Source organism: Notothenia rossii (genome assembly GCF_949606895.1).
Source record: "Notothenia rossii genome assembly, chromosome: 4".
In the NCBI taxonomy this organism is placed as follows: domain Eukaryota; kingdom Metazoa; phylum Chordata; class Actinopteri; order Perciformes; family Nototheniidae; genus Notothenia; species Notothenia rossii.
This window is the reverse complement of record NC_136902.1, coordinates 718368-770867: the sequence shown is the minus strand read 5'-3', so window position 1 is coordinate 770867 and position 52500 is coordinate 718368. Positions and strand designations below refer to the sequence as shown.

Sequence of the window (52500 nt, the reverse complement as noted above, 5' to 3'; positions counted from 1 at the left end):
AGTTACCATGGAGATCTAGCCCGCTCAAAAGAGAACCAGCTTCGTGGGACCGGAAACCCCGAGTTTTCCCTGAAGTTAGCCGCTAAGAGAACATCCGGCTTCGTAGTATAGGCCTCTGGAAACATTCAGGGTGGAACTTTCTACTGCAATACTCCCCTAGCACGAACACACACACACACACACACACACACACACACACACACACACACACACACACACACACACACACACACACACACACACACACACACACACACACACACACACACACACACACACACACACACACACACACACAGTGCACCTGCGTTACAATGAAGGCTCGATAATCAGCTCACGGCATATAGGTGTAAGCAGGGGTCCTCACCTCCTCTAGGGGTGTCCTCACCTCCTCTAGGGGGTCCTCACCTCCTATAGGGGAGTCCTCACCTCCTCTAGGGGGTCCTCACCTCCTATAGGGGGGTCTTCACCTCCTATAGGGGTAACATCACCTCCTCTAGGGGGGTCCTCACCTCCTAGGGGAGTCCTCACCTCTTCTAGGGGGGTCCTCACCTCCTCTAGGGGGGTCCTCACCTCCTCTAGGGGGGTCCTCACCTCCTATAGGGGTGTCCAGGGGCCATGCTCCCCCGGGAAGATTTTGTTTAAAATATTGAAGCATCAATCTGGTGCACTCTGAGAGCAACATGGAGAGATCTGTGGATCCATCTCTCAACGCCCAGATGAAACAGATCTGGAAACAGATTTTATTTTTCTTTAAGGATTATTTTACAAATCGCTCCCCTGTGAATGTGTACTGTAAGGTAGCTTCTAGCTTCATGCCGAAACAGTAAGTCAACATTTTCCAGAGAGCTTTCTTTGAAATCACCAGGTAACGCTAAAAAACACAACATTTAGATTGTAAGTGTTTATTTCATATATCTGGCTAGCTATAGCTACTTGCTAACGGTTGAGCTTACCCCCGCGATTCAAGTAACGTCAACGTAGCTGTAAGTTATGCTTTGCTTACATGTTCGCATAACTTGGAAGTTTGCTGACATTTACATACCTTGTTCACCTGGCTCAGGTGGTGGCTCTGGGGCTGTGGTGTGAGACACTACTTGGGTTTATTGTTTCACATCAAAAACATGTTTCATGCTCAACTCGTGCCAAAATCCACCTTCAGGACTTTATTGTACTAACTGTGTCTGTTTGTTTCTGTAGATTTATCCTTTCACATAATATCCTAATTCTGGGATTTGAAAAGAAAAGTGGTTCAAAGGTCAAAGATGGGTTCAGGTAAGAGCCCTGACACACCACTGCTGTGTCGCCTCACGTCTCCTGCGTCTGGGCCAAAAGGTTGCACTGAACACACCGGCCAAGTAGCGTGTACGAACTGCGCATGCGTGAGTGGCAATAACTCTCCTTACCAGCAGGTGGCGGCAGTGTGTATTCGTCATTGAAAAGAGGCAACCGCAAGACAGACTGCGAGATATATACAAACAACAAATAGCGTGCTTTCCATTTTCACTCTCGTCCATCGAAAACCAGTTTAGTGCGGTGCTGGCGGTCTCAGCCCTCGGACCTTGGCTTGTGGAAGCAGAAAGATGAACATGAAAAATAATAGCCGTCTGTGTGTGCCTTCTTAATCGTTTGTTTGCATACCTCGCTTCTCATGCACTGATTCGCTAAGCTGAACAGCCAATCAGAGTGATTTATCAGAGCCTACCGATGCAGACTCGGGGGCGGGCCTTAACAGTAGGACAGGAACGTGTGTTGTCTGGGGATTCAAAATGGATGAAAGAGAAGGATGAAAGGAATATAAAAAGGTTAGAAAAGTGTCTAAAGAAGAATAATGTCACGAGGGGTCGAGGAGTGAGAGGATCTGGTGAGGGGTGTTTCCAATGATCTGCAACACTGACTGCTTTGACTGCAGATACCACCTGAGGAGGTTCAGCTGAAACACATCCCTCACTCTCTCTGATACGACCTGAGGAGGTTCAGCTGAAACACATCCCTCACTCTCTCCTGATACGACCTGAGGAGGTTCAGCTGAAACACATCCCTCTCTCTCTGATACGACCTGAGGAGGTTCAGCTGAAACACATCCCTCTCTCTCTCCTGATACGACCTGAGGTGGTTCAGCTGAAACACATCCCTCTCTCTCTCTGATACGACCTGAGGAGGTTCAGCTGAAACACATCCCTCTCTCTCCTGATACGACCTGAGGAGGTTCAGCTGAAACACATCCCTCTCTCTCTCTAGATACGACCTGAGGAGGTTCAGCTGAAACATATCCCTCTCTCTCTCTGATACGACCTGAGGAAGTTCAGCTGAAACACATCCCTCTCTCTCTCCTGATACGACCTGAGGAGGTTCAGCTGAAACATATCCCTCTCTCTCTCTGATACGACCTGAGGAGGTTCAGCTGAAACACATCCCTCTCTCTCTCCTGATACGACCTGAGGAGGTTCAGCTGAAACACATCCCTCTCTCTCTCCTGATACGACCTGAGGAGGTTCAGCTGAAACACATCCCTCACTCTCTCCTGATACGACCTGAGGAGGTTCAGCTGAAACACATCCCTCACTCTCTGATACGACCTGGGAAAGTTCAGCTGAAACACATCCCTCTCTCTCTCCAGATACGACCTGAGGAGGTTCAGCTGAAACACATCCCTCACTCTCTCCTGATACGACCTGAGGAGGTTCAGCTGAAACACATCCCTCACTCTCTCCTGATACGACCTGAGGAGGTTCAGCTGAAACACATCCCTCTCTCTCTCCTGATACGACCTGAGGAGGTTCAGCTGAAACACATCCCTCACTCTCTCCTGATACGACCTGAGGAGGTTCAGCTGAAACACATCCCTCTCTCTCTCTCTGATACGACCTGAGGAGGTTCAGCTGAAACACATCCCTCTCTCTCTCCTGATACGACCTGAGGAGGTTCAGCTGAAACACATCCCTCACTCTCTCCTGATACGACCTGAGGAGGTTCAGCTGAAACACATCCCTCACTCTCTCCAGATACGACCTGAGGAGGTTCAGCTGAAACACATCCCTCTCTCTCTCTGATACGACCTGAGGAGGTTCAGCTGAAACACATCCCTCACTCTCTCCTGATACGACCTGAGGAGGTTCAGCTGAAACACATCCCTCTCTCTCTCTGATACGACCTGAGGAGGTTCAGCTGAAACACATCCCTCACTCTCTCCTGATACGACCTGAGGAGGTTCAGCTGAAACACATCCCTCACTCTCTCCTGATACGACCTGAGGAGGTTCAGCTGAAACACATCCCTCTCTCTCTCCTGATACGACCTGAGGAGGTTCAGCTGAAACACATCCCTCTCTCTCTCCTGATACGACCTGAGGAGGTTCAGCTGAAACACATCCCTCTCTCTCTCCTGATACGACCTGAGGAGGTTCAGCTGAAACACATCCCTCACTCTCTGATACGACCTGAGGAGGTTCAGCTGAAACACATCCCTCACTCTCTCCAGATACGACCTGAGGAGGTTCAGCTGAAACACATCCCTCTCTCTCTCTAGATACGACCTGAGGAGGTTCAGCTGAAACACATCCCTCACTCTCTGATACGACCTGAGGAGGTTCAGCTGAAACACATCCCTCTTTCTCTCTCTGATACGACCTGAGGAAGTTCAGCTGAAACACATCCCTCACTCTCTCTGATACGACCTGAGGAGGTTCAGCTGAAACACATCCCTCTCTCTCTCCTGATACGACCTGAGGAGGTTCAGCTGAAACACATCCCTCTCTCTCTGATACGACCTGAGGAGGTTCAGCTGAAACACATCCCTCTCTCTCTCCTGATACGACCTGAGGAGGTTCAGCTGAAACACATCCCTCTCTCTCTCTCCTGATACGACCTGAGGAGGTTCAGCTGAAACACATCCCTCTCTCTCTCCAGATACGACCTGAGGAGGTTCAGCTGAAACACATCCCTCTCTCTCTGATACGACCTGAGGAGGTTCAGCTGAAACACATCCCTCTCTCTCTCCTGATACGACCTGAGGAGGTTCAGCTGAAACACATCCCTCTCTCTCTCTGATACGACCTGAGGAGGTTCAGCTGAAACACATCCCTCACTCTCTGATACGACCTGAGGAGGTTCAGCTGAAACACATCCCTCTCTCTCTCTCTGATACGACCTGAGGAGGTTCAGCTGAAACACATCCCTCACTCTCTGATACGACCTGAGGAAGTTCAGCTGAAACACATCCCTCACTCTCTCCAGATACGACCTGAGGAGGTTCAGCTGAAACACATCCCTCACTCTCTGATACGACCTGAGGAGGTTCAGCTGAAACACATCCCTCACTCTCTCCTGATACGACCTGAGGAGGTTCAGCTGAAACACATCCCTCACTCTCTCTGATACGACCTGAGGAGGTTCAGCTGAAACACATCCCTCACTCTCTCCAGATACGACCTGAGGAGGTTCAGCTGAAACACATCCCTCACTCTCTGATACGACCTGAGGAGGTTCAGCTGAAACACATCCCTCACTCTCTCCTGATACGACCTGAGGAGGTTCAGCTGAAACACATCCCTCACTCTCTCTCTGATACGACCTGAGGAGGTTCAGCTGAAACACATCCCTCTCTCTCTCCTGATACGACCTGAGGAGGTTCAGCTGAAACACATCCCTCACTCTCTCTCTGATACGACCTGAGGAAGTTCAGCTGAAACACATCCCTCTCTCTCTCCAGATACGACCTGAGGAGGTTCAGCTGAAACACATCCCTCTCTCTCTGATACGACCTGAGGAGGTTCAGCTGAAACACATCCCTCTCTCTCTCCTGATACGACCTGAGGAGGTTCAGCTGAAACACATCCCTCTCTCTCTCCTGATACGACCTGAGGAAGTTCAGCTGAAACACATCCCTCTCTCTCTCCTGATACGACCTGAGGAGGTTCAGCTGAAACACATCCCTCTCTCTCTCCTGATACGACCTGAGGAAGTTCAGCTGAAACACATCCCTCTCTCTCTCCAGATACGACCTGAGGAGGTTCAGCTGAAACACATCCCTCTCTCTCTCCTGATACGACCTGAGGAGGTTCAGCTGAAACACATCCCTCTCTCTCTCCTGATACGACCTGAGGAGGTTCAGCTGAAACACATCCCTCTCTCTCTCCTGATACGACCTGAGGAAGTTCAGCTGAAACACATCCCTCTCTCTCTCCTGATACGACCTGAGGAGGTTCAGCTGAAACACATCCCTCTCTCTCTCCTGATACGACCTGAGGAAGTTCAGCTGAAACACATCCCTCTCTCTCTCCTGATACGACCTGAGGAGGTTCAGCTGAAACACATCCCTCTCTCTCTCCTGATACGACCTGAGGAGGTTCAGCTGAAACACATCCCTCACTCTCTCCAGATACGACCTGAGGAGGTTCAGCTGAAACACATCCCTCTCTCTCTGATACGACCTGAGGAGGTTCAGCTGAAACACATCCCTCACTCTCTGATACGACCTGAGGAAGTTCAGCTGAAACACATCCCTCACTCTCTCCAGATACGACCTGAGGAGGTTCAGCTGAAACACATCCCTCACTCTCTCTCCTGATACGACCTGAGGAGGTTCAGCTGAAACACATCCCTCACTCTCTGATACGACCTGAGGAGGTTCAGCTGAAACACATCCCTCTCTCTCTCCTGATACGACCTGAGGAGGTTCAGCTGAAACACATCCCTCTCTCTCTCCTGATACGACCTGAGGAGGTTCAGCTGAAACACATCCCTCTCTCTCTCCAGATACGACCTGAGGAGGTTCAGCTGAAACACATCCCTCTCTCTCTCTGATACGACCTGAGGAGGTTCAGCTGAAACACATCCCTCTCTCTCTGATACGACCTGAGGAGGTTCAGCTGAAACACATCCCTCTCTCTCTCCTGATACGACCTGAGGAGGTTCAGCTGAAACACATCCCTCTCTCTCTCCTGATACGACCTGAGGAGGTTCAGCTGAAACACATCCCTCACTCTCTCCTGATACGACCTGAGGAGGTTCAGCTGAAACACATCCCTCACTCTCTCCAGATACGACCTGAGGAGGTTCAGCTGAAACACATCCCTCTCTCTCTCCTGATACGACCTGAGGAGGTTCAGCTGAAACACATCCCTCACTCTCTCTACAGATACGACCTGAGGAGGTTCAGCTGAAACACATCCCTCACTCTCTCCTGATACGACCTGAGGAGGTTCAGCTGAAACACATCCCTCTCTCTCTCCTGATACGACCTGAGGAGGTTCAGCTGAAACACATCCCTCTCTCTCTCCTGATACGACCTGAGGAGGTTCAGCTGAAACACATCCCTCTCTCTCTGATACGACCTGAGGAGGTTCAGCTGAAACACATCCCTCTCTCTCTGATACGACCTGAGGAGGTTCAGCTGAAACACATCCCTCTCTCTCTCTCTGATACGACCTGAGGAGGTTCAGCTGAAACACATCCCTCTCTCTCTCTAGATACGACCTGAGGAGGTTCAGCTGAAACACATCCCTCTCTCTCTCCTGATACGACCTGAGGAGGTTCAGCTGAAACACATCCCTCTCTCTCTCCTGATACGACCTGAGGAGGTTCAGCTGAAACACATCCCTCTCTCTCTCTCTGATACGACCTGAGGAGGTTCAGCTGAAACACATCCCTCTCTCTCTCTAGATACGACCTGAGGAGGTTCAGCTGAAAAACATCCCTCTCTCTCTCTGATACGACCTGAGGAGGTTCAGCTGAAAAACATCCCTCTCTCTCTCTGATACGACCTGAGGAGGTTCAGCTGAAACACATCCCTCTCTCTCTCCTGATACGACCTGAGGAGGTTCAGCTGAAACACATCCCTCTCTCTCTCCTGATACGACCTGAGGAGGTTCAGCTGAAACACATCCCTCTCTCTCTCCTGATACGACCTGAGGAAGTTCAGCTGAAACACATCCCTCACTCTCTCCTGATACGACCTGAGGAGGTTCAGCTGAAACACATCCCTCTCTCTCTCTGATACGACCTGAGGAGGTTCAGCTGAAACACATCCCTCACTCTCTCTCTGATACGACCTGAGGAGGTTCAGCTGAAACACATCCCTCACTCTCTCTCTGATACGACCTGAGGAGGTTCAGCTGAAACACATCCCTCACTCTCTGCAGATACGACCTGAGGAGGTTCAGCTGAAACACATCCCTCTCTCTCTCCAGATACGACCTGAGGAAGTTCAGCTGAAACACATCCCTCTCTCTCTCCAGATACGACCTGAGGAGGTTCAGCTGAAACACATCCCTCTCTCTCTCTCCAGATACGACCTGAGGAGGTTCAGCTGAAACACATCCCTCTCTCTCTCTCTGATACGACCTGAGGAGGTTCAGCTGAAACACATCCCTCACTCTCTGCAGATACGACCTGAGGAGGTTCAGCTGAAACACATCCCTCACTCTCTCTCTGATACGACCTGAGGAGGTTCAGCTGAAACACATCCCTCTCTCTCTCCTGATACGACCTGAGGAGGTTCAGCTGAAACACATCCCTCTCTCTCTGATACGACCTGAGGAGGTTCAGCTGAAACACATCCCTCACTCTCTCTGATACGACCTGAGGAGGTTCAGCTGAAACACATCCCTCACTCTCTGATACGACCTGAGGAGGTTCAGCTGAAACACATCCCTCTCTCTCTCCTGATACGACCTGAGGAGGTTCAGCTGAAACACATCCCTCTCTCTCTCCAGATACGACCTGAGGAGGTTCAGCTGAAACACATCCCTCTCTCTCTCCTGATACGACCTGAGGAGGTTCAGCTGAAACACATCCCTCACTCTCTCCTGATACGACCTGAGGAGGTTCAGCTGAAACACATCCCTCTCTCTCTCTCCTGATACGACCTGAGGAGGTTCAGCTGAAACACATCCCTCACTCTCTCCAGATACGACCTGAGGAGGTTCAGCTGAAACACATCCCTCTCTCTCTCTCCTGATACGACCTGAGGAGGTTCAGCTGAAACACATCCCTCACTCTCTCCAGATACGACCTGAGGAGGTTCAGCTGAAACACATCCCTCTCTCTCTCTCTGATACGACCTGAGGAGGTTCAGCTGAAACACATCCCTCTCTCTCTCTCTGATACGACCTGAGGAGGTTCAGCTGAAACACATCCCTCTCTCTCTCCTGATACGACCTGAGGAGGTTCAGCTGAAACACATCCCTCTCTCTCTCCAGATACGACCTGAGGAGGTTCAGCTGAAACACATCCCTCTCTCTCTCTCCTGATACGACCTGAGGAGGTTCAGCTGAAACACATCCCTCTCTCTCTCCTGATACGACCTGAGGAGGTTCAGCTGAAACACATCCCTCTCTCTCTCTGATACGACCTGAGGAGGTTCAGCTGAAACACATCCCTCTCTCTCTCCAGATACGACCTGAGGAGGTTCAGCTGAAACACATCCCTCTCTCTCTCTCCTGATACGACCTGAGGAGGTTCAGCTGAAACACATCCCTCACTCTCTCCTGATATGGCTCTGGAGTCAGTGGACCGCTCGGTGAGGAGCGCCCCCTACAGGAGGTTCAGACCTGAGGAGCCGGTCCACACCAACGCCAAGCTGTCTCCAGTTATTGTGCTTTTTATCTTGTTTTTAATTATGATTTTACTCCCATGTGATATTTGATATGTGCTCCCTGTCCTCTGGTCCCCTGAGGATGTTTTAAATGTGTATATAAATACATGACGGTTGAGATTGTAGAATAAAAACACTGAAAGCGTCATTTCATTTCCTCTTTATTGTCAAAAAATGTACAGACAGTGAAAGTAAAAGCACAGATTTCATTTTTCCATCTTGATGGGGCAAAGTAGAGTTGCTGAACGTGTGCAGCGCTCGGCATGCAAACACCTCACAGTCTGAAACCAAAACACCCACAGGAAAGCTGAATGTCCCGGAGAGGAACGTGTCTTTGAACGCCTCTCAGGGTACTAAAACTTAGACAGGAACCACGTGCAACATCAGAACCAGAGGAGGCGTGTCCTTCACTTTCACATCAGAGAAACTGCAGCTAATGGAGTTTAAAATGAGCTCGTCTTGTTCTGATGTCGCTTTAAAATCAGTGAACTTAAAGAGGCCCCATTCTGTTCATTTAAAAAGGGTTGACATTAGTGTCTCTGTGCTTTCATGCTCAATTCATGTTTCTCATACTGCCTGTTTTCACCCCTCGTCTGAAACCACAGCTGCTCTGATTGGTCAGCTGGGCTGTGACTCATCAACCACTTAGAGATGTCCCGCCCCCTACACGTACACTGTGTTGGAGGAAAAAGTTAGAATTTGGGATTTTAACAAAGTCACATTTTGAGATTTCCTGAAAAAAAAAAAAAGATTCTAACAGAATTCTAACATTTTCAGACAAAAAGTCAGAGGCCAGTCCGCTCTGATTGGTAAGCTGGCTGGCTCTGTTGTGATTGGTCAACCAGCTTAGAGATGTCCCGCCCCCTCAGCCTATCAATGTGTCGCTATAGTGATGTCACTATGCTCTGGAAGTGTGTAGGAGAGAAACTACAGGAAGCCCCCCCTCAAAAAGCAGAATATAGGGCCTCTTTAAACGGTGATCCACCCCTTGATTAAAAGCTTTAAATACAGTCGTGGGTATACGGTGTGATCTCCACACGTGTCACACAGGATTTAGAGCGGCACAAACACACACACGGTGAAACGCAGTCTACAAAACAAGTCCTTCAGACTGAATACTGGCCGAGTTAGAGAGCGACGACACGCTGACGCTCTGCACGGTTTACAGCTGCGTGTCCTCGCTCTCTAATAACTAATCCACACTGGAGAGCCGGCCGAATGCTGCTGCTTTTTGAAGGGTTGAGAGTCCAGTGTGGAGTCACGTTTAAACTGCAATGCCTCCTAAAACAGAGGCACGCAAAGACCAAACTAAATCTAAACATCATTTCTTGGACAGAGCCACAACTTGATAAAAAGCATAAAGAAGTAGAAGTCGGTGGATTTTCAATTAAAAATAAAGTAAAACCTGCTAACTCTAATAATGTGTTTTCAGTCACTGGATTTGAAACCAGTGCACAAACTGGGAAAGGTTTAAAAAGGAGACAAACATCCTGACCTGAATGCTATGACACCTCAAACCCTGATGCATTCAAAGACAGTCCGTAAAGCAGGACTGCTCATGAGACTGCATCATGCCATCCACAGAAAGTCATTTGTTTTAATTGTTTGTTAAAGAAGCTGCTCCCAGCCTCTCGGGCGTGAAGCTCGTCTGATTGATCTCGTATTTAAAGTGATATCTTTTGTCTTAAGGACTGATTTCAGGACTGTTTTCGAACATTTTAAAGCCCGACCTGGAGAAAATAACCGGCAGATAAATGTATAATATCATAGAGTTGCCTCCCTACTAGTCGTAGTGCTGTCTGTTAAAGATAAACCAGGAAAAGGAATCTGATTTATATTCATAATAAAAAGGCCTGACCTACATACCGTAGCACTGGAACAGTTACTCATTAACACAAGATCATAGTCCTGTGTCATTTCACAATTAAACATTTTATAAACCAAATTAGAGGCAGACATTATAAATGTGTGCGTTTGAAATCATTTCTTCTTTTATCCTGTGTTTAGCAGCAGGCGTGTAGCTCCTCTTCGTCCTCGTCTTCACCCGGACGGCCCGAGGGTAACCTACAGTATTCGGGTTTTTTTTTTTGTGGACAAAGCCAGCACCCGTTTTACACCTTGTTGCTCCAGAGGGATGTTGGAAACAAAATGTAGGAGACTGACCACAACAGGTAGTACACACATGCGGGGGGGAAGGAAGAGCAGAACACCATGGCGACCCCTGGAAATAAAAAAAATATAGAATTCGTGAGAAGAGGATAAGCAATTAAAAAAAAAACATTAAAACTCAAGAGCTACGGTAACCTACGGAGGCCGACAGGTGCCAACAGGTGCTAACAGGTGCTAACAGGTGCTAACGTGCTACAACGAAATATAATCTCTTCCATCAGGAGAAGCAGCTTCAGAAAGGATGCAGATACAAAAACCAAATGTTCCGCACGAAGAAACGTCTTCACACATGAGAACATTCAGCAACTTGAGGAGGCAGCGCGTGCGTCACTCTTTAGTGTCCCCTGGCTGTGTGCGTCACTCTTTAGTGTCCCCTGGCTGTGTGCGTCACTCTTTAGTGTCCCCTGGTCTCCCAGCTGTGTGCGTCACTCTTTAGTGTCCCCTGGTCTCCCAGCTGTGTGCGTCACTCTTTAGTGTCCCCTGGACTCCCAGCTGTGTGCGTCACTCTTTAGTGTCCCCTGGTCTCCCAGCTGTGTGCGTCACTCTTTAGTGTCCCCTGGACTTCCAGCTGTGTGCGTCACTCTTTAGTGTCCCCTGGTCTCCCAGCTGTGTGCGTCACTCTTTAGTGTCCCCTGGTCTCCCAGCTGTGTGCGTCACTCTTTAGTGTCCCCTGGACTTCCAGCTGTGTGCGTCACTCTTTAGTGTCCCCTGCTCTCCCAGCTGTGTGCTTTTTCTTCTTTTTTTTCAAGAGAGTAACAGAATGTGTATTTTTATGTTAGTATTTCAAAAAATCTTGGGGTTGGGTTTTCAGCATGTCAACTCTTTCACCTGTGGGGAGATTGCAGGATTGGCTCCAGGTCGCCTTTTTTATTTACTACAGTTCAATTTGGATTGAGACAGAGAAATAATCTAAACCTCACGCGTGGCGTTTCACTATCGGGGGGGGTATGTAATTACATTGCAAATACTGACTTGAGCCCCCCCACTGTATGGGTTAGCCCTACCATAGATTACCCAACACAAACACTCTGGAGCCGCCACTGTTGCTGAAGATGTTTCTTCATGTGGAACATTTGTTTTTTATATCTGCATCCTTTCTGAAGATGCAGCCCTTTTCTTCTGATGAAAGTATGTAGGATTGTTGAAACTTATTTGCACCTGTCGGCTTCCGTAGTTATTATGGAATAATCTGCCGATTATTTTCTAGACCAGTAATTCCCAAACTCATGTTTACGGTCTACCAACTCGACCTAAACTGTCATCAACTTGAATCCAAAAAAATCTTTTTATTTCAGACAACAGTTGTTTATCACATATACACATCACATTACAATGATGTAAACATAAGCTGCTCAATATTTCTGAACTTAAATTTGGTTGGACTTGACTTTGGCGTGAATTAGCATCGTTAGCGTTAGCTTGACGAGACTGTATTCGGACTCCTTAGTTGGACAACTAAAATTTTAAAAAGCTAAAGGGTCCAAAAAACAGTTTCCAAGTGAAAACACCGGGCCGACGGGTCAAAGTCAGACGAACATTTAGCTGCTGAAGACGAGTTGCTGTTGGCAGCTGAGCCGCGCCACTTCTAGCAAGAAAATGAATCGACACCAACATCAACCTGGGGTTTAGAGAGATTTGGTTTTTGTACATACTGTAAACAGTTTGGGAACCTCAGTTCTAGATGAAAATAATCATCGTCAGAAAATGTAGAAAAAGTCCATGCTGATATCTTTAAACTACGGGTCTTTAACAGGGGGTCCGTAACCCCTAGTGGGCGCTCTGAGTTACTGCACAAACTACTGTTTCAATGAAAATGTAAATAAGTCTGAAAATACATTATACAGTAACATGTATACAACATATTATTATTGAGAATAAACCGGCCTATTTGGAAAAAACAAACAAAAAACAACATTTATTTTACACAACATAATAAAAGTCTAACTGTTAGTTATGAATCCAAGCGAAGCTAGCTCACCTGCGCTAAATCAGGGTATAACAACTATGCATATCAGCCAACTAATCAGCTGTGGCAACGTTTTAATATTTACTTCGCTTCATATTGTTTGCACCATAAAAATATTTACATCTCGACTTTCTTGTGGTGTCCCTCAGGGCTCAGTTCTAAGCCCATTCTTGTTCCTTATTTAAATTCTCCTTCTTACGTTTTTTATTTAAGGAATGTAAAAAAAAAATAGATTGTGTTAAAACGCTTCTGACTGTAAGACACCGAGTTTTAGAACAATGCAAAATGGGAAATATGGAGTTAAAGGGGCCCTATTCATAATACTATGTAGTGTCTCTACTTTAAAGAGTCCTCTCCTGCTGATGTTCAGGTGTATATCAGTATGTAGTGTCTCTACTTTAAAGAGTCCTCTCCTGCTGATGTTCAGGTGTATATCAGTATGTAGTGTTTCTACTTTAAAGAGTCCTCTCCTGCTGATGTTCAGGTGTATATCAGTATGTAGTGTCTCTACTTTAAAGAGTCCTCTCCTGCTGATGTTCAGGTGTATATCAGTATGTAGTGTCTCTACTTTAAAGAGTCCTCTCCTGCTGATGTTCAGGTGTATATCAGTGTGTAGTGTCTCTACTTTAAAGAGTCCTCTCCTGCTGATGTTCAGGTGTATATCAGTATGTAGTGTCTCTACTTTAAAGAGTCCTCTCTTTAAAAGTGTTGTTGAAAGCCTAGTTTAATATGAAACCCAAGCTACCGATCCGACTACATTTCACTGCTGATTTAAAGTCAGTCTGACAGTTTGTTTCTATTTGCAGTTTAAGGTCTCCCCTCTTAAATGGTTTGGATATATAATACATCAATATGGCTACAATTTCCACCTGTATGCTGACGCTATGCAACTCTATATATGCACATCAGCTCTCTGACACCCTTGAAACGTACCAGGCTACTTAAATGATGTTAATGCTCAGATGACCTGCAATTACCTTACACTTAATCTTGTTAAATTTGAGGCTATCCTCCGTGCTGCCACAGCCAAACTTTGCCAACATTCACTTCTAAATCTGTCCATGGTTTCATTATCGAGGTCAGAAATGTAGGGGTAACTTAAGACTTCTCTCAGGGTCTGAATAACTCCTTTTTACATTAGCCTTTCCCAGTGCTTCGTAATGTTTTAATTAAGGACATATTTGTATCTGTACATATTATTAATCACCGTTTGTCATTATTATAACACTCTTTTCTTTTTACTAAAGCTAAAGGTGGCTAATGTTGGGCTATAAAGGAACTACAGCACGGTCACATGACTTCACGTCACCACCGCTAAGCTAAAGGCGGCTAATGTTGGGCTATAAAGGAACTACAGCACGGTCACATGACTTCACGTCACCACCGCTAAGCTAAAGGAGGCTAATGTTGGGCTATAAAGGAACTACAGCACGGTCACATGACTTCACGTCACCACCGCTAAGCTAAAGGAGGCTAATGTTGGGCTATAAAGGAACTACAGCACGGTCACATGACTTCACATCACCACCGCTAAGCTAAAGGAGGCTAATGTTGGGCTATAAAGGAACTAAAGCACGGTCACATGACTTCACGTCACCACCGCTAAGCTAAAGGAGGCTAATGTTGGGCTATAAAGGAACTACAGCACGGTCACATGACTTCACATCACCACCGCTAAGCTAAAGGAGGCTAATGTTGGGCTATAAAGGAACTACAGCACGGTCACATGACTTCACGTCACCACCGCTAAGCTAAAGGAGGCTAATGTTGCTTCATCTTGTGTTAACCACCTTATCTTCCTCGACGCTAAGTGGAAAGAAATGAAAGTGAGATGAGTGAAAAGGTGGCGGTGTGAGAGATGGTCTTTACCTCCAGCGTACACTGCCTTCTTCCAGGCCTGGGACTCGAGCACGCGGTCGTGAGGGTAGAAGCTCTGGCTGATCATGAAGAGGATCATGGCCACAGCGATGATGCGCAGCATTGGGAGGTTCCCCCCCGACAGCAGGGAGGCGCTGGCCAGGATCCCAGAGGAGTAGATGCAGGGGAGACCACGGTACATGAAGGGGACTCCTGTGGGAACAACAACACAAAACTACACTTAGACACGTTCATATTGAACAGCATGCATATTAAAACCACCAGAAGAGTCCGTTAGGTTCAGAGAGCACTTTAACACAGCTTTTAAAAACCAGGAAAGGTGTCCTTTTTACTAGCTTGTTATTGACTTCTCATTGGTCCCTCTTCTAATGGAAACATTGTCATGTTGCCGTTGTTCAGCATGGAAACATTCATTAGCTAACAATGACATTATTGTTCTATTAATATAAAGGGAGGTCAGGTACTCTTTAAAACAGCTGCTAGTTATGGGTACTTTTTACTGAAGTACATTTCAAAGCCTCTTTACTTTGACTTGAGTAAAGAAGTTTAGTCAGTACTTCTACTTTCACCAGAGTATTTTTAAACACCAGAATGTGTACTTCTACTGGAGTAAAGGATGTGTGTACTTCTACTTGATTACAGGATGTGTGTACTTCTACTTGAGTACAGGATGTGTGTACTTCTACTTGATTACAGGATGTGTGTACTTCTACTTGATTACAGGATGTGTGTACTTCTACTTGAGTAAAGGATGTGTTTAGTGTAACTCACCACTGGTGTAGAAACAGAGGCGGACGAACACTGAAAGCACGTAGCAGACACACAGGATGTTGTCCATCAGGTCTGTGGTCCTCAGCAGCAGAGAGGTGGCGATGCCGAACGTCGTGAAGTCGGCGAAATCATCCAGCTTTGCACCTGAACGCAACACAGAAAAAAGCGACAGTGTTAGATATAAACAATTCCAGAAATGTGTTTCAGCCCACAGGCTATAAGACTGTTCAACACCTGAACTCTGGAAAGAACATCCATAACATTCATCCGTTTGCATCTTGTAAATTATTTATATTTACTTGCACTATTTTATCTGTGTTGCACTGTGGGAGGAGCCTGTGACCTCAGAATTTCATTGACAGAACTACACTGTGGCTCTGTACACATGACAATCAAAGCCTTGACTCTTGAACCTTAGTCACATTGCATTGTGAATAACAGGATGTATTGAAGCTCCCATTGATGCCACAGCTTCCAGCTTTGCACCTGAACGCAGCACGGAGAAATGAGACCCTTTTTTCAGTCTTGTTTTCTGAGCATTGTTGAATGTGTTGGAGGTGGAGGAGTTGGGGACATTCCCTCACGTAGATAACATCTGTTGGACACACTCGGTTAGTGGATTGTTGCTTTGTCCCATTCTTAGTAGTTCAGATAGTGAGGGTTTTGTTTGAGCTTTGGTTTCAAAGGATAGATTCAGAGATAGGCCTCATTTTGTTCTATTTGTTTCTTTGGCACAATCTCCTTTGTTTCCCTCCTCACTTAAAGAACATTTGTAATTCAACGTGTATATGTTCTACTCTTTATTGCCATTGATATTAAATATTAAATGTTTATTTCTTGTCTTTTCATTTTATTGTACAATGCCATGTCTTTTTATGCTGCTGCAACACAAACATTTCCCAACTGTGGATCAATAAAGTACTTCTGATCTTATCTTCTTTGTTGGCAGCGTTCTTTGTTTTAAAGGAATAAACATTTTACTTAACGTTCACTCTCCCTTTGACTCCCTCGGTTATTGTTACTTCCCCCTAGAACAGTGGTTCCCAACCTTTTTCCCCTCGGGGCCCACTTAAGAATCTAAAATGTTTTCGCAGCGCACATTCAACCATAAACAATACGGAGGCTAAATAAAGTTCTGATTGGTCGATTCAGAACATGTGACACGTTGTTAATCCAGTAGAACAGACCGCTGTCAAGGACTGTAATGACCGTTGCTAAGGACTGTAATGACCGTTACTAAGGACTGTAATGACCGTTACTAAGGACTGTAATGACCGTTACTAAGGACTGTAATGACCGTTACTAAGGACTGTAATGACCGTTACTAAGGGCTGTAATGACCGTTGCTAAGGACTGTAATGACCGTTGCTAAGGAGGATCGAAAAAGAGAAAGGAAAACAAGTTAAAAGAAAAAAAAGAAAATCTTAATAATGAAAATGTTTCCACACAAATTATAATGTTTTGCAAATTATTTTGGCGGCAAATATTGAATTTACATTTACACCCTTTAATATTTAACACAGTTAATAAATACAACTATTCTTCTGGCTAAAATACATATTTTGAAAAGTCAATCGAGGAGTAATCTTAATCGAAGGTGTTTGAAGAGTACATTAGTAGTGGCTCAACACTCCATGAAATGGGAAATAATGAGCTCTAACGAAGAGTGGGATTAAAGGAACATTAAATATGCCATGTTGTGTTTTTGGTGGTTTTTGGTTGTCAACCTATTTTTGTTTGAAATTGTTACGTGCCGTGGTGTGTTAGTGTGTCTCTCCCCCTGATTGTCTCCCTCCAGGTTGTGTTGCGGACCACTAGGGGGCCGCGGCCCACAGGTTGGGAACCGCTGCCCTAGACGTAACAATGTCTTTAGATTTAAAACACTAGCAGACTTAGTGACAGATTGTATTCTGAATAACAGGATTTATGAAAGCTCTCATTGATGCCACAGCTTCTATTTTTAACTCTGCTCTAATTCCCACAGCATTTAGTCATGAGTTGATATTCTATTAGAGTCAGAGGAATGAGATCCCGCTGCCAGAGACACACGACCCTCAGAGCAAACATCGGAGTTGTTTATAAAGTGAATCAACTTGCTTTGATCTTAAAGTCCTCACTGTGGTTAGAGACACGCAGGATGGGCTTTAGAGAGAGTCTGTGAAGACAAGCTTCCAGCGAGGGAGTTATTGGATCTGAACTTTCCATCTTTAATAAAAGCAAAATAAATGTTTAAACTAGTCTGCATTTATTTATTCTTTTAATTAATATTTGAGTGAGTATTCGGTGCTTCTCTGCAGCAAAACAAGCTGTAAGATTGTATATGTTGAATAAATATCTTCTTCCGACTTATTTTAAAATAAAACAACCGTCTGTTTTGAATAATAATGTCAGGGTGGTGTGTATATTTTACAGAAAAGGTAAAGTTAAGTCGTAGTAAATGTGTTTTGTTGTTCTTTATTCATCTGTTCTGGATCTCAATTGGCTCCAGAAGATCTGATAGAAACGGGTTTTTATCGATTAAAGCAGATATATATTTAGTGCAGAAACCTCAGAGAAAGCTGTTTTCAAACAATCTGTAGATTTATTGCTTTTATATTAAAGTTATATAACAAACTTGGACTCTGAGACACTGGGATTGTGCAAAACAAGACATTTGAAAACGATTGACTTTAATAAATTGACGTTTGACATTCTCTTGCCCTGTTCGATCTGCTCTGTGTGCTATAGATATTCACGCTGCTCTGTTGGAGGAGCCTTAACTTTTTCATTGACATATCTACACTGAAGCTGCTGTGACAACAAAGCCTTGATATCTTGTATCTTACTCATTTCTTGGCGTTTTAAACCCAAATATAATCAATAAGCAGCTGAGCCCATGCTGAGTAGCCGTCACGGCACCTCGTGCTCCTCTGGGTCGCTGCCACAGTTTTTCGTACGTGTGAAAATCCCCAAGTGGAATTTCAGCGTCAGCCCGACAGGCAGCGATTCAATAAACAACATTCCCCCCCCCCACTCTTTATCCGGCCACATGTGTCCGAGGGTCAGGTGACCTCGCCACTCGAGGTCAAACATCTCTGGAATGCCAGGAATGCAGTGCGGATAAGAGCGAAGGGATCAGACGGACAATCGAAGCGCGACGCCGTGGAATTTAAAAAGGTGATTCAATCAATTGTTCATTCTGCAAAACAACATCCAGCTGCAGAGGAGGCATGCCGAACCAACAGCTCGGACACAAAGGAGGGTCACGTGACGCGGGGGGGGGGATGCGTGCACCTGGAGCTATTTCGGGAGAAAGTCCACTTTCACACGGTGGCCTCGCGGTTTATTTCCATAGCACCAGAATATGTTATTGGTGCAAAACAAGCCTCAGATCTCATGAGCTGGGAGTTTCCACTGGACGCTGCAAACTAACCTGCTGCCTTTCAAGATATATTTTGAAGTATTACCTGCATTACCTCGTGCATCTCAACTTCTTGGCCCAAATATTCCTCAAACTGGATTTAAACTCATGAAAGAAAAGTCTTGGATATGCATAAGTAACGTTTAAAGTGAATGCCTCTTAAAACTACCATCTTTAGATCCGTTTGATGAACTTTGAATACTCGTTTAGGAGCGGGTTGCTTATGAACGGCAGAAGCAACCCGCTCCTGGTTTAGTTCCATAACACCAGGAGATGTTATCGGTGCAACACGAGCTTCCGTCAGATCTCAGGCTGCACATTAATCGGCTGCGATGCCACTTTAGAAACAGCTTCTTCAAAATGTTTATTAACTTTTAGTGAATCAGTAAAAGCCTATCCATGCGTGATGCATTCGTGGCCAAAATATCGCACAAATATTCCTCAAACTGGATTCAAACTCATGACAAGCCCTCCCCCTATCGACCTTGATCTGCATTTAAAAGTTGATAAGTAACGTTTAAAACATCCAGCTTCGTAACATTGGAGTCTTTGAATCCTCATTTAGGAGCTGATTGCTTTTGAACAGCAGGGCTTCATTGATTTCATTTGTTGCCAACACTTTTGGTATTTTGTGAAAACGACGAACGTATAAGAAAATATATTTGTTTAACTGTGCACAATGTCCTACGATCAATAACATGTGTTATAGATTCATTATTACCATAATGGAATCAATCAGTGCTAAACCGCACAGTTTAAAGGGTCTGGCTGCTCATGGTTCACCCTGGGGTCATATTCTGTCATTTAACTGGATGTTCACTTTTAGGAGAGAACATTTTGAATAAGCTTTTTTCCTTCCCTTTTCCTTCCCTGTTTCCTTCCCTTTTCCTTCCCTGTTTCCTCCCCTTTTCCTTCCCTGTTTCCTCCCCTTTTCCTTCCCCGTTTCCTCCCCTTTTCCTTCCCTGTTTCCTCGCCTTTTCCTTCCCCTTTTCCTTCCCCGTTTCCTCCCCTGTTTCTTCCCCTTTTCCTTCCCTGTTTCCTCCCCTTTTCCTTCCCTGTTTCTTTCCCTTTTCCTTCCCTGTTTCCTCCCCTTTTCCTTCCCTGTTTCTTTCCCTTTTCCTTCCCTGTTTCCTCCCCTTTTCCTTCCCGTTTCCTCCCTGTTTCCTCCCCTTTTCCTTCCCTGTTTCCTCCCCTTTTCCTTCCCTGTTTCCTCCACTTTTCCTTTCCGTTTCCTTCCCGTTTCCTCCCCTTTTCCTTCCCTGTTTCCTCCCCGTTTCCTCCCCTTTTCCTTCCCTGTTTCCTCCCCTTTTCCTTCCCTGTTTCCTCCCTGTTTCCTCCCCTTTTCCTTCCTGTTTCCGCCCCTTTTCCTTCCCCTTTTCGTTACCCGTTTTCCTGTTGTAACAAATGTAAATGTTCCTCTCTGGGACGAATAAAGGTTTTCAGAATCTGATTCTGCAGACTGAAAGAGAGAAGCATCTTCAGAGTCTCCTCTCTTGCGGCTGCTCTTTGTTTCTGTGCCCAGTTTGATAACGTTTGCAGTCTTTCACTCATTATGCGCGTTCACACCGGAGTACTTTTCCCGTTTAGTTCCGTTAGTGCCTGGAAATTTGCGTTCACACCAAAAAGAGAACTTAGTTGAGAGAACTTTTACCCCCATTTTTAGTCCCTGCTAGAGAGGTGGTACTCTCCTGGGGAGGAAAAAGTACCAATTTCTGATTGGCTGGGCGAATTGCAAACCACGCCCCTTAAAACTCTGAAAAGTTTTGTGAAGCCGCCATTGTATTTGCTGGCATTAGCATTATTAGCATTAGCATTAGCCCAGCGCACCAACGGTAGAAGCTGCTGGGACTCCCAGCAGCTTCTACCGAAGCCTTCCCCAACTCCGGGGACTTCCGGCCGGGGACTCCGGGTGGCAGTATACGCCGTGAAGTGGTTTGCGGCCTGCCAGTAAACTCAAAGCAGAAGAAGAAGAAGTGACGTCAGCGGCTCATTTGCCTAATCCACCCCCAGGGACTTATTCCAGTGTGAACGCGATCTGCACTTAGTTCCATGGGGGCACTAAGTGCTGGGCACCAAGTGCTGGGCACCCCGTGCTGGGCACCCCGTGCTGGCCACCAAGTGCTGGGCACCCCGTGCTGGGCACCCCGTGCTGGGCACCCCGTGCTGGGTACCAAGTGCTGGGTACCAAGTGCTGGGTACCAAGTGCTGGGTACCAAGTGCTGGGCACCAAGTGCTGGGCACCAAGTGCTGGGCACCAAGTGCTGGGCACCAAGTGCTGGGCACCCCGTGCTGGGCACCAAGTGCTGGGTACCAAGTGCTGGGTACCAAGTGCTGGGTACCAAGTGCTGGGCACTAAGTGCGGCAAAGTACTTGGTGTGAAAGCAGCTATTTAGGAGCTGGTTGTTTATGAACAGTGACAGCAGCCTAATTTATTGTCAACACTTGGTGTTTTTGTGAAAGATATATTTGAATGTGCAGAATGCCCTACGATCTTTAATATGTATTATTACCATATAAAGGGCTGTGTTCCTGCAGAGTGTCCCCGTTTGAAGGGTTTGACTGCTCATGGTTCACCCTGGTGTCAGTATCATTTCATATTCTCTCATGTATCTCTAAAACCTGCAGAGAAACCTCTCAGATGACGCTGAACACGCTCGATGCTGCAGACTGAGAGAGAGAGAGAGAGAGAGAGAGGGAGGGGGAGAGGGAGAGAGAGACAGAGACAGGGAGAGAGAGAGAGAGAGAGAGAGAGAGAGGGAGAGGGAGAGAGAGACAGAGACAGAGACAGAGAGAGAGAGCTCTTGCTGCTGCCCTTTGTTTCTCTCAGCGGACACATGTCCAGACAAAGCTGAGAGAATAGAGAGTCCTGCCAACCCTCCCCCGTCCATTGCTCCCTCCTTTTCCTCCCCCGTCCATTCCTCCCCAATACAACCCACCCCCATCCCCTTTCCTCCCTCCTTTTCTTCCCCTGTCCATTCCTCCCTCCTCAAAACCATCAGCCTCCTCACTGTTTCCCAACATGGTGTTACAGTCTTTTTAATAATAGATTTATTTCCCCGTTTCCTCCCCCGTTTCCTCCCCCGATCCCTTCCATGTTTATTTCCCCGTTTCCTGTTACAGTCCTTTTAATAATAGATTAATTTTGTTAGCGCTTTTACAGGTGCTCAAAGTCGCTTTACAGAGAGAGTGAAAAGAAAACAAATAGATATAGTTAAAGTCGATTGTCACCCGTCCCCGTTTCCTGTGAAACACCTGAACCCGTGAGAGAACATCCAGAACATCCATCTGTGTTGGAGGACCCTGTGACCTTGAATCCTTTGTTTTCAAAGGAATAAACGTGTCAGCTAACGTTCACTCTGACTCCCAGTGGTTGTGTGTGTCCCCTAGACGTAACAGTGTCTTTAGATCTGAACCAGACTTAGTGACCGATAGATCTGAACCAGACTTAGTGACCGATAGATCTGAACCAGACTTAGTGACAGATAGATCTGAACCAGACTTAGTGACAGATAGATCTGAACCAGACTTAGTGACCGATAGATCTGAACCAGACTTAGTGACAGATAGATGTGAACCAGACTTAGTGACAGATAGATCTGAACCAGACTTAGTGACAGATAGATGTGAACCAGACTTAGTGACAGATAGATCTGAACCAGACTTAGTGACAGATAGATCTGAACCAGACTTAGTGACAGATAGATGTGAACCAGACTTAGTGACAGATAGATCTGAACCAGACTTAGTGACAGATAGATCTGAACCAGACTTAGTGACAGATAGATGTGAACCAGACTTAGTGACAGATAGATCTGAACCAGACTTAGTGACAGATAGATGTGAACCAGACTTAGTGACAGATAGATCTGAACCAGACTTAGTGACAGATAGATCTGAACCAGACTTAGTGACAGATAGATCTGAACCAGACTTAGTGACAGATAGATCTGAACCAGACTTAGTGACAGATAGATCTGAACCAGACTTAGTGACAGATAGATCTGAACCAGACTTAGTGACACATAGATCTGAACCAGACTTAGTGACAGATAGATCTGAACCAGACTTAGTGACAGATAGATCTGAACCAGACTTAGTGACAGATAGATCTGAACCAGACTTAGTGACACATAGATCTGAACCAGACTTAGTGACAGATAGATGTGAACCAGACTTAGTGACACATAGATCTGAACCAGACTTAGTGACAGATAGATCTGAACCAGACTTAGTGACAGATAGATGTGAACCAGACTTAGTGACACATAGATCTGAACCAGACTTAGTGACACATAGATCTGAACCAGACTTAGTGACAGATAGATCTGAACCAGACTTAGTGACAGATAGATCTGAACCAGACTTAGTGACAGATAGATCTGAACCAGACTTAGTGACAGATAGATCTGAACCAGACTTAGTGACACATAGATCTGAACCAGACTTAGTGAAAGATAGATCTGAACCAGACTTAGTGAAAGATAGATCTGAACCAGACTTAGTGACAGATAGATCTGAACCAGACTTAGTGACTGATAGATCTGAACCAGACTTAGTGACTGATAGATCTGAACCAGACTTAGTGACAGATAGATGTGAACCAGACTTAGTGACACATAGATCTGAACCAGACTTAGTGAAAGATAGATCTGAACCAGACTTAGTGAAAGATAGATCTGAACCAGACTTAGTGACAGATAGATCTGAACCAGACTTAGTGACTGATAGATCTGAACCAGACTTAGTGACTGATAGATCTGAACCAGACTTAGTGACAGATAGATGTGAACCAGACTTAGTGACAGATAGATCTGAACCAGACTTAGTGACAGATAGATCTGAACCAGACTTAGTGACAGATAGATGTGAACCAGACTTAGTGACACATAGATCTGAACCAGACTTAGTGACAGATAGATCTGAACCAGACTTAGTGACAGATAGATCTGAACCAGACTTAGTGACAGATAGATCTGAACCAGACTTAGTGACAGATAGATCTGAACCAGACTTAGTGACAGATAGATCTGAACCAGACTTAGTGACCGATAGATCTGAACCAGACTTAGTGACAGATAGATCTGAACCAGACTTAGTGACAGATAGATCTGAACCAGACTTAGTGACAGATAGATCTGAACCAGACTTAGTGACAGATAGATCTGAACCAGACTTAGTGACACATAGATCTGAACCAGACTTAGTGACACATAGATCTGAACCAGACTTAGTGACAGATAGATCTGAACCAGACTTAGTGAAAGATAGAATTCTGACTAACAGGATTTAGAAAAGCTCCCATTGATGCCACAGCCTCTATTTTTAACTCTGCCCTAATTCTCTCAGCATTTCATTGATATATCTGCTCTGTAGCTGCTAGTGTGTACACATGACAATACAAGCCATGACTCCTCCCCCTTTCCCTTCCCTTTCCCCGTTTCCTTCCCCATTTCCTCACCTTCTCCATTTCCTTCCCTCCCCTTTTCGTTCCCTTTTTCCTTCTCTGTTTCCTCCCTCTGATCCCCGTTTCCTTTTGCCTATTAAACACCTGAACTTTGGAAAGAACATCCATCCGTTTGTATACAAGTAAATACAAATAAATAAATATATGGGTTGCAGACTATTCTGCACTATTTCTATTCTCTTGTATCTGTGCTGCTCTGTTGGAGGAGGAGCCTGTGACCTCAGGTGTTCATTGGTATATCTGCACTGTAGCTCTGTACACATGACAAGAAAAGCCTTGTCCCTGTTTTCCTCCCTCGTCCAACCCTCCCCCGTTCCTATTTCCTCCCCGTTCCTCCCCCATCCCTGTTCCCTCTCTCTCTCTCCTCCCCCCTCCTCACTCACCCAGAGCAGAGCAGGCTCCCAGCCGCCTGGCAACGGCTCCGTCGGCCAGGTCCAGTAGGTAGCCAATCAGAACGAGCCAACAGGCGGCGTGATGGTGCCTGAACACAACACCAGAGACAGGGGCAGACGTGAGACTCAGAGAACACAGAGGCACGTTGGAGCAATGCAACAGAGCAGAAACAGGTTTATTACCAACTAGTTTAACAGATGGGAGGAGTTTGGCCTGCTGTGTTTGGTGCAAACATCAAAAAGGGTAAGAAAAGACGTGACAGACGACATATTGGAGTCATGCACAACAAAGAGTGACGTTTGAGCAATGAAACAAACTAGTCAGTACGAAGCCTGTCTCTCGTCTAACAGAGAGATATAAAAAAAGTAAGAAAAATGACCCAATGGTGTGTGTGGTGCAGAAACGTAAAAAAAGGTAAGAGAAATGACCCAGAATGTGAGAGACGTGAGACAGATGCACGACAGAGGGACGTTTGAGCAATGAAACCGAAACTAGAGAAAGAGATCAGCTTCGATACAAGAGGAGTTAGTCTTGGTGAGTGTGGTGCAGAAACATGAGGTAAGAAAAATGACCCAAAAATAAACATTTATATCTTTACATGGAATACAGATATAAAGTATGTTGTGCAACAGACCACAAAGTAGAGAAAGAAAGAGGAATCAGTTTTATTACCAAGTTTTAAAAAAGGTAAGAAAAATGACCAAAACATTAAAAAAAATGTAAAAGAAAAAACTTTAAAAAAATGGAAATATAGAAAAATATTTTCACAAAAAAACGACGTAAGGTATTTAACAACAAGCTACTCTGAATGTGTAGTTTTGTTATTAAAGTGGAAAGCTGAGCAGATACGATTTATCTAAAGTCACATTACAACTACAAAAGATACAAGAACTACAAAAATTAAATGCATCTTTTTGTAGTCCTATAGACCCCTCCCCTTCCGGGGGAGCTCCATGGGACCTTATTTCGGAAGTCAATGGAGAGAGAAAACGTATCGTTCGATCCCGTTTGAATTGTGCCACGAATTACACATATGATGTTTGTCAATTTAAAAGATAATTTTACAAGTCAAAACATAAAAATGTGTCGTAACACTTTGTGTGAAAGGCTCAATGAACTACCTCTCCCGTCTCGCACCACACACCCAGACGGCCGTCACTTTGGCATATTTCACACAAGGGGAGTTAGTCGGTCCCTAAGAGCCAGCATGCGGGACCGGGACTCTGGGATTTGTAGTCTTTCTAGTTGCGTATTTTTCATAGTCTTATATTTCAACAGTTTTACGACAAACTGACTTTTTTGACATGGAAATTATTTTTTAAATTAACAAACATCATATGTGTAATTCATGGCACAATTCAAACGGGATCGAAAGATAAGTTCTCTCTCTCCATTGACTTCAATGTATAATTTTTCAGAAATAAGGTCCCATGGGGCGGAAGTAGATGGGCGGGACTTCAACTCTATTGTATCTCTTTGTAGCTCTCCTTTTTGCAACAGACAATAAACTGAAAGAGAAATCAGAAAACTACTAAAGACTAGAGAAAGAGAAGGTTTGACCGAGTAGTTTCACAGATGTTACTCGTTTGCCTTGGTGTGTGTGTGTGATGCAGAAACACAGATTAGAGGTAAGAGAAAATAACATTTATAGAAGAAAAAACTCGAAAAAAACTCTAATATAGAAATATTAACATGAAATACAGATAAACGAATGATCTGACAAATAATAAAATATGTGCAGTATAGTTATTAAAGTGGAAAGCTGAGCAGATATTAAAAGAGGGATCTATGCACCGTAGCCACATTTTAGCGATGCAACAGACGATAAACTGAAGCAGTAGAAATGAAACTCTGCAGAATGTGTGAAATCAAAAGGATGACGAGCAGCAAGATACAACATCTCTCCTGCAGTAAAACATGATATGAGGGTAAAATGTGAAACCGTTGCTGAGACAGTATCTGTCTCTATTCACCTCATGAAGCCCCGCCCCTTTCCCCACTTCCTGTTCAAACGCTAATGTGTTAGCTCTTCTGGTTTAGTGAACAATGAGTTTAATTAGAGATCATTCACAGCAACACTGCGCTAAAAAGCTAGCTAGCGAGTGTTAGCTCTCTAGCTAACACGCTAGCCAGCGAATGTTAGCTTTATAGTTAGCTATAGCCAAATTGGTTGCTGTAATAACTAACATACAAGTTATTGTTTAACCCCTAATGTGTTAGCTCTTCTGATGTAGCACTAGCAGTTTAGTGAACAATGAGTTTAATTAGAGATCATTCACAGCTACACCACGCTAAGAAGCAACAAGCTAACAGGCTAGCTAGCGAATGTTAGCTTTAAAATAGCTATAGCCAAATTGGTTGCTGTAATAATTAAAATACGAGTTATTTGTTAACCCCTTATGGTTAGCCTTAAAGCGTCTACTTTCAGACAAAGAGATTCATTATTAAAATATTGATTAAGTATTTTTGAAAGCATCTTTTAGGCTGCTATCTAGCTAGCTCCTCACAGCTCCAAACATAAACGTTAATACCTCAAATATACATTTATTTAGATAAATTAATCACACCGGGTTTGTTTTTGCCTGAAAAGCTGTTATAACAGTTCATTTAAAAGCTTACAAACAGTTTGTTTGGTAAGTAAAGGTAGCGACGCTATGCTAAAGTAATAGCATTTACGCTGTAACAGGAAGAACCAACACATGGTGCCGTAGAAGCTCCACAGAGCCGGGGAGCATCAGGTGAATAGAGAGCGATCATCTCCAGGTGTTTCTGGACACGTTTCAGTTTTAGTTTTAAGCACTTGCCTGAGTGTCTCTAACGAAGCTTAGTGCAGCTCGTCTGCCATCATTTAGCATTACTTACTGTACGCAGGCCCTGAGGGGCAAACACAACAACACTGGTTGAAAAAAAACACATCGTTTGGTCGTAATCATTATCGTTCTCATTCAAATAAAAGCAAACAAAGCCATGCAATCATTTTGTATCAGTTGAGGATCAGTGGAGGCTTTTTAAAGGCCTCATGTTAGTAAGTATGGTGGCCCTTAGGGGACAGTACGAGCACAAACTGAAGCTTCAAACTTCATTTTTCAGTCCATATTTTGTCTTTAAAATGTAATATAGTGGTTTCTAAATGTGTAAAAATGTGTTTTGCGCATATGCTTTCCAGTCGACATAATTACTAACATTGTCTTTAAACTCTAGCCAGATCCTGAAATACTATCCCCTATATTTTAGGTTTGTCACCTTGGTTGCTGATTGGCTAATGGTTGCAAAAACATAGTGACAAGCTCATTTTCAATATGCTTTAATGACACTAACCAAGTCCTTAATCAAATCTTTGCTATGGTTTTGTTTGTTTGTTTGTTTTTACTGAAAAGGGAGATTTTGAATGATTACAACCAAGCTTTAGATCCTGCAGCGGCGCCTGAACGATGCTTCAGAGATTCAATAAAAGGGAATAATATTAGCCCAAACCTTGAGCTTCAAACAGCATTTCTCAGTCCACATTTTGTCATGTCTTCTTCAAAATGCAGTGAACTAGATGTAGTGTTTTCTAAATGTGTAACATGAGAGGGGTCTTTGTTCCTGACACGTCCAGAGTCTCATACGCAGAGAGGACACATCGCTATGTAGAGCATATTATGTGCTTTAATGACACTAACCAAATCCTTTATAAAATCGTTGCCATGGTTTTGTTTGTTTGTGTTTTTTACTGAAAAGGGAGAATTTGAATGATTACGACCAAGCCTTAGATCCTGCAGCGGCGCCTGAATGATGCTTCAGAGAATAATAAATGGTGTGCTCACCCCTGCAGGCTGCTCAGGATGGACGCCATGCCCATCACCATGTTGGATATCGACAGAGCGTTCGCTGCATTTTTACGAGCGAATTCCTTGATCTGCTGTCCTGTCGCTTCGTCCGTCAGGAAGATCTTGTTTGTGCACTGAAAGAAACCTGAGAAAAGAGCCGAAGTTAGACGGCGTCGGGGCAAAACTAAAAACTCTAACGCTAACGGCTAAATGACCCGATACCATACCAGCTGACCTCTCGATAAAAAGGGCCGAAAGGGAAAATCCCAGTTTGAGTCACATAACATTATCTCAATGCAGTCATATAGTATTTGTCTCCATGCTACGGGATGTTGTAGCTGTATTTCTTCTCCTCTTTGCATTTATATCAACAAATTACTTTACATCAGATTCTCCTTTTCAAATTAAAAGAAGCATCACTTACCAAGACTTTGTTTTTTGGACGCAGACCGACCTTTACGATTCATTCATCCACTTTCAGATCACTAAAATGCATTTTTGTACGTTACTGTACTCGTTCATTCGCAGTCACAGCATGCAAAATGACAGAGTGCCTCATTATCACTTAGACATGTCTATGCAATAAACATTGTTATACATTTGTGTAGCTTTACTCAGCATGCATTACACTTCAGTATCAGTTAGGGCTGCACGATTATGACCAAAATAATAATCACGATTCTTTGTGACTGCTTTAAAAACAATGCTTTAAAATCCTGCATAAAACAGTTCTTTACACCTCGATGACATTTCGTTTTGCCTGTCTGTTGTTTATTACTTTATGTAAATGTACGACCGGAGCACGCATTTTAGACGTCAAAATCGCTGCTAAATCGTGATAGATATTAATATTTGAATAACTGTGCAGCCCTAAAATCAAGAGATGATATTTGCAGAGTAGAAGACACCAAAAAGGATACAGTTTTCGGACGGTGAACGGGACGTTTTTAGCGCTTAGCGAAATCTTACTGGGATTGAAACACACACACACAGATACTGGTTTTGGGTACATAGAGGGGACTAAACAAAAAAACACAGAGCTGAAACTACTGCGAGAAACGAACCGGAAGTCAGCTGATCACACCTCGTTAATCAATTAATAATAATCTATTGAATCCACTGCAGCCCTGCGTTAATAAACATCCTGGTGTAATCTGCTATAAACACTAAACTGCAAGGGGTTAACTCTCCAATTGGGATTAATTATTAAGTGCATTTGCTTTAAAGAGTCCCTGTCCTCTACTTTAAAGAGTCCTCTCCTGCTGAAGTTCAGGTGTATATCAGTATGTAGTGTCTCTACTTTAAAGAGTCCTCTCCTGCTGATGTTCAGGTGTATATCAGTATGTAGTGTCTCTACTTTAAAGAGTCCTCTCCTGCTGATGTTCAGGTGTATATCAGTATGTAGTGTCTCTACTTTAAAGAGTCCTCTCCTGCTGATGTTCAGTACACTCTAAAGGGAAGGGTAACACCATAAAAAAGCAAAATAGGAACTCTTTAAACTTGATACATGTGGTTGTTTTGGGGGTAAATAAGCAGTATGAAAGCTAATAAGATCTTTATTTTAGTCAAAAAGAGGCACAAAGTCTAACAGATGTTCCTCAGGTGAGTGCACTACTTTCTCTCGAGTCATAGTGCTGCCCCAAGACAGAATGCACGGATAGATTTGTCTTTTTATAAATTTTGCAGTTGTATAGCAACCCTTCAAGTGTTTTCACCCTGAACTTCCTGTGATTCCAAAGCCAGGCGAGTTCAAGACATCTGAAAGAAAACAGCGAATGAGACACAGCAGAAAGCCAAAAACAACCAACACTTGTTCAGAGCATGCTCTCTACTCTCCCACAGCGTCACTGCAGAGAGCACGCTGGCACTTTGTCTTCAAATACTGAACAGTTTCTACCTAAAGAATGTGCAGCTGAGAGAAAAGTCTGCACTCTGTCTCGGACAAAAGAGTCAGATTTCAAGCAGCTTCTGGCAGGCTGCCTAATGGCTGCAATGCATTGTGGGAAAGCCCTTGTTATTATGCAGCGCTGTGCGATGTTACCTGGTAACGACTAACGAGACTAAACAAGGACAAACAGGACCAACTGAGGTGGAAATAAACTGTTTAAACTAAGATGTATACGCTTTAAAATCAGGGGATATGGCATACAAAGAAAATACATACGTCATTCTTACACGTTGTGAATCTGATCCAGATTAACTCACAAAATATAGAAATCAATAAAAACATTCAATTATAATAAACAACCCAATATAAGTACATTTTAACACATATATAAACCACTTATTTGACATTAAATGATGCATACCTGCACATAATGCATAGTGTTTTAACTCTGAATTGCATGTGTAAATTGTCACATTAATGATCGTCTGGCTCTCGTGTCCCCGAGTGACCGAGGCCTTAAACATAATGATCAGTAATCAGTAATCCAGATTATGAGGAGAACGTACCGGAGGAGGGAGTCAGCAGGATCATGATCGACTGAGGCTCAAACTATCAGCTGCAGGAGGGAGGGGACAAAACACAGAAGATTTAGAGTCAGAGAAACATTTAGACGACTTACAACAGATTAAAACAATAAAAAGAAGACAATGTTGAACGTAATGAGCGGCAAGCTAAGCCCCTCCCCTTCAGACCGACCCCCAACTATCCATTCACCACCACCAGGGTCAAGCCAAGCTCCTCCCCTTCAGACCGACCCCAACTATCCATTCACCACCACCAGGGTCAAGCTAAGCCCCTCCCCTTCAGACCGACCCCAACTATCCATTCACCACCACCAGGGTCAAGCCAAGCTCCTCCCCTTCAGACCGACCCCAACTATCCATTCACCACCACCAGGGTTAAACTAAGCTCCTCCCCTTCAGACCGACCCCAACTATCCATTCACCACCACCAGGGTCAAGCTCCTCCCCTTCAGACTGACCCCAACTATCCATTCACCACCACCAGGGTCAAGCTAAGCCCCTCCCCTTCAGACCGACCCCAACCATCCATTCACCACCACCAGGGTCAAGCTAAGCCCCTCCCCTTCAGACCGAACCCAACTATCCATTCACCACCAACAGGGTCAAGCTAAGCCACTCCCCTTCAGACCGACCCCAACTATCCATTCACCACCACCAGGGTCAAGCTAAGCCCCTCCCCTTCAGACCGAACCCAACCATCCATTCACCACCACCAGGGTCAAGCTAAGCCCCTCCCCTTCAGACCGAACCCAACTATCCATTCACCACCAACAGGGTCAAGCTAAGCCACTCCCCTTCAGACCGACCCCAACTATCCATTCACCACCACCAGGGTCAAGCTAAGCCCCTCCCTTTCAGACCGAACCCAACCATCCATTCACCACCACCACCTGGGTCAAGCTAAGCCCCTCCCCTTCAAACCGACCCCAATCATCCATTCACCACCACCAGGGTCAAGCTAAGCCCCTCCCCTTCAGACCGACCCCAATCATCCATTCACCACCAACAGGGTCAAGCTAAGCCACTTACCTTCAGACTGACCCCAACTATCCATTCACCACCACCAGGGTCAAGCTAAGCTCCTCCCCTTCAGACCGACCCCAATCATCCATTCACCACCACCAGGGTCAAGCTCCTCCCCTTCAGACCGACCCCAACTATCCATTCACCACCACCAGGGTCAAGCTAAGCCACTTACCTTCAGACTGACCCCAACTATCCATTCACCACCACCAGGGTCAAGCTAAGCCACTTACCTTCAGACTGACCCCAACTATCCATTCACCACCACCAGGGTCAAGCTAAGCCCCTCCCCTTCAGACCGACCCCAATCATCCATTCACCACCAACAGGGTCAAGCTAAGCCCCTCCCCTTCAGACTGACCCCAACTATCCATTCACCACCACCAGGGTCAAGCTAAGCTCCTCCCCTTCAGACCGACCCCAACTATCCATTCACCACCACCAGGGTCAAGCTCCTCCCCTTCAGACCGACCCCAACTATCCATTCACCACCAACAGGGTCAAGCTAAGCCACTTACCTTCAGACTGACCCCAACTATCCATTCACCACCACCTGGGTCAAGCTAAGCCCCTCCCCTTCAGACCGAACCCAACCATCCATTCACCACCACCAGGGTCAAGCTAAGCCCCTCCCTTTCAGACCGACCCCAACCATCCATTCACCACCACCAGGGTCAAGCTAAGCCCCTCCCTTTCAGACCGAACCCAACCATCCATTCACCACCACCACCAGGGTCAAGCTAAGCCCCTCCCCTTCAGACCGACCCCAACTATCCATTCACCACCACCAGGGTCAAGCTAAGCCACTCCCCTTCAGACCGACCCCAACCATCCATTCACCACCACCAGGGTCAAGCTAAGCCCCTCCCTTTCAGACCGAACCCAACTATCCATTCACCACCACCACCAGGGTCAAGCTAAGCCCCTCCCGTTCAGACCGAGCCTAACCATCCATTCACCAACCGATCCGATGAAACCCCGCGGGGCAATAAATATGTATTCTTACATCAACACCATCTCTCCTGATTGAAGTTGTGTTGTACGAAAAGGATCAAGAGGAAACAAATGCTTATTAATTCCATCCCTTTACTCAGCTACTCCTTTAAAATCATGTCTGCCGTTATAAGTTACTTCTATTATATTTGTATACATTAAAATATACATTACATTTGGGGCGACATACCGCTTCATACCGTACAGCGTGAACTTAATACCGTATGATAGAAATCGTTCATATCCGTCAATAAGTTTGAAAAAGTGTCAAAGGGAGCTCTAGCATTACATTTCCAATCAATTAATAAATATCGGATACGAGAGTTTTTTGGCGCACCGCCCAGCCTTGAGTTTCTCCTTCTTATAAAAGTCCTGTAGTATTTTTGACTTTTATTTTGATTATCCAGAATATTTGTACTCAAGTACAAGATCTGAGTACTTCTACTTTTAGTACACAGGATTTTGATAGCGCTTTTCCTAAAATAATAATCAAGTATATTTAGTTTCCCGTCGTAGAGAAGTAACGCAGCAAGTAGCTGCCAGTTCTTTAGTTTCTTTCTTTCGTCCGGTCCTTCTTTTGTTTCTTTCCGTCCTTGAATCTTTCGTTCATTCTTTATTTAGTTGTACGTTTGTTTGTTCTTTCTTTCTGTCTGTCTTTGAATCTGTCTTTCGTTCATTCGTTAGTTTGTTTGTTCTTTCGATCTTTTAGTTGTTTGTACTTTCTATCGTCCGGTCCTTCGTTCTTCGTTTATCACCGACTGTAATTCTCTATTAAATCACTCATTGTTTTCTAAATTAATCCATTAATCAATCAGTTTCCCCAAATGCAGGATTAAATTGTCTAAAATAAAGTATATTTAGTTTCCCATCGTAGAGAAGAAACACCCCGAGGTGGTTGAATAATGAAAGTGCACCTATCGGGCTATCTTAAGGCGTTATGGTCTCAAACATATGAAAACATGTCTATGATGTGTTTTGCTCAAAACACAAACATCATGCATGTTAGACTCCCTCATACCCCTCTATTCCAGCTGTTAGAGAAACGAGGATTCTTGGTCCTTAGCTTGAAAACATAAAAAGAGGAGGCGGAGCTAATGCCTGATCAGAATTCTACCGGAGATAAAGTTACATTTGGTTGTGATAAAACGCCATCATGTTCTAAACCACATCAAGGGTTATCTCTGAAACAGTATGGAGCTCAAATGGTTTGTCTCTTGCAGGTTTATCACAAGGTGAGTTCCTTTTTATACTTCCTGCTTTTTAAAAACACATGTGCTCTCCAGTACAGGTTAGCTCTGAGTGTTAGTGATGCTAATGTAAACAAAGACGAGATTACGTCCAAAACACGTCAGGCATTATTTCTGATAGCAACTCTCTGTGAGTCCACCATCCGATATTACGTCATATTGGCAGCAAATCTGTATCCGCTCGTTGTAGCCCCGTTTTTAAAAGATGTGGGTACGGAGGAAAAGAGAAAGTGTTTTATTTTCTGACGCTGCGTGAGATCCCCAACGCACCGGGGACACAGTGATGTAGAAAAGACATCACAAAGTGCATTTTGCATGATAAGTCCCCTTTAACACAGCTGGCAGTTAATCTACTATTTATTGAAATCTCATTATTTAATATTGTAATCTGAAAATCAAAATGAGCCTTATTAATTTATCATAAGTAAATAAAGAACTAAACCAGGCCGTTCGAGGCTTCCTTACAGACCAATCACATTAAAACAATCTGTATTCATATTCAGTTTGCAGCGACAGGAGTAAAACATTAACCGTATTCAAATCTGATATCAACTTAAATTATTAAAATAAGCTCGCAGTTATTTAAATAGTAGTTATCTAATCATTGCAGCTGTTAAATGTTAAATAAAAATGACCTTAGCTCATCCATTAGCACAGGAGAGGTAATAAAGAGTTTGAGAAATGGCCATTCAGGGCTTCCATACTCAGACATTTTGACTATCTGAAGAACGAAAGAGCATTATTCAGAATTAGAGCCTTAAATGGGGTTTTAGGTGGATGGCTGGTTATTGGCCTTGTTTTTTCCTCGAATCAAATAGAAGCACTTTTGTAGGATTTATTAAAATAACAAGAGGTATTTTGACATTGAATCGCATTGTTTTGTGATCTGAAGCTCATTAGTAGGGATTTATTATCTTAAATAAAGCCCTCATCTCTACATAAAGGGCACACATGTCACGTTGACCTCACAGAACAAGACATGAAATGCGATTGTTATCACTGTAAATGAAATGTCGAGCAATGGCTCCTCTGGGTTTCCGTACACAACATACAACACACATGATGAGGAAATAAAAAGCGAACATGCGGGCCTCGCGGCGTTTCATCATTCATCAGGTCTCTGCAAAACTACAGACCGAGATAAAGATCTGAAGGGCAAGCGGATCCGTTTTTTGAAGAGATGTATGAGGCTGGCATCTCTTCGTTTGGGCATGTTGAGGAACTGATTGCAGATTATTGGCTTCACTAGCGACGCAGGGTACATATGTGTGCGTAACACCCCCCTCCTCTGCGTAAAACTCGACCTCCTGTCTCTCATCACTGAACGCTTCAAGGTACAAATCTGATCCTAAATCAGCTGCATGACTCAGATCCTGCAGGGTGTGGCTGCCCAAAAAAACCACACTCCGTTTCTACATCAGCCAATAACGCAACGAGTCCTTCATGAAAACACACTCTGAAATGCCCTACCGCAGGATGTCTGTGTGCACTAACGTAATTCATTATGCAATGGCGAGCATCAGGTGCACAAAACAGCTGATCGGCATCGAAACAGAGGTTCATGCAACTGCGTCATAACCTGCAAATGCATGCAAACCACGCACTGCGGCTCTATTTTCGCCTAAAAACACGGTGCACATCAGCTGCGGAGGCTTCAGGGCACATTAAGCACACAAAGAGAATGTGACCTTACCTGGAAACACCTGCAGGATGATAGGAAAGTCGCGAGGCGCAGAGGATGTGAGTGTGTTTTCCTGTGTGGCGGAGGGATCTGCTGTGACTGTGATGCGGCTCCGTGTGTTACCTGCACGAAGAGAAAGGTGTGATGTGCCACCGCGTGTCCGCTGCTCTTATAAAGAGATGATAATAGAGATACAGCCACTTCCTGTTTCTGTGTCACAAGGGGGTTTTTTCCACTGCCACGCCCCCTTTTTCTGTAAGGGGGGTGCTGCTGAAGGTTGGTCACATTCCGCCAATGGGAGACGAGAACGCATGCTACGCGAAGTTTATGACGTAGTGTCTTTACTCCCCCTCTGGTCAGTATGGGAATAACCTTCTGGAATATTCCACTGTGATGCTGAGCTTCTCTTATTGTTGTAGGAAAACAAATACAAATATGTGATACTAATAAACACCTGTGTTTTATAACAATACAAATAAAGATCATGTTGTCAACAGAGGAGAGAAAAAGCTACATGATCATCTGGGTAACTAAGTACATTTACTCAAGTACAGTCTAGAGGTACTTGTACTCTACTTTCACTATATTTTGATGAGAATACTTTTCTACTTTCACTCGAGGAACATTTTGAATGCAGGACTTTTACTGTAACAGAGTATTCCTACACTCTGGTACTTCTACTTTTACTCAAGTACAAGATCTGAGTACTTCTACTTTAACTCAAGTACACGATCTGAGTACTTCTACTTTTACTCAAGTACAAGATCTGAGTACTTCTACTTTTACTCAAGCAAAACCTTTTCCCTCCATGACCTCACAAGGTTTTATTGGAGGGAAACAGGTTTGCAGAGGGGGCCTTATTCAAGGCAGGGGGGTGTTATGCCGTAGTCACAGCGTACCTCCTTATCCCTCACCAGGGCCCTTTCTCATTTCTCTAACTCCCCTCCTCGACTCCTATCCTCGACTCCTATCCTCAAGACTTAGTCCCGCCCACAGGAGATGCGAGCGGAGGAGCTGAGGAGAGAGGAGGGGAACCGAGGAGAGAGGAGGGGAAGCAGCAGGCGGTTAGAGAAATGAGAGCTCCTCTCCTCTGAGCGGTCATTTTAAAGAGACGTCCATTAATGATGACAGGAGGCACAGCAGCCCTCTGTCTGATGGACAGATGTGTTCATGACCACTTAGATATTTACTTTGATTCATTCAGAGTGTGGTGTAATGAAACAATAACAGGCTACACACACACACACACACACACACACACACACACACACACACACACACACACACACACACACACACATATATATATTATGTATATATTTTATATACAATTTCAGAATCAAACAGAGCACTCTCATAATAACGTAACACTATCAGAGACTGGATATATCCCCCCCCCCTCTCTGGTCGCTACAATGAGGAAAATAACTGATGGGCCAAAAGTTTTATTTAGTTATACTACAAGTATTAAAAGTAAGCAGAGGACACCAAACCAACTGAGACCTGTCTGTCCGCCGCATCTACGCACTGTACCACACACACCTACACACTGTACCACACACACACCTACACACTGTACCACACACACCTACACACTGTACCACACACACCTACACACTGTACCACACACACACCGACACACTGTACCACACACACCTACACACTGTACCACACACACCTACACACTGTACCACACACACCTACACACTGTACCACACACACCTACACACTGTACCACACACACACCGACACACTGTACCACACACATCTACACACTGCACCACACACACCTACGCACTGTACCACACACACCTACACACTGTACCACACACACCTACACACTGTACCACACACACACCGACACACTGTACCACACACATCTACACACTGCACCACACACACACCTACACACTGTACCACACACACACCTACACACTGTACCACACACACCTACACACTGCACCACACACACACTGTAAAACCCAATGTTGCTCTTTAGTTATCATGACTCATTTTTACTTGTCAATACAACACAGATTTGTGCAAAAAGTCATTTTAACTTAAAATAATTAATTGATAACGTCTCAACCACATGGAAGTTGACTCAATTAAGACCCTTTGTTATGTTAACAAGATAAATCAAGTTGAGTCTAGTTGAGTTGACAAATGCACAAAAGTTATAGACTTGTGCGTCATCACGCTGTACGCTGTGTAGCACGTTTTGCGTCCTTCCCTGCTAAGCGCGCGCATTGTTCGGTGGATGGAACAACGCCAGAGACTGAATATACATCGTATTTTAACAAGGTGAGTGTAAATGTTATATTGATAGCTTACAAGTAATATTTAAGACATGTTTTACGTTTTTTAATTGGTTACATTATCGTCCGTGTTGCCCGTTTATTGAAAACGGAACAGCAAAACTTTTGGTGAAATTCACAGTGGGAATAGCTAACAGCAGCTTAGCAGCCCGAGTTAGCTAGCTGCTAGCAAATAGCGCAGCCATTCCCTCCTGTTTGACTTGTTGATTAGTTTGTTTCCCAGACTTTTTAATTTAAATTACCCCCTGCCCAGTTTGGTGTGCGTATTGAGAATGTCTTTTTTATTTCATTAAAAAATTGTGTTCTTCAAACTTTTAATTGCTATAGTTAAAATGAGTTGCACGTGCACTAAATAGGCTATGAGTAAACCATGGTGGAGAATTTTTCGGACAACAGTTAATAGGATGCGTTTAATTTTTACTTATTATACACATATATATATATACACATATATTTGTGTGTGTAGTTTTTTTCACATGCTGTTGCAATTGGTTGCAACAACTAGTAACGTTAGAAAAACTACAACACCACACCGGATCTAGCTAGACTGGAAACAAGACAATAGGCACGCCGTTTGGCAGCCGGCCAATAGTAGTAGGCTAACGTTACGGTTCGAGTGAGTGGCGAGCGCTATACGACGAAATGGATGATAAAAAGATTCAGAGAAATGGCCCGCCTTGCACGCAAGTACTTAGCAGCACCGGCAACATCACTACCTTCTGAGAGGTTGTTTTCAGTGTCTGGGCATGTTGTGCAAAAGAAGCGAGCTTCACTGTTGTCTGAAAATGTCAACAGGCTTGTCTGTTTGAGTAGCTTTCAGCTTTCAGTTTTATTGGTTACCTAACTGTTACTGTTCATTGTTTCTGAAATACGTTTTCTGACTGCTATGTTCACAGCAAACTTTAGAAAAAGGAAATATTAAGCCATGGTTTAACTTTATAATTGTATTTTGTACTGCCCTGTTTGCATGTTGCTTCTAATAAAAGAAACATGTGCATAAAGCAAGCCAATCCACTTTTCCATGTTCATAAGAGCATTAAAATGAAAAAAAATAATGGGACAAAAATAAATCAAGGGACATTTAGAATAGATAAAATTGTGTGATTAATTGCGATTAATTGTGAGTTAACTATGACGTTCATGCGATTAATCGCGATTAAATATTTTAATCGCGATTAAATATTTTAATCGTTTGACAGCACTAATATATATAGCTTTGAGGAAAATATAACATGCTTATTAAACTACCATGTAATATCTCTGTCCTAATTCTTTCTTACTTTTCTTTTTCCAGGTGTACATGATCAAGATCCAAACGTGAATGCGGTGGATTTGTAAGTTTTGTACCTATTACTCAGGAAATCGCAAAAGAATAATTGAACATTATAGAGCCATTCATGGACATCATGGAAGAAATTGCCCTTTGCCCTGTATCTACAGTGACTGTCCGCTAGTTTTCCGATCACAGGAATCCCTTAATAAGCATTTAAGAGAACATGGACTTTCACATCATGGACCTGTTGGAGGGTTAAACCTTAAAATTAACTGTCAATTGTGTGACTTCAATTATCCAGTAACTATAAAACAGTACTTTGGTCATCTTGGGAAACATCTTAGAAACAAAGAGACAGTTACCTGCCCTTTTAATTACTGTTCTCACGAAACAAGAAATTACACTACCTTTACTTCGCATAAAAGTCGTTTTCACAACAATGCCACACTACAAGACTTGAAATCTGAGCTTATTACTCAAACACATTTAGGCGTGGAACTTGTGGCTGATCAAGTGGTTTCAGATGTCAGTGATGCAGAATGTTCTGAGGATGAGATTGTAAATGAGCAGGAGGATACCTCTGATAAAGTTCAAGCAAGACTTGCGTCTTTACTTCTGCGATTGGAAACTGTTTTACATGTCTCAAAGACTGCAGTTCAGCAAATAGTTACAGAATTTAGGGATATTGGTGTTTTATTGAGTGAGGTAAACAAAAATACTCTTGATAAAGCATTAAGGCAGAATGGATGTACCATTGATGAAAACACTATAAATTTAGTAAAGGATACCTTGTGCCAGGCAAATCATTTTAGCTGTCTTTCAGAGGGTGGGTCTTTGTCAACTGACAAAAGGAGGTCATCTTTTTTCAAAGAAAACTTCAGTTTAATCAACCCAGTTGAATATGTTTTAGATTTTTCATTAAAAAAAACATTTGTTTATGTGCCAATCTTGCGTGTTCTTCAAGCGTTATTGAATAGGGGTGATGTAATTGACAGAGTTTTGGAAGAAAACCGAAAATCACCATCTGGCCAGTATAAGTCTTTTTTTGATGCATCGTACTGTAAAGAAAATCCACTTGTTAATGGTGAAGATCTAAGTATTTCTTTGGGCTTGTATATTGATGACTTTGAGATCTGTAACCCTTTAGGCACCTCAAGAAAGAAACATAAGCTGTGTGCAATCTATTGGATAATTGGCAATTTGCCTGTAAGAGACAGATCATCATTGTCTACTATATATCTGGCTGCCCTATGCAAAAGTCAAGATATTAAAACATTTGGTTATGGTCCAATTGTTCAACCACTGCTGAGAGACCTACAGTTGCTTGAAAAGGAAGGAATTTACATCGACAGGTTAGGAACCAGTGTCAGAGGCACAGTGCTATACATTTCATCAGATAATTTGGGGGCACATTCATTTGCTGGCTTTCAGGAGTCCTTTAATGTGGACAAGTTTTGCAGATTTTGCCTTGCAAGTCGAAAAGATATTCAAACTTGTTCTGTAAGAAGTGGGTCATTTGTATTGAGAACGATAGAGTCACATAACCTGAACCTGTCTGAGCTTAAAGAAAACACAAATTTGAAAAGTGTAAATGGTGTAAAACGTGAATGTGTTCTAAATGAACTACAATACTTTCATTGTATAACAGGGTTTCCACCTGACTTTTTGCACGACCTATTTGAAGGCATTGTACCCTTTGAGCTGTGTTTGTGTTTGAAAAAATTCATTGACAGGAAATATTTCACATTAGATAATTTAAATACTGCCATACAGTACTTCCCTTATAAGTACTCTGACAAAACCAATTGTCCTCAAAAAATTTCTGTAAATGTTCATTTGTCTGGAACCATAGGAGGAAATGGCCACGAGAATTGGACTCTGTTAAGGTTGTTGCCATTAATTATTGGTGATGATGTCCCTGAAAATGATGATGCATGGTCTCTGATTCTGGAACTGAAAGACATTGTTGAAATCTTGGCATCGTCCGCTTTTACAGATGAAAGCATCTGTTACCTAGAAGCAAAGATCTTTGAACATAGGAAACTTTTAACAGATGTATTTCCTGATGTGAAACTCAAACCCAAACATCATTTTCTAGAGCATTATCCCCATCTGATTCGTTGCTTTGGACCTGTGGTTGACTTCTGGACATTTCGCTTCGAAGCAAAACACAGTTTTTTCAAGAAAGCTGTTCGTGATATTAATAACTTCAAGAACATTGTGTTGTCTCTGGCCAACAGACACCAGCTTATGTTGGCATACCATTTTGACATGCCTTGCCTGTTCAAGCCAGCAGTAGAAGTAGAGAGGACAACACACAATTCCCTTGAAAATGTGCCCCTCCCAGTCAAACTAGCTATTCAGCACAAATTCAGTCATCTGACCACTATATCACTTGCCACAACAGCCTTAATACATGGAACAAAATATGTAAAGGGGATGTTTGTATCATTTGGAAGCACAAGTGGACTCCCTGATTTCTGCCAAGTCCTGTACATTGTGATAGTGGACAACAAGGCATTCGTTGTTCTTCAACCTTTCTCTGGTTGTTACCTGGACCACTATAGATGTTATGAAGTTTGCAGTGCTGAGGATTCCCAACTGGTTGTGGTCGACCCTGCAGAGCTGAACCACTACGTCCCCCTGACAGCCTACGTGGTGCAAGGCAGACTCCTGATTTATCCCAAGGCATTCCTGCTACACTGAGGTAATCCTTTTGCTTATTTTCAGGATAATTTAAGTAATAATAATTGTCTTATAGGCCTTAGTTTCATTAACAACTCTACCTTATGTTCTATACTTTTATATAGTTCATTATTTTACTACCATTGTTTTTAAATAATAAAAAATAACCTTCTTTACATCTTAACAGGGTTTAAACAAAATCTTAAATTGATAGTCTACGGCAAGGCCACAACGCCTTGCATTGCACTCTCCTACAGCAAAACCCCGTACTTAGTTGACTGAAGCCCCGTCCTTTTCCCATCTACACTAAATCTCTTCACCGAAAATAGCAGATCTACAAGCTCACAACATGTCAGACATAGTGAGCTTGTAGATCTGTAATTTACACAGAATGTTCCCAATATTGGGATATAGGCCTCATGTGGTTAAATTACTTACTAGGTCGGGGTTCTACTATGACATGTGATCATTACTTTGCCTTGTTTATAAGAAAATGTATATTTGTTTTGTTCTTTTTAGATTCACCATGTTGCTGCGTGTCATCCTAACCGAAGAGGACATTCGGAGGGTCACCATTGAGAACATGCCCGACACGGTTGATGACCTGCACTTGATCCTCAAAAACAAGCTTGGATTGGAAGGAGTTTTGAGGATACAATTTCAAGATCCAATGTTCAATAACGAGCTTTGCAACTTGAGTAACATGTCAGATCTCCCTAAAGATAAAGTGACTTTAAAAGTGTACAGTCATCCTCTTGAAGAACTCCAAGTTCATACAGAAGAACTTTATTATCATACAGACTCAACGTTGGACACTGCAAGCTTAACCACAACCCCTGAGTCGAGCCCCAGTCGAGTCCAGTCCACCTGCCTCAGTCATTTCAGATCCCTACTTTTGCGTTTGATACAGAGCTAAGGTTAAGGGAAGGAAATGAAGCCTTCCAGAAGGATGGAACCCTTCTTGATATCTCCAAATGCATGAAATCAGACATTTTGGAAAAAATAGCAGAAGCGGTTTATGCCTATAGCCCATACCCACAACATGAGGAATATGCTTTGGTGGCGCAAGCGCTCATCAAAAAACATCCATGTCTGAGGGAACCAGGGTCTGTCGCTGGATGGCACTGTTGGACGTTTAGTTTAAAGTTTAAAATGGGTAACTTCAGACAAAAGCTCCGAGAGGCTGGATGCCCAGAGCTCAAGATCAACTCACTCAACTCACGGTCATCCAGCACATCTGGGAAAAGAACTCTTAAGAGGGCTAGAAAATCAGAAGTCAACTTCTTGCCAGACATCTCGGAAGGAAAAACAAAACACTCCCTTGACGAAGAAAGGACAGCAATGCTCACAGAAATGAAGAAGAGGATGGTTGATTGGAAGCAAATTCAAGCGATGATGACCAGCACCTTCTCTTTGCGGAGAAAGGAAATCTTAGAGGATGAGCCACCTGTGGCTGACATCAAAGATAAATGGCCAGCACTGTTCTCTGAACGTCAGGTAAAGTACTTCTCTATTTCAAATGTGATTGAGGAAGATCAGATTGGAGGCTGATTAAGAATAGAAAGATATGTTGTACACAATGGCTAATGTCTGCTGTCATGAAGATTATACAGTTATATACATACAGTATATCAGTGATATTGAATTTACAGCCAATCCCTCGGCTTGTTCTTTGCTTCTTTTATGCCTACTAGATTGAAGCAGAGTTTGCTCGCCTCACCACTGTTGACCTGAAAGGCTGCCTCTTCGCTGGTCTTGACAAGTATCTGCAGAGGTTCATTGATATCTACAAAGCCAAGCCTGGTGTGGTGGAGCTGAAGAAGCTGTTGACAACACTGGATAGTGATGTAAGTATGCTTACGTGATATTTTACACTGTTTTTCTGTTAAAAAAAGTTCTTGTAGTAAATGTTACTATAGCGTTGGTTCAGTAACAGGCTTCTCCCAGTCCCTGTCTCTCCAGCTCTTTATAAACAGCAAATGTACTTTCACACGGGTCAATGGTGTCTTCCAATTAGGAGAAAGAACCGCTTTATCAGCTTCAATTTTATAGTTTTCCAATTTTGTCTGCAGCTCTCACTCACACACACACTTATCATTTATTTACTGTTAAATACTCTATTCTGATGTTATCTGACTGAAGCTGTTCCATTGGTTGTGTATTGTCTATTATTTTTAGTGTTCCAACCAATGGAAAAGGACCGTTGTGTTGATGGGGATCCCCCACTACCTCAAAGAGGTTTCGTCCAACTTTTACAAGAAAGTTCAGGTATATTTTATTTTATATTTATATTTTCCGTCAGTGCAGATCAGGCCCCCATTCTTACCCTTACTTGTACGTATCCTGTATTTTAGGACCTAAACAGTGGGTTGGGACCAATCATGAGTAAAAGGCCCTTTCTTTGTTTCCAATTTTCCTCAAAATATTTACTTCATTTTTGAGCGCTAACCGCTCCAACATGTGGCTTTGTGTGTATGTCCGTACCAGCATGGCCTCGATGGCAGTGTCCAAGCTTAGGAGTATAAATGAACTCATCGAAAGCACCGCTCATTTCACACTGGGTGGGATTCTTTTTTTTTTTTTTAATAAAGCCCTTAAAAAATTAGGTTTTTAAGTACTCAACAGCTCATACTCTTTTTTTTTTTTTTTTTGTGAAGTGTTGTGAGATTGTAGGTCAGCTATTTTCATTAGTTTGGGTCCCCGGGAGTGTGTCTTAAGATAAAAAGTTTAGGAACCACTGGTGTGTTTCATGCTTAATGCTGTTGTGGCAACAGAATCAATAAAGGTTTATTTTATCACGTTTTCCACTTTGTTTAGGCCACAGATGCTGAGGAGGACATGACAAGAGGAATGATGCTGGGCATCCTCATAGTGGCAGACGGGGATGATACTGTCAGTTTCGCAGTGGTCATCGAGGAAGAAATCATCTTTCCATCAGTCAGTGATTTTCCAACAGCTGTGTCACTGCTGATGGGTCTGCTCTACGCACTCAACATCGACTATCCCAAAGGCATAAGGTACACATTTGAAGTCATTCAGAAGGTGCTCATGGACATTGGTGGAGGCCATTGCACTGCTTTGGTTCATGGCTTGAGAAACAAACTCTTGAGGAAGACCATGTAAGCTTAAAGCAGAGTTTAAGCATTGACCCTGAACTTGATGGACATTGGAGGAGTCATGGACTGAGAAATGGACTCCCATTTAAGTTTGATTGTTGGAGAACTGCACACAGCAATATTGTGTATTGTTACATGGCTTGAGATACAGACTCTTGAGGAAGCCCGTGTAAGCTTAAGGCAGAGTGTAAATATTGATACTCAAGTAGAAAATGCAAGTTCAACTGAACAAACAAAATGTGAACTTGGTATGAGAAATGGACTCTATATTTTGTTATTTTGGTTAGATATCCTGTAGATTGTGTACTGCATTTGACAATTTAATGACTTGTGCAGGTTTACATGCCACTTTGGAAGGGCACACACTGTGGATTTGTTGGGATATTTACACTGTGGATTTTGGGTATAGCGACACGGTGTATTTGGAACACAGTAACACACAGTGTATTTGGGACACATAACACACGGTGTGGATTTATTTGGGGGACACAGTAACACACACGGTGTGTATTTATTTGGGGGGGACAGTAACACACACGGTGTGTATTTATTTGGGGGGGACAGTAACACACACGGTGTGTATTTATTTGGGGGACAGTAACACACACAGTGTGGATTTGTTGCACTGAGGTTTTATCCACACTGTGTGAAACTTCAGTGTTTACTTAATCTTATTTGCGATGCATTATTTAGAATTGCACATGTTTTGATGCATTTTTTTTATTCTTTAGTTAATTGCTCTATTTGTAACTGGCTGCACATTGTTGAATGCCAACACGTTTGTTTAAGATGTCATCAAAATGAAAACTTAAATGTCGACTTAAATTTCTATAACTTGCAATGCAAAATATATTTGAGTATTGATGATTGCCTAAATAGGATGCATTAAATAATAGATAACACATCAAGTATTATGGTAGTATGATTAACTGCCCACAGTGAGATGGTAAGAAAGAACAAGGCAAGGCTATTAAAAAAAGCTTTCTGGTACAAATGTTCCATTTTGATGACATCATGTGTTGGTACTGTCTTAAAGGAGTAGTTCACCCAAAAAAGGGACTTATTTTCTATCAGTTACACACCCCATGAAGCCTTGAATTCATGGAGATTTATTTTTACTTTTGTTGGATTGGATCGTTGGATGGTTGGATTGTTGGATGATTGTCTTCTGATGCATTATTCTTGTTCCCAAAATTGTTTTTATTGAGACTCATCTGTTTTTATTAAAGATGCTTGAGTTGGATCTCAGTGTTTTTGGTTCATAAAGTTGTATCTTCAATAAAACAAGAAACATATTGGGCAGTATTTGTTGTTAAATTGTATTAGATGTCTGGGGTGAAAACTGCATTACATTTAAGCAGATAAACTCATTAGCATTGCAGTTAAATCAACCAAAAACTAAAGTAGTATTGACTTAAGGTTAAGTTATATCAACTGAAGTTATCAAGTTATATCAACTGAAGTTATCAAGTTATATCAACTAAAGGTATCAAGTTATATCAACTGAAGTTATCAAGTTATATCAACTAAAGGTATCAAGTTATATCAACTGAAGTTATCAAGTTATATCAACTAAAGGTATCAAGTTATATCAACTGAAGTTATCAAGTTATATCAACTAAAGGTATCAAGTTATATCAACTGAAGTTATCAAGTTATATCAACTAAAGGTATCAAGTTATATCAACTGAAGTTATCAAGTTATATCAACTAAAGCTATCAATTAGTTAAGTTATATCAACTAAAGGTATCAAGTTATATCAACTGAAGTTATCAAGTTATATCAACTAAAGGTATCAAGTTATATCAACTGAAGTTATCAAGTTATATCAACTAAAGGTATCAAGTTATATCAACTGAAGTTATCAAGTTATATCAACTAAAGGTATCAAGTTATATCAACTGAAGTTATCAAGTTATATCAACTAAAGGTATCAAGTTATATCAACTGAAGTTATCAAGTTATATCAACTAAAGTTATCAAGTTATATCAACTGAAGTTATCAAGTTATATCAACTAAAGCTATCAATTAGTGAAGTTATATCAACTTAAGTTATCAAGTTATATCAACTAAAGGTATCAAGTGCTGAAGTTAAATTAACTAAAGTTATCAAGTTATATCAACTAAAGCTATCAAGTTAGACAAACTAAAGTTGGAGTTGAGTCCAATAGCAATATTTATTTGAGTTAACTCAATTGTCTTTGTTGTCTTGACGTAAAATTCTTTCGCAGCATGGATACGCAAATATTTAAGTTGAAACAACAAGTTGGGTCTCACACCTACACACTGTACCACACACACCTACACACTGTACCACACACACCTACACACTGCACCACACACACCTACAGCTCCTAAAACAGGCTACAGCCGTTGTGTATTTTATTTTGTGAAGCACTAAATGGTTTTAGAAACATCTGGACTCTTTGTTTGTAGATATCTACTAAACTACAGCAGAGACAGAGAGTAGGTCTGTTACACTGAGTGATATATATTATACACACTGCTCTGCTTTCTGCACGGACCTCTCAGCTGTTCTCTCTGGAAACATGGCGTCTGATGAGAGCAGTTAATAAAATAATATCCAGGGGATGCATGCAGAGCTGTGATTGGCTGAGATAAGTCCGGCCGTGCGTCACGACTCTTTGAAACATCTCTGTTCCCGGAAATGCATCCACGAAGGAGCCGTGGAGGAGCCATCAGTGTCTCCTCGGTTATAGCTCCTCCAGAGAGCCTCCTCTCTCCTCTCCTCTCCTCTCCTCTCTCCTCTCTCCTCTCTCCTCGGTTATAGCTCCTCCAGAGAGCCTCCTCTCTCCTCTCCTCTCTCCTCTCTCCTCTCTCCTCTCTCCTCGGTTATAGCTCCTCCAGAGAGCCTCCTCTCTCCTCTCTCCTCTCTCCTCTCTCCTCGGTTATAGCTCCTCCAGAGAGCCTCCTCTCCTCTCTCCTCTCTCCTCGGTTAGAGCTCCTCCAGAGAGCCTCCTCTCTCCTCTCTCCTCTCTCCTCTCCTCTCCTCTCTCCTCTCTCCTCGGTTATAGCTCCTCCAGAGAGCCTCCTCTCTCCTCTCTCCTCTCCTCTCTCCTCTCTCCTCGGTTAGAGCTCCTCCAGAGAGCCTCCTCTCTCCTCTCCTCTCTCCTCTCTCCTCTCTCCTCGGTTAGAGCTCCTCCAGAGAGCCTCCTCGACGCTCGATCCTCGGTCCTCGAAGTGCATTTAGAAAAATGAGATGTCCTTCAACATGGCGCGCTGAAATTCATTTCCGGGTCACTACCGGAGGACCGGGGAGTCGAGGAGGGGGATTTGATGAAATGAGAAAGGGCCCAATTCCAACTAAGGCCCCAGCGGGGACCTTGCTCCCTGCGTGTGCCTGTCTGTGTATAGAGTGGCGAAGTCACGCCCATCTACTTCCGCTCCATGGGACCTTATTTCGGAAAAATGATGCATTGAAGTCAATAGCCGCATTCACACCGCAGGACTGTCCCTGGTACTTTGGTTCTTTAGTTCCGTTAGTACCAATAATGTCGCGTTCACACCGCCGGGACTACTCAGTGCCGGGAACTCTTTTGGTCATTTTCAGTCCCTGCTAGAGAGGTGGTACCTGGTGATAAAAGAGTGCCAATTTATATTCTATTTCTATTGGCTGGGTGAATTGCAAACCACGCCCCGTTAGACTCTGAATTTTCTTTGTTAGGCAGCCATTTCTTTCCTCGCTACAAAACCACATCCACACCTGAGCGAGTCGTTTTTTTGTACTTTAAAGCAGTTATGACCACACGTACTACAACACGGAGCGGTGGAATGATGAGGAAGTGTCGGAGGACGGGATGCAGCAGCTTCTACAGAAAGCAGTTCCCAACTCCAAATGTTTTGAGCGATGTTCGCAAAAGCTACTTGAGCGGCGTGATGCCGTTATTGTTATGTCTTGACTGTGCAATAAAACAAACAAACTGGCGAAGCTTTATTTATTGTGTCCCACCCATAGACTGTATATAACACCCCAAATTTTCAGAATAGTAGAATGTGAGAGCAGACAGGTGTCGGTGGTTGAATTTATCCACAATGATGCAAACTTGTGCATCAATGGCAGAAACACAAGTCTTACAGAAACACAAGTCATTCATCATGTCATTTGTTTTAGATAAATAAGGGAAAAACACCAAACAACGGTTAATGTCCTTTTCCAAAATCAGCCTGAGGGGGTAATATATAATAAACACATAGAGATAAAGTCCATTGTTATAATGGGGTTATTTGTAAATGACCCTTATAACCCAGCCTCACGGTGCACATGATTCTTTGCTTGGACATTTAGTTGGTTTGAGTCATTTGAGCTCGGATTCTAGTGGGGACATAAAGTAACACGTATCTCAGGAAGATATGAACTTCATCCTAGTGAAGTTGATGCTGAATTCACTATTTAGTAGATAATCATGTGACACTTTATCTTTGCACTACGGTCTGTCTGCTGAGCCTACCTATTATATATATATATATCATGTACAGCGGGTGGGCTTTATACCCCCTCCCCCGTGTAGTTCTTCTTCTCTCGTTTTTTTTTGTACTCGCCGTGAAGAGGTTTTTTTCGGCCTGCCAGTAAACCCAGAGAAGAAGAAGACGAAGTGACGTCAGCGTAGTCTTGCCTCAGGGAAAGTACTGCGGTGTGAATGCGATTGGCACTAGCCCCCTGGCGGATTCAGTGCCGTGGTACTTTAGTGCCGGCACTAAAGTACGGCAAGTCCTGCGGTGTGAAAGCGGCTAATGGAGAGAGAAAACGTATCTTTCGATCCCGTTTGAATTGTGCCATGAGTTACACATATGATGTTTGTCAATCTTAAAAAATAATTTCCATGTGAAAAAAGTCACAGTTTGTCGTAAAACTGTTGAAATATAAGACTATGAAAAATACGCAACTAGAAAGACTACAAATCCCAGGAAGTCGCGTAAGTGATGTCACGTTTTCCTCCACCAAATAAGAGATAGTTAAGATCAGATAACTTTAACAAGATGCCTGTGTGCTTAGTACCAGGTTCTTATCATACCAGCAATGGGTTTTGCTCGTTCTTTCGCTTCCCGTCTGATGAAAGGACCAGGAGTGGCTGGATCAAGTTAGCTACCTAGCTAGTAGCTAGCACGTTAGTTAGCATTACAGCCTTGTCATTTGTATTAGCCTTAATATGAAGTTGTAGTGCCGAGAGATAGGGAGTCAGAGGCGGTGCAATGATGGTGTAAAAGGGGACTTTATTCCGGAGCAGATATAGAGATGTTGTTGGGTCGCAGCCCGGGAAGAAGAGAGTGAAGTCTCAGGAGGGCACACAACATATATAGTTACAACACATATGTCCGTGCGGACACAATACCCCTACCCCACAGTTCCGTGTGTGAATTATGTCCCAGTGTATTAAAGGTGGTCACCACACAAGCCCCCCCAGAATTCAAACATGGCAAAAATCCTTGCGTCCGGGAGGAAGCACCACAGGGGTTGAGGAGGGTGAGGTTGCAGGTGAGGGCCAGGCCATGGAACGGGCCGTCGGAAGGGGGCCGCAGGAGAGGGTAGGGGCCCCAACGAGGGCGTCCCCACCGGGGGTGGGAGGTGGGCCGGAACGGGCCGCAGCAGGCGCCGTGGCGAATGAAGTCCTCACCCGCCAGTCGGTGAAAGCTGGGTGGCTGAGCCGCGACGGGCGTGAATAATCCGGTGGTCGTCAGCAGGAAGGAGCGCTGCCCGGCCACAGGCGAGGGCACAGCGGCGGCGGGCATGAAGTCCTCGGGAGGAAAGAGCCGGGTCCCCGGGGAGCAGGAGCAGCATCCCCGGGAGGAAGGAGCCGTGGACAGGGGAGAGGCCAGACGGGAAGCCGTCCGAAGACGTCGTCGAGGTGAACCGTGAGCCGCGGTAAGAGGAGAGGCCAGGCAGGGTCCCGGAGCGCGCCACCCACGGGCCGATGAAGGCATGGGCGACGTCCGAAACCGCCGAGGCGAAGGAAGAGGCCAGGCAGGGTCCCGGAGCGCGCCACCCACAGGCCGATGAAGGCATGGGCGACGTACGAAACCGCAGAGGCGAGACGGGGTCCAGAAGCGCGCCACCCAGGCGCCGATGAGAGCGCGGGTAACGTCCGAAGCCGCCGTCTAGGTGGTGAAAAGGCGAGAGGGTCCACGCGAGGCCGACCAGACATCTTTTTATTAAAATGCTATACAAATAGGTCTGTTCAACAAATGTATGTTCTAGAGTGGATTTGCTTCACATTCACTCGATCGGGAAGCTGTCCATTTATTCAAAAGAACATGTTTCTTGTGTAATTGAAAAGTCATTTGTTGATGGTCCCTAAGTGAAAGCCTCGTTTCGCGGAGAAAATCTCCCCGTCGTAATGCGCAATACAGCCAGCAGCAGGGGAAAACTGACGCTGCTGGCGGGTCCGCGAATGTCCGTCGAATATCCAACCTAAAACTAACTTCACCGCGTTCATCGTAGGACCGTTTAGCGAGAGCGCGTTTGTTTTGGATCAGGCCAACCGGCTAACTCAAACATATCCAGGTTAGGTTGAACCGGCTTCGTCGTACAGGCCTCAGGACGCTGGAGCTTTTCACAACAAACATTTCTTAGATTGTAAAAACAAAGAGACTGCAACAAGAACACGTGAATCTTCTCCAAGTCTTTATTAAGGGACACGAGGAAACTGAAGTGTGTGTCAGCATGAAGAGCACACAGAGACACATCATACATGGGCTTCAGATAGTTTCTCTTTTACACTTTAAGTATTTTAAGTCTCTCTCGCTCTCGCTCTCGCTCTCGCTCTCGCTCTCGCTCTCTCTCTCGCTCTCTCTTTCTCTCTCTCTTTCTCTCTCTCTCTCGCTCTCTCTCTCTCGCTCTCTCTTTCTCTCTCTCTCTCTCTCTCTCTCTCTCTCTCTCTCTCTCTCTCTCTCTCTCTCTCTCTCTCTCCTCTCTCTCTCTCTCTCTCTCTCTCTCTCTCTCTCTCTCTCTCTCTCTGTCTGTTGTATTGTTTTGTATGCTTACTGTTCAATGTATCATAGGTCCAATTTATAATATGATATATTCAAAGTTTTAGCTTGTATGGTCAAAATGATCCTCATACTGTCCGTTATGTTGGATTGCACCATCGGGAATGCTTGGAATGTGTAGAGACAATAAAGGAATCTAATCCAATCTATCAATCTAGATACTGTCACTACTGAAGGTAAAGAGTGTCTCTGTGTATGTACTGAGTCACAGCATGAAGAACACACAGCAGCTTACAGAAA

At 43.7% G+C, this 52500-nt stretch overlaps 2 protein-coding genes and 1 long non-coding RNA gene across 4 annotated transcripts in view; 1 reads left to right on the top strand and 2 right to left on the bottom strand.

Annotated features, from left to right (window-relative positions):
• Positions 1-8739: 8739 nt before the first annotated feature.
• On the bottom strand, positions 8740-36085 carry tmem269 (transmembrane protein 269). 2 transcript variants are annotated; one of them, XM_079675318.1, is made up of 7 exons: positions 35874-36084; positions 30900-30949; positions 28443-28590; positions 24627-24724; positions 15380-15523; positions 14600-14800; positions 8740-10816 (listed from the first exon to the last, which is right to left on the bottom strand). In XM_079675318.1, exons 2-7 carry the CDS (start codon positions 30922-30924, stop codon positions 10707-10709), a joined length of 726 nt encoding a protein of 241 aa, XP_079531444.1. In that variant the 5' UTR covers positions 30925-30949; positions 35874-36084; the 3' UTR covers positions 8740-10706. The 2 variants fall into 2 exon arrangements, with proteins under 2 accessions (XP_079531444.1, XP_079531445.1); XM_079675319.1 differs by lacking the exon at positions 8740-10816 and adding an exon at positions 12031-12382 and having other exon boundaries at positions 35874-36085.
• A 7381-nt stretch (positions 36086-43466) lies between these two features.
• Positions 43467-46496, top strand: LOC307036080 (sterile alpha motif domain-containing protein 3-like). The gene is made up of 4 exons (XM_079676085.1): positions 43467-43634; positions 43832-43984; positions 44316-44405; positions 44955-46496. The coding sequence occupies exons 1-4, from the start codon at positions 43479-43481 to the stop codon at positions 45258-45260; spliced, it is 705 nt and encodes a 234-aa protein (XP_079532211.1). The 5' UTR covers positions 43467-43478; the 3' UTR covers positions 45261-46496.
• Positions 46497-52186: 5690 nt separating this feature from the next.
• Positions 52187-52500, bottom strand: part of LOC307038354 — a 10328-nt gene continuing 10014 nt past the window's right edge. The window contains exon 5 of the long non-coding RNA XR_013807974.1: positions 52187-52500. This exon is cut by the window's right edge and continues 178 nt beyond it. This is a non-coding gene — a long non-coding RNA (uncharacterized lncRNA).

What these genes read in the sequence shown, in the direction of transcription:
- tmem269 (XM_079675318.1), bottom strand. Translation starts at nt 30,924, where the DNA reads ATGATCCTGCTGACTCCCTCCTCCG. An exon ending in CCTGCTGACTCCCTCCTCCG is followed by an intron (nt 28,591 to 30,899) that starts GTACGTTCTCCT and finishes CTCTTTTCTCAG; the next exon opens with GTTTCTTTCAGTGCACAAAC. An exon ending in CCTCTGTTTCTACACCAGTG is followed by an intron (nt 14,801 to 15,379) that starts GTGAGTTACACT and finishes TTGTTCCCACAG; the next exon opens with GAGTCCCCTTCATGTACCGT.
- LOC307036080 (XM_079676085.1), top strand. Translation starts at nt 43,479, where the DNA reads ATGCTCACAGAAATGAAGAAGAGGATGGTTGATTGGAAGCAAATTCAA. An exon ending in CACTGTTCTCTGAACGTCAG is followed by an intron (nt 43,635 to 43,831) that starts GTAAAGTACTTC and finishes TATGCCTACTAG; the next exon opens with ATTGAAGCAGAGTTTGCTCG. An exon ending in TGACAACACTGGATAGTGAT is followed by an intron (nt 43,985 to 44,315) that starts GTAAGTATGCTT and finishes TATTATTTTTAG; the next exon opens with TGTTCCAACCAATGGAAAAG.